At 30.2% G+C, this 72,089-nt stretch overlaps 2 protein-coding genes and 2 pseudogenes across 2 annotated transcripts; 3 read left to right on the top strand and 1 right to left on the bottom strand.

Annotated features, from left to right (window-relative positions):
• The first annotated feature begins 16,305 nt into the window (after positions 1–16,305).
• On the top strand, positions 16,306–18,719 carry LOC137838588 (replication protein A 70 kDa DNA-binding subunit B-like). Its single transcript, XM_068647831.1, has 11 exons — positions 16,306–16,434; positions 16,542–16,809; positions 16,894–16,990; positions 17,067–17,188; positions 17,285–17,369; positions 17,445–17,577; positions 17,666–17,820; positions 17,902–18,022; positions 18,139–18,309; positions 18,381–18,470; positions 18,543–18,719. Exons 1-11 carry the CDS (start codon positions 16,306–16,308, stop codon positions 18,717–18,719), a joined length of 1,548 nt encoding a protein of 515 aa, XP_068503932.1.
• Positions 18,720–21,073: 2,354 nt separating this feature from the next.
• On the top strand, positions 21,074–37,882 carry LOC137838589 (uncharacterized; annotated as a pseudogene).
• Positions 37,883–37,903: 21 nt separating this feature from the next.
• Positions 37,904–46,025, top strand: LOC137838590 (uncharacterized; annotated as a pseudogene).
• An 8,696-nt stretch (positions 46,026–54,721) lies between these two features.
• On the bottom strand, positions 54,722–59,122 carry LOC137837507 (uncharacterized). Its single transcript, XM_068646514.1, has 7 exons — positions 58,987–59,122; positions 58,726–58,802; positions 58,082–58,214; positions 57,844–57,947; positions 56,483–56,654; positions 56,232–56,372; positions 54,722–56,138 (listed from the first exon to the last, which is right to left on the bottom strand). The coding sequence occupies exons 2-7, from the start codon at positions 58,773–58,775 to the stop codon at positions 55,161–55,163; spliced, it is 1,578 nt and encodes a 525-aa protein (XP_068502615.1). The 5' UTR covers positions 58,776–58,802; positions 58,987–59,122; the 3' UTR covers positions 54,722–55,160.
• Between the last annotated feature and the right edge of the window lie 12,967 nt (positions 59,123–72,089).

Here is a 72,089-nt window from a genome sequence, read left to right on the forward strand (position 1 = left end):
TAAATTTTTCCGGCGATGTGCTTCTTACGGCGACTATGTACACTGCAGAACGCCACTTCCACACTGCAAAACTTTGTCTTTCTTTCTAAGATTTTCAAAATCCTAAATAAATACAAAATCTTATGATTTTTAAACCAAAATTTGATTCAAAATTCTAAATATATCCATATCCTAAAATATTTAATGTCATTCTTGAATAAAAATCTAAAATTAATAAAATTTCTAAGTTTTTATATATGTCCCAAAAAATTTAATGTCATTCTTAAATAAAAATCCAAATTAACTAAATTTATATGTTTTTCAAAAGTTACAAATAAATTATTTATTTTTTAAATAAATTATTTATTTTCCGGCAATGTTCTTCTTGCGGCGATGCCAGACCACCTGATCTTCCGTTATCCAACATGGCGATGACACCAACCTGGCGTCAACCGATTATGTACACTGCAAAACACCACTTCCACAAACGGTGACTATGAACAGTGCAGAACGTCACCTCCACAAACGGCGACCATGTACACTGCAGAACGCCACTTCTTATGATTTAAAAAAGGTATTTATATATTTTTATTAATGGCAATTGAATTATTAAAAACTTTGAATTTCTTTCTAAGATTTTCAAAATCCTAAATAAATACAAATTCTTATGATTTTTAAACCAAAATTTGATTCAAAATTCTAAATATATCCATATCCTCAAATATTTAATGTCATTCTTGAATAAAAATCTAAAATTAATAAAATTTCTAAGTTTTTATATATGTCCCAAAAAATTTAATGTCATTCTTAAATAAGAATCCAAATTAACTAAATTTTTCCGGCGATGTGCTTCTTGCGGCGACTATGTACACTGCAGAACACCACTTTCACAAACGGCGACTATGTACACTGCAGAACGACACTTCCACACTGCAAAAATTTGTCTTTCTTTCTAAGATTTTCAAAATCCTAAATCCTAAATAAATACAAATTCTTATGATTTTTAAACCAAAATTTGATTCAATATTCTAAATATATCCGTATCCTAAAATATTTAATGTCATTCTTGAATAAAAATCTAAAATTAATAAAATTTCTATGTTTTTATATATGTCCCAAAAAATTTAATGTCATTCTTAAATAAGAATACAAATTAAATAAATTTTTCCGGCGATGTGCTTCTTACGGCGACTATGTACACTGCAGAACGCCACTTCCACAAACGGCGACTATGTACACTGCAGAACGCCACTTCCACACTGCAAAACTTTGTCTTTCTTTCTAAGATTTTCAAAATCCTAAATAAATACAAAATCTTATGATTTTTAAACCAAAATTTGATTCAAAATTCTAAATATAAACATATCCTAAAATATTTAATGTCATTCTTGAATAAAAATCTAAAATTAATAAAATTTCTAAGTTTTTATATATGTCCCAAAAAATTTAATGTCATTCTTAAATAAAAATCCAAATTATCTAAATTTATATGTTTTTCAAAAGTTATAAATAAATTATTTATTTTTCAAATAAATTATTTATTTTCCGGCGATGTGCTTCTTGCGGCGATGCCAGACCACCTGATCTTCCGTTATCCAACATGGCGATGACACCAATCCGGCGTCAACCGATTATGTACACTGCAGAACGCCACTTCCACAAACGACGACTATGTACACTGCACAACGCCACCTCCACAAACGGCGACCATGTACACTGCAGAACGTCACTTCTTATGATTTAAAAAAGGTATTTATATATTTTTATTAATGGCAATTGAATTATTAAAAACTTTGTCTTTCTTTCTAAGATTTTCAAAATCCTAAATAAATAAAAATTGTTATGATTTTTAAACCAAAATATGATTCAAAATTCTAAATATATCCATATCCTAAAATATTTAATGTCATTCTTGAATAAAAATCTAAAATTAATAAAATTTCTAAGTTTTTATATATGTCCCAAAAAATTTAATGTCATTCTTAAAAAAGAATCCAAATTAACTAAATTTTTCCGGCGATGTGCTTCTTGCGGCGACTATGTACACTGTAGAACGCCACTCCCACAAACGGCGATTATGTACACTGCAGAACGTCACTTCCACACTGCAAAACTTTGTCTTTCTTTCTAAGATTTTCAAAATCCTAAATCCTAAATAAATACAAATTCTTATGATTTTTAAACCAAAATTTGATTCAAAATTCTAAATATATCCATATCCTAAAATATTTAATGTCATTCTTGAATAAAAATTTAAAATTAATAAAATTTCTAAGTTTTTATATATGTCCCAAAAAATTTAATGTCATTCTTAAATGAAAATCCAAATTAACTAAATTTATATGTTTTTCAAAAGTTATAAATAAATTATTTATCTTTCAAATAAATTATTTATTTTCCGGCGATGTGCTTCTTGCGGCGATGCCAGACCACCTGATCTTCCGTTATCCAACATGGCGATGACACCAACCTGGCGTCAACCGATTATGTACACAGCAGAACGCACTACCACAAACGACGACTATGTACACTGCAGAACGCCACTTCCACACTGCAAAACTTTGTCTTTCTTTCTAAGATTTTCAAAATCCTAAATAAATACAAAATCTTATGATTTTTAAACCAAAATGGGATTCAAAATTCTAAATATATCCATATCCTAAAATATTTAATGTCATTCTTGAATAAAAATCTAAAATTAATAAAATTTCTAAGTTTTTATATATGTCCCAAAAAATTTAATGTCATTCTTAAATAAAAATCCAAATTAACTAAATTTAACCGGCAATGTGCTTCTTGCGGCGACTATGTACACTGCAGAACGCCACTTCCACACTGCAAAACTTTGTCTTTCTTTCTAAGATTTTCAAAATCCTAAATAAATACAAAATCTTATGATTTTTAAACCAAAATTTGATTCAAAATTCTAAATATATCCATATCCTAAAATATTTAATGTCATTCTTGAATAAAAATTTAAAATTAATAAAATTTCTAAGTTTTTATATATGTCCCAAAAAATTTAATGTCATTCTTAAATGAAAATCCAAATTAACTAAATTTATATGTTTTTCAAAAGTTATAAATAAATTATTTATTTTTCAAATAAATTATTTATTTTCCGGCGATGTGCTTCTTACGGCGATGCCAGACCACCTGATCTTCCGTTATCCAACATGGCGATGACACCAACCTGGCGTCAACCGATTATGTACACTGCAGAACGCCACTTCCACAAACAGCGACTATGTACACTGCAGAACGCCACCTCCACAAACGACGACCATGTATACTGCAGAACGCCACTTCTTAAGATTTAAAAAAGGTATTTATATATTTTTATTAATGGCAATTGAATTATTAAAAACTTTGTCTTTCTTTCTAAGATTTTCAAAATCCTAAATAAATAAAAATTGTTAGGATTTTTAAACCAAAATATGATTCAAAATTCTAAATATATCCATATCCTAAAATATTTAATGTCATTCTTGAATAAAAATCTAAAATTAATAAAATTTCTAAGTTTTTATATATGTCCCAAAAAATTTAATGTCATTCTTAAAAAAGAATCCAAATTAACTAAATTTTTCTGGCGATGTGCTTCTTGCGGCGACTATGTACACTGCAGAACGCCACTCCCACAAACGGCGATTATGTACACTGCAGAACGTCACTTCCACACTGCAAAACTTTGTCTTTCTTTCTACGATTTTCAAAATCCTAAATCCTAAATAAATACAAATTCTTATGATTTTTAAACCAAAATTTGATTCAAAATTCTAAATATATCCATATCCTAAAATATTTAATGTCATTCTTGAATAAAAATTTAAAATTAATAAAATTTCTAAGTTTTTATATATGTCCCAAAATATTTAATGTCATTCTTAAATGAAAATCCAAAGTAACTAAATTTATATGTTTTTCAAAAGTTATAAAGAAATTATTTATTTTTCAAATAAATTATTTATTTTCCGGCGATGTGTTTCTTGCGGCGATGCCAGACCACCTGATCTTCCGTTATCCAACATGGCGATGACACCAACCTGGCGTCAACCGATTATGTACACTGCATAACGCACTTCCACAAACGACGACTATGTACACTGCAGAACGCCACTTCCACACTGCAAAACTTTGTCTTTCTTTCTAAGATTTTCAAAATCCTAAATAAATACTAAATCTTAAGATTTTTAAACCAAAATGGGATTCAAAATTCTAAATATATCCATATCCTAAAATATTTAATGTCATTCTTGAATAAAAATCTAAAATTAATAAAATTTCTAAGTTTTTATATATGTCCCAAAAAATTTAATGTCATACTTAAATAAAAATCCAAATTAACTAAATTTTTCCGGCGATGTGCTTCTTGCGGCGACTATGTACACTGCAGAACGCCACTTCCACACTGCAAAACTTTGTCTTTCTTTCTAAGATTTTCAAAATCCTAAATAAATACAAAATCTTATGATTTTTAAACCAAAATTTGATTCAAAATTCTAAATATATCCATATCCTAAAATATTTAATGTCATTCTTGAATAAAAATTTAAAATTATTAAAATTTCTAAGTTTTTATATATGTCCCAAAAAATTTAATGCCATTCTTAAATGAAAATCCATATTAACTAAATTTATATGTTTTTCAAAAGTTATAAATAAATTATTTATTTTTCAAATAAATTATTTATTTTTCGGCGATGTGCTTCTTACGGCGATGCCAGACCACCTGATCTTCCGTTATCCAACATGGCGATGACACCAACCTGGCGTCAACCGATTATGTACACTGCAGAACTCCATTTCCACAAACAGCGACTATGTACACTGCAGAACGCCACCTCCACAAACGACGACCATGTACACTGCAGAACGCCACTTCTTATGATTTAAAAAAGGTATTTATATATTTTTATTAATGGCAATTGAATTATTAAAAACTTTGTCTTTCTTTCTAAGATTTTCAAAATCCTAAATAAATACAAATTCTTATGATTTTTAAACCAAAATTTGATTCAAAATTCTAAATATATCCATATCCTAAAATATTTAATGTCATTCTTGAATAAAAATCTAAAATTAATAAAATTTCTAAGTTTTTATATATGTCCCAAAAAATTTAAAGTCATTCTTAAATAAAAATCCAAATTAACTAAATTTATATGTTTTTCAAAAGTTCTATATAAATTATTTATTTTTCAAATAAATTATTTATTTTCCGGCGATGTGTTTCTTGCGGCGATGCCAGACCACCTGATCTTCCGTTATCCAACATGGCGATGACACCAACCTGGCGTCAAATGATTATGTACACTGCAGAATGCACTTCCACAAACGACGACTATGTACACTGCTGAACGCCACCTCCACAAACGGCGACCATGTACATTGCAGAACGCCACTTCTTATGATTTAAAAAAGGTATTTATATATTTTTATTAATGGCAATTGAATTATTAAAAACTTTGTCTTTCTTTCTAAGATTTTCAAAATCCTAAATAAATACAAATTCTTATGATTTTTAAACCAAAATTTGATTCAAAATTCTAAATATATCCATATCCTAAAATATTTAATGTCATTCTTGAATAAAAATCTAAAATTAATAAAATTTCTATGTTTTTATATATGTCCCAAAAAATTTAATGTCATTTTCAAAGAAGAATCCAAATTAACTAAATTTTTCCGGCGATGTGCTTCTTGCGACGACCATGTACACTGCAGAAGGCCACTTCTACAAACGGCGATTATGTACATTGCAGAACGTCACTTCCACACTGCAAAACTTTGTCTTTCTTTCTAAGATTTTCAAAATCCTAAATCCTAAATAAATACAAATTCTTATGATTTCTAAACCAAAATTTGATTCAAAATTCTAAATATATCCATATCCCAAAATATTTAATGTCATTCTTGAATAAAAATTTAAAATTAATTAAATTTCTAAGTTTTTATATATGTCCCAAAAAATTTAATGTCATTCTTAAATGAAAATCCAAATTAACTAAATTTATATGTTTGTCAAAAGTTATAAATAAATTATTTATTTTTCAAATAAATTATTTATTTTTCGGCGATGTGCTTCTTGCGGCGATGCCAGACCACCTGATCTTCCATTATCCAACATGGCGATGACACCAACCTGGCGTCAACCGATTATGTACACTGCAGAAGGCCACTTCCACAAACGGCGACTATGTACACTACAGAACGCCACCTCCACAAACGGCGACCATGTACACTGCAGAACGCCACTTCTTATGATTTAAAAAAGGTATTTATATATTTTTATTAATGGCAATTGAATTATTAAAAACTTTGTCTTTCTTTCTAAGATTTTCAAAATCCTAAATAAATACAAATTCTTATGATTTTTAAACCAAAATTTAATTCAAAATTCTAAATATATCCATATCTTAAAATATTTAATGTCATTCTTGAATAAAAATCTGAAGTTAATAAAATTTCTAAGTTTTTATATATGTCCAAAAAATTTAATGTCATTCTTAAATAAGAATCTAAATTAACTAAATTTTTCCGGCGAGTTGCTTCTTGCGTTGACTATGTACACTGCAGAACACCACTTCCACAAACGACGACTATGTTCACTGCAGAACACCACTTCCACACTGCAAAACTTTGTCTTTCTTTCTATGATTTTCAAAATCCTAAATCCTAAATAAATAAAAATTCTTATGATTTTTAAAACAAAATTTGATTCAAAATTCTAAATATATCCATATCCTAAAATATTTAATGTCATTCTTGAATAAAAATATAAAATTAATAAAATTTCTATGTTTTTATATATGTCCCAAAAAATTTAATGTCATTCTTAAATAAGAATCGAAATTAACTAAATTTTTCCGGCGATGTGCTTCTTGCGGCGACTATGTACACTGCAGAACGTTATTTCCACAAACGGCGACTATGTACACTGCAGAACGCCACTTCCACACTGCAAAACTTTGTCTTTCTTTCTAAGATTTTCAAAATCCTAAATCCTAAATAAATACAAATTCTTATCATTTTTAAACCAAAATTTGATTCAAAATTCTAAATATATCCATATCCTAAAATATTTAATGTCATTCTTGAATAAAAATCTAAAATTAATAAAATTTCTAAGTTTTTATATATGTCCCAAAAAATTTAATGTCATTCTTAAATAAGAATGCAAATAAACTAAATATTTCCGGCGATGTGCTTCTTGCGACGACTATGTACACTGCAGAACGCCACTTCCACAAACGGCGACTATGTACACTGCAGAACGCCACTTCCACACTGCAAAACTTTGTCTTTCTTTCTAAGATTTTGAAAATCCTAAATCCTAAATAAATACAAATTCTTATGATTTTTAAACCAAAATTTAATTCAAAATTCTAAATATATCCATATCCTAAAATATTTAATGTCATTCTTGAATAAAAATCTAAAATTAATAAAATTTCTAACTTTTGATATATGTCCCAAAAAATTTAATGTCATTCTTAAATGAAAATCCAAATTAACTAAATTTATATGTTTGTCAAAAGTTATAAATAAATTATTTATTTTTCAAATAAATTATTTATTTTTCGGCGATGTGCTTCTTGCGGCGATGCCAGACCACCTGATCTTCCGTTATCCAACATGGCGATGACACCAACCTGGCGTCAACCGATTATGTACACTACAGAACGCCACTTCCACAAACGGCGACTATGTACACTACAGAACGCCACCTCCACAAACGGCGACCATGTACACTGCAGAACGCCACTTCTTATGATTTAAAAAAGGTATTTATATATTTTTATTAATGGCAATTGAATTATTAAAAACTTTGTCTTTCTTTCTAAGATTTTCAAAATCCTAAATAAATACAAATTCTTATGATTTTTAAACCAAAATTTAATTCAAAATTCTAAATATATCCATATCTTAAAATATTTAATGTAATTCTTGAATTAAAATCTGAAATTAATAAAATTTCTATGTTTTTATATATGTCCCAAAAAATTTAATGTCATTCTTAATTAAAAATCCAAATTAACTAAATTTATATGTTTTTCAAAAGTTATAAATAAATTATTTATTTTTCAAATAAATTATTTATTTTCCGGCAATGTGTTTCTTGCGGCGATGCCAGACCACCTGATCTTCCGTTATCCAACATGGCGATAACACCAACCTGGCGTCAACCGATTATGTACACTGCAGAACGCCACTTCCACAAACGGCGACTATGTACACTACAGAACGCCACCTCCACAAAAGGCGACCATGTACACTGCAGAACGCCACTTCTTTTGATTAAAAAAGGTATTTATATATTTTTATTAATGGCAATTGAATGATTAAAAACTTTGTCTTTCTTTCTAAGATTTTCAAAATCCTAAATAAATACAAATTCTTATGATTTTTAAACCAAAATTTAATTCAAAATTCTAAATATATCCATATCCTAAAATATTTAATGTCATTCTTGAATAAAAATCTAAAATTAATAAAATTTCTAAGTTTTTATATATGTCCCAAAAAATTTAATGTCATTCTTAAATAAAAATCCAAATTAACTAAATTTATATGTTTTTCAAAAGTTATAAATAAATTATTTATTTTTCAAATAAATTATTTATTTTCCGGCGATGTGTTTCTTGCGGCGATGCCAGACCACCTGATCTTCCGTTATCCAACATGGCGATGACACCAACCTGGCGTCAACCGATTATGTACACTGCAGAACGCACTTCCACAAACGACGACTATGTACACTGCAGAACGCCACCTCCACAAACGGCGACCATGTAAATTGCAGAACGCCACTTCTTATGATTTGAAAAAGGTATTTATATATTTTTATTAATGGCAATTGAATTATTAAAAACTTTGTCTTTCTTTCTAAGATTTTCAAAATCCTAAATCCTAAATAAATACAAATTCTTATCTTTTTTAAACCAAAATTTGATAAAAAATTCTAAATATATCCATATTCTAAAATATTTAATGTCATTCTTGAATAAAAATCTAAAATTAATAAAATTTCTAAGTTTTTATATACGTCCCAAAAAATTTAATGTCATTCTTAAATAAGAATCCAAATTAACTAAATTTTTCCGGCGATGTGCTTCTTGCGGCGACTTTGTACACTACAGAACGCCATTTCCAGAAACGGCGACTATGTACACTGCAGAACGACACTTCCACACTGCAAAATTTTGTCTTTGTTTCTAAGATTTTCAAAATCCTAAATCCTAAATAAATACAAATTCTTATCATTTTTAAACCAAAATTTGATTCAAAATTCTAAATATATCCATATCCTAAAATATTTAATGTCATTCTTGAATAAAAATCTAAAATTAATAAAATTTCTATGTTTTTATATATGTCCCAAAAAATTTAATGTCATTCTTAAATAAAAATCCAAATTAACTAAATTTATATGTTTTTCAAAAGTTATAAGTAAATTATTTATTTTTCAAATAAATTATTTATTTTTCGGCGATGTGTTTCTTGCGGCGATGCCAGACCACCTGATCTTCCGTTATCCAACATGGCGATGACACCAACCTGGCGTCAACCGATTATGTACACTGCAGAACGCACTTCCACAAACGACGACTATGTACACTGCAGAACGCCACCTCCACAAACGGCGACCATGTAAATTGCAGAACGCCACTTCTTATGATTTGAAAAAGGTATTTATATATTTTTATTAATGGCAATTGAATTATTAAAAACTTTGTCTTTCTTTCTAAGATTTTCGAAATCCTAAATCCTAAATAAATACAAATTCTTATCATTTTTAAACCAAAATTTGATAAAAAATTCTAAATATATCCATATCCTAAAATATTTAATGTCATTCTTGAATAAAAATCTAAAATTAATAAAATTTCTAAGTTTTTATATATGTCCCAAAAAATTTAATGTCATTCTTAAATAAGAATCCAAATTAACTAAATTTTTCCGACTATATGCTTCTTGCGGCGACTTTGTACACTACAGAACGCCATTTCCACAAACGACAACTATGTACACTGCAGAACGACACTTCCACATTGCAAAACTTTGTCTTTCTTTCTAAGATTTTCAAAATCCTAAATCCTAAATAAATACAAATTCTTATCATTTTTAAACCAAAATTTGATTCAAAATTCTAAATATATCCATATCCTAAAATATTTAATGTCATTCTTGAATAAAAATCTAAAATTAATAAAATTTCTATGTTTTTATATATGTCCCAAAAAATTTAATGTCATTCTTAAATAAAAATCCAAATTAACTAAATTTATATGTTTTTCAAAAGTTATAAGTAAATTATTTATTTTTCAAATAAATTATTTATTTTTCGGCGATGTGTTTCTTGCGGCGATGCCAGACCACCTGATCTTCCGTTATCTAACATGGCGATGACACCAACCTGGCGTATACCGATTATGTACACTGCAGAACGCACTTCCACAAACGACGACTATGTACACTGCAGAACGCCACCTTCACAAACGGCGACCATGTACATTGCAGAACCCCACTTCTTATGATTTAAAAAAGGTATTTATATATTTTTATTAATGGCAATTGAATTATTAAAAACTTTGTCTTTCTTTCTAAGATTTTCAAAATCCTAAATAAATACAAATTCTTATGATTTTTAAACCAAAATTTGATTCAAAATTCTAAATATATCCATATCCTAAAATATTTAATGTCATTCTTGAATAAAAATCTAAAATTAATAAAATTTCTAAGTTTTTATATATGTCCCAAAAATTTTAATGTCATTCTTAAATAAGAATCCAAATTAACTAAATTTTTCCGGCGAGTTGCTTCTTGCGTTGACTATGTACACTGCAGAACACCACTTCCACAAACGACGACTATGTACACTGCAGAACGCCACTTCCACACTGCAAAACTTTGTCTTTCTTTCTATGATTTTCAAAATCCTAAATCCTAAATCCTAAATAAATACAAATTCTTATGATTTATAAAACAAAATTTGATTCAAAATTCTAAATATATCCATATCCTAAAATATTTATTGTCATTCTTGAATAAAAATATAAAATTAATAAAATTTCTATGTTTTTATATATGTCCCAAAAAATTTAATGTCATTCTTAAATAAGAATCGAAATTAACTAAATTTTTCCGGCGATGTGCTTCTTGCTGCGACTATGTACACTGCAGAACGCCATTTCCACAAACGGCGACTATGTACACTGCAGAACGCCACTTCCACACTGCAAAACTTTGTCTTTCTTTCTAAGATTTTCAAAATCCTAAATCCTAAATAAATACAAATTCTTATCATTTTTAAACCAAAATTTGATTCAAAATTCTAAATATATCCATATCCTAAAATATTTAATGTCATTCTTGAATAAAAATCTAAAATTAATAAAATTTCTATGTTTTTATATATGTCCCAAAAAATTTAATGTCATTCTTAAATAAGAATCCAAATTAACTAAATTTTTTCGACTATATGCTTCTTGCGGCGACTTTGTACACTACAGAACGCCATTTCCACAAACGACAACTATGTACACTGCAGAACGACACTTCCACATTGCAAAACTTTGTCTTTCTTTCTAAGATTTTCAAAATCCTAAATCCTAAATAAATACAAATTCTTATCATTTTTAAACCAAAATTTGATTCAAAATTCTAAATATATCCATATCCTAAAATATTTAATGTCATTCTTGAATAAAAATCTAAAATTAATAAAATTTCTATGTTTTTATATATGTCCCAAAATATTTAATGTCATTCTTAAATAAAAATCCAAATTAACTAAATTTATATGTTTTTCAAAAGTTATAAGTAAATTATTTATTTTTCAAATAAATTATTTATTTTTCGGCGATGTGTTTCTTGCGGCGATGCCAGACCACCTGATCTTCCGTTATCCAACATGGCGATGACACCAACCTGGCGTATACCGATTATGTACACTGCAGAACGCACTTCCACAAACGACGACTATGTACACTGCAGAACGCCACCTTCACAAACGGCGACCATGTACATTGCAGAACCCCACTTCTTATGATTTAAAAAAGGTATTTATATATTTTTATTAATGGCAATTGAATTATTAAAAACTTTGTCTTTCTTTCTAAGATTTTCAAAATCCTAAATAAATACAAATTCTTATGATTTTTAAACCAAAATTTGATTCAAAATTCTAAATATATCCATATCCTAAAATATTTAATGTCATTCTTGAATAAAAATCTAAAATTAATAAAATTTCTAAGTTTTTATATATGTCCCAAAAATTTTAATGTCATTCTTAAATAAGAATCCAAATTAACTAAATTTTTCCGGCGAGTTGCTTCTTGCGTTGACTATGTACACTGCAGAACACCACTTCCACAAACGACGACTATGTACACTGCAGAACGCCACTTCCACACTGCAAAACTTTGTCTTTCTTTCTATGATTTTCAAAATCCTAAATCCTAAATCCTAAATAAATACAAATTCTTATGATTTATAAAACAAAATTTGATTCAAAATTCTAAATATATCCATATCCTAAAATATTTATTGTCATTCTTGAATAAAAATATAAAATTAATAAAATTTCTATGTTTTTATATATGTCCCAAAAAATTTAATGTCATTCTTAAATAAGAATCGAAATTAACTAAATTTTTCCGGCGATGTGCTTCTTGCTGCGACTATGTACACTGCAGAACGCCATTTCCACAAACGGCGACTATGTACACTGCAGAACGCCACTTCCACACTGCAAAACTTTGTCTTTCTTTCTAAGATTTTCAAAATCCTAAATCCTAAATAAATACAAATTCTTATCATTTTTAAACCAAAATTTGATTCAAAATTCTAAATATATCCATATCCTAAAATATTTAATGTCATTCTTGAATAAAAATCTAAAATTAATAAAATTTCTATGTTTTTATATATGTCCCAAAAAATTTAATGTCATTCTTAAATAAGAATCCAAATTAACTAAATTTTTCCGACTATATGCTTCTTGCGGCGACTTTGTACACTACAGAACGCCATTTCCACAAACGACAACTATGTACACTGCAGAACGACACTTCCACATTGCAAAACTTTGTCTTTCTTTCTAAGATTTTCAAAATCCTAAATCCTAAATAAATACAAATTCTTATCATTTTTAAACCAAAATTTGATTCAAAATTCTAAATATATCCATATCCTAAAATATTTAATGTCATTCTTGAATAAAAATCTAAAATTAATAAAATTTCTATGTTTTTATATATGTCCCAAAAAATTTAATGTCATTCTTAAATAAAAATCCAAATTAACTAAATTTATATGTTTTTCAAAAGTTATAAGTAAATTATTTATTTTTCAAATAAATTATTTATTTTTCGGCGATGTGTTTCTTGCGGCGATGCCAGACCACCTGATCTTCCGTTATCCAACATGGCGATGACACCAACCTGGCGTATACCGATTATGTACACTGCAGAACGCACTTCCACAAACGACGACTATGTACACTGCAGAACGCCACCTTCACAAACGGCGACCATGTACATTGCAGAACCCCACTTCTTATGATTTAAAAAAGGTATTTATATATTTTTATTAATGGCAATTGAATTATTAAAAACTTTGTCTTTCTTTCTAAGATTTTCAAAATCCTAAATAAATACAAATTCTTATGATTTTTAAACCAAAATTTGATTCAAAATTCTAAATATATCCATATCCTAAAATATTTAATGTCATTCTTGAATAAAAATCTAAAATTAATAAAATTTCTAAGTTTTTATATATGTCCCAAAAATTTTAATGTCATTCTTAAATAAGAATCCAAATTAACTAAATTTTTCCGGCGAGTTGCTTCTTGCGTTGACTATGTACACTGCAGAACACCACTTCCACAAACGACGACTATGTACACTGCAGAACGCCACTTCCACACTGCAAAACTTTGTCTTTCTTTCTATGATTTTCAAAATCCTAAATCCTAAATCCTAAATAAATACAAATTCTTATGATTTATAAAACAAAATTTGATTCAAAATTCTAAATATATCCATATCCTAAAATATTTATTGTCATTCTTGAATAAAAATATAAAATTAATAAAATTTCTATGTTTTTATATATGTCCCAAAAAATTTAATGTCATTCTTAAATAAGAATCGAAATTAACTAAATTTTTCCGGCGATGTGCTTCTTGCTGCGACTATGTACACTGCAGAACGCCATTTCCACAAACGGCGACTATGTACACTGCAGAACGCCACTTCCACACTGCAAAACTTTGTCTTTCTTTCTAAGATTTTCAAAATCCTAAATCCTAAATAAATACAAATTCTTATCATTTTTAAACCAAAATTTGATTCAAAATTCTAAATATATCCATATCCTAAAATATTTAATGTCATTCTTGAATAAAAATCTAAAATTAATAAAATTTCTATGTTTTTATATATGTCCCAAAAAATTTAATGTCATTCTTAAATAAGAATGCAAATTAACTAAATATTTCCGGCGATGTGCTTCTTGCGACGACTATGTACACTGCAGAACGCCACTTCCACAAACGGCGACTATGTACACTGCAGAACGCCACTTCCACACTGCAAAACTTTGTCTTTCTTTCTAAGATTTTGAAAATCCTAAATCCTAAATAAATACAAATTCTTATGATTTTTAAACCAAAATTTGATTCAAAATTCTAAATATATCCATATCCTAAAATATTTAATTTCATTCTTGAATAAAAATCTAAAATTAATAAAATTTCTAAGTTTTGATATATGTCCCAAAAAATTTAATGTCATTCTTAAATAAAAATCCAAATTAACCAAATTTATATGTTTTTCAAAAGTTATAAATAAATTATTTATTTTTCAAATAAATTATTTATTTTCCGGCGATTTGCTTCTTGCGGCGATGCCAGACCACTTGATCTTCCGTTATCCAACATGGTGATGACACCAACGTGGCGTCAACCGATTATGTACACTGCAGAACGCCACTTCTTATGATTTAAAAAAGGTATTTATATATTTTTATTAATGGCAATTGAATTATTAAAAACTTTGTCTTTCTTTCTAAGATTTTCAAAATCCTAAATAAATAAAAATTGTTATGATTTTTAAACCAAAATTTGATTCAAAATTCTAAATATATCCATATCCTAAAATATTTAATGTCATTCTTGAATAATAATCTAAAATTAATAAAATTTCTAAGTTTTTCAAAATCATAAATAAATACAAATCCTAAATATTTTTATTTCCTACTTAAATAAAAATATAAAAGAAATAAAATTTCTAAAATTTTCAAAATCTAAATTATTTAATTTTATACTTAAATAAAAATCCAAAACAAATTATATTCCAAATTTATTCAAAATCGTAAATAAATACATACCTAAAGAAGAAAATTGACCAAAGCTTCACCAATTACCACATGACACCTTGACCTACCAGAGCTTGCCACGTACCAATTCTTAAAACTCACTTTTTTTCTCTCTCTCTTTCATCCGGATATTAGGGTCTTTGCCTATTTTATAATGCAGGATTGTATAAAGTTCATAAAGCTATTGCAACACTTCAAGATCTATGTGCAGGTTTCCTTTTGTATATAACACAACTGTGAAGTTCTGTGAGCTATAGAAAAAGTTGTGCATTGGCAAGTCCCTTTTGTATGGCACAGGTGTATGACACAACTTTATTCTAATGTGTTGCATAAAGTCAACCAAGTGCCCGAATGGTGTTTAAATTGGGCTGTCAAATCAAAAGTGGGTTGTATTGAAGACAGAAGATAGATATGGTTTAATATGACTTAGACTTGAGGTGAACAGTGCACATTGAACAATGTTTGCTGCAATAGTGTCTAAAGTTGAAGAACCTATCCCAGAAGTCTAACAACTATTTCCAGATTTCCTTTTGTATATAGTTTAGCTTTTGTAGGCAACATGATGTATTTCTGAATTGAAGCAATTGCCAAATCTACAATACAATATAGTTCTGTGGACTATAAGAGCAGCTATTCAATGGCCTTCCCCCAACAGTGTTAAAATTGGGCTGACACATGCAAAGTCCAATCCTAAAAGGCATCATAAGAAGTGCATTCTGAACCTGCATTCTAAACCTCTACTGTACAGCTACGAGGTAAATTAATAAATTAATAAATATAAAAAAAATAAATCAATTAATGAAAATGGTGCATCATTTTTTTGGAATGTCACTATTTAAATGAACTTTTGTCATTGTGTTGTGTCACTGAAACTGTTTGGTCCATTTGCTGGAATACACAAAAATTGTTTGGTCCATTTGTTGGAATACACTAATGACGTTAACTCATTTCTTAAATGACGTTAATTCAACAAAGGAGACATGGAATGTGGTTGTCAGAGTGTTACGACTATGGTGTGTGCAAGATTTCACCAAACAGAAAATTCCATTTTCACTAGAGATGGTTCTACAGGATGAAGAAATAAGTTTTTCAAAAAAACTCTCGGTTCTAACAAACATATATTTTTCATTTGTTGTGTTTAAAGATTGTTTTGTTTTTGAACTTTGTAGGGAGTCCGTATACATGCATCTGTGAGGAGGACTCTTATATACAAATTTCAGAATCAAATATGTGAAGATCGTGTATATTCCATACAATCTTTTACTGTTGCCTCCAACTCAGGGTCTTACAGAACAACAAAACATGAGTATAAGATCAACTTTCAGTATGGGACGAAGGTATCTTTAATGGCTAATGAAGTGGTACCACAAAGTACACCACAATACACACCTCTCTCTCTGATTTTTGCTCCTGGCTTTGACACAGACTATTTAGGGGGTTAGTGAAATTATATGTTGTTTTTAGGGTTTAATGTTTTAATACAACATTACTGTTTTTAACTTCAGTAATCTTTTTATGTAGATATAATTGGAGTTCTGACTGGAGTGGGAACAGAACGCGAATTGCGAAAGGAAGGAAGAACTAGCAAACTGAATGTCATCTCCATAGATTGTGATGGGTATGTTGTAACTTCAGTCCACCATTGTTTCCTTTTTTTAAACTAACGTTTTAACAAAGATGTTTTTTGAGAGTAGTTTTCGGATTCAATGCACGCTCTTCGGCAATTATGTAGATCAGTTAAATGCCTTCCTCGCTGCTGGGGAAGTAGAGAATGTAGTTATAGCTATCCAATTTGCCAAAGTAAAGTTGTTCAGAGGTATCATTTTGGATCAATCAAAGTATCTTATTTCTATTTTCAATAATTAGGTTCCAAGTATATTTTTCTTACATGTTAATTTATAGTATTATATAGACAATATCTATATTCAGAACTGCATTGATTGCACAAAAGTGGAATATAATGTACTGACTGAAGAAGCCTTACCGTTGAAAAAGAGGTACTTTACAAATATCATTATTTGTTGTGTTCAAAAGATGGTTTGCGTGTATTCTAATGTAGTTTTAATGTAAAGGATGTTAGAAAGTATGGATTCTCCATCCCAGGGGCTAAGCCAACTATGTGAATCTTCAAAGCAAACTCCTGAAGATGAATTCCTTCAAACCTCCACCAGGACCACCATAGCAGGGCTGAAGGATTGTAGAGAAGTAAATGTCATTACATATTTTGTAATTCGTGATTTGTCTTTGGTTTTCACTTATTTAGACATGATATTTACAATTTATATTTACACAGGTGAACACCTTCATAGTTCTTTGCACTATAAAACATGTTGTGGACAATGATGATTGGTGGTACACTGCCTGCATCTGTAATAAGGCAATTTATCCTGACTCCAAAATGTTTTTTTGTGAGAAATGTAACAAGCACATTATGAAAGTCACGTTTAGGTACACATTTTGCAATGTTTCTTATTTATTTATTACTCAATATTGACTGCAGTTCAATACTGATATTGTTTTTTATGGCAGATATAAAGTGCAACTACGTGTCATTGATGAGACTGATTCTACCACTTTCATTCTCTTTGACAGAGAAGCAAACTCACTGCTGAACAAATCATGTGCTGAAATTTTGGAAACTCATGATAAGGTTATCGTTGCACACCTTTAGATGTGAATTATATTATATTATATATATATATATATATATATATATATATATATATATAAAGATCTTGGTTAATTTGAATTTCATTTTGATTTTAGAATGGAAATCTTCCAAAAGAATTTGCAGACATACTGGAGAAAAAGGTTTTATTCAAGGTTGATTTAAAAACTGATACAGGTTTCAGGTTTGAGCAAACCTTTAGAGTTAAAAAAATTTGTATGGATGAAGACATCATAGAACGTTTCATTCGTGGCAATAATAGTTCATTGGTAAGTTATGCTTTCCAGTACCATGTGTGTAATATAAAATATTTCTTCAATACTGATTTCTTTAAATGCAGTTTTTTGAGAAGGAATTGTATGATCAAGATGGCAAAAAGGGCAAAGGCAAACTAGCTTTGACTGATGCTTCCTGTGAGAACATCACAGAGGTATTGTTTAATTCTGATAGAGAGTAACATTAGTTGAAAACATTTATTCTTAATGTGTGTGTATTGAAACAGGATTTGTTGAACAAGTTTGGCAGTGAATGCAACGAGTGTCAATCCCAAACTGTGGATTTGAGCAATGACAATGCTACAGTGACTCCACTTAAGAGACAATCTCCAACATTGATTGAAGTTGCAGAGGAAAATCTTCCGCTTAAAACATTTAAAAGAAATATTAAAATTGAAAAGTGAAATGTAGTTTAAGGATTATGCTCAAATTTGATGTTTGGAGGATATTATGGAACATTCCTAAATCAACAAACATTCTTCAATTATGTAATATTGCTATACATTTGAAATATTTTGCAGAATTATGTTTTTCATTTAATATTATTGGACTTATTTATTGGTGTTATTTATGGATAAATACTATTATATATGACATGTTATGTCTTGCATTGTATAGTTGTGTATTGCTATTGTTATTTTGTACATTTGAATATTTTGATATTCAATGGCTGAAGATTGTGAGAGGATGCAGAAACTTCTGTCACAGGAAAGTTGTAGATTGTGAGAAATGAAGCAAGCACATTTGAAGCAAGCACATATCTCTTCATCTTTTTTGCATTTCCTTTGCTCCACTGGTATTAATATTGTTACTTTTCTGTTTGTTTCGTTTTCCAGTATTCTATATCATTTTTGCAGAAGATTTTGCATCAGAATCACAAAGCACCTATAGAAGGCGACTATGTACCTTAAACGGCGACTATTTTAAGGTGATAGATGTTCTTCATCATGGAATATTGTTCTCTCTTCTTGGACTACTCTTTCTCTTCATCTACTTTCTGAAGTATAAAGTATAATAACTGAAAACTTATTTTTATTTGTCCTAACTTATTTTTATTTATCCTGTGCAGGCACCATTTGATGTATTGTATCATCTGAATTTGTAGCATGGATTGTAATTTGTGTTGATAATAATATCATAATTGTTGTGAGTGCATAAAAGTTGTTGTATTAGTATCATGAAGAGTTGTAGGCAATTATTAGCAAATATTGTAATTTTAATTTCACCTCTTCTATATTGATGTTATGAAAATCTATAAAAATTGAAAGATTTATCATAGATCTTTCTTAATGCAATTGTTTTTTATTCTCATTAAAATAGACTAATATAAAATTGAGAACTAATATACGGATAAATACAAAATATTAAATTATTTTATTTCCTACTTAAATAAAAATTTAAAATAAATAAAAGTTATGAGTATTTAAAATCCTAAATAAATATATGTCCCAAAAAATTTAATGTCATTCTTAAATAAGAATCCAAATTAACTAAATTTATATGTTTTTCAAAATTTATAAATAAATTATTTATTTTTCAAATAAATTATTTATTTTTCAAATAAATTATTTATTTTTCAAATAAATTATTTATTTTTCAAATAAATTATTTATTTTTCCGGCGATGTGCTTCTTGCGGCGATGCCAGACCACCTGATCTTCCGTTATCTAACACGACGATGACACCAACCTGACGTCAACCGATTATGTACACTGCAGAACGCCACTTTTACAAATGACGACTATGTACACTGAAGAACACCACTTCCACAAACGGCGACTATGTACACTGCAGAACGCCACTTTCACAAACGGCGACTATGTACACTGCAGAACGCCACTTTTACAAATGGCGACTATGTACACTGCAGAACGTCACTTCCACAAACGGCGACTATGTCCATTCACCTTTATACAGTATCTAAATAAAATAAACCAAATATAACACTTCTCTTCAAATGATTTTACTAGTTATAAATTGTAATTGAAAGAATTAAAAATTGTAATTGTAAGAATTATTAATAGGTTATAAAATAAAATTTCAAGCAGAATATTGGTTTATATATAGATATTGGACGTTTCATGACAGTATCATAAATACACTGTTGAAGTATCAAAAAATTTTATGGATCTTCAATATGTAGCTTGAGTAGTTACCAATGTCCATATCCAGAAGATTCATTCTGCTCAATCTTCCATTAATTATGAAAAAAAGATTATCTCAAATCTGAATAATTTTGAATGGAGCATCCTGCACAAAAGCAGTAGTTTAGTTGTGCTTATATCAGAACATATAAAATTTAATTGTCCATAAAATAATTGTTCAAGCACAGTATTCAATCTGAGACATATTATGGGATGCTCAATATGTACCTTGGGAACCTACCAATGTCAATAAGTTTTCATAAAATGTGCTTTCTGAATCTTTGTCAGTAATATTTGTAAGTATAACATCCAATTTTAGAATGTGTAGTAACCTTTATTAATCCAATTTTGGAATGTGCAGGCACCTTTATTAATAGAACTTGGTTCTATTGTGTGAAAGTTTGTCGTCTAGCCTAATTTGCTTTTACTTTAGCAGAATAAGCATATTATGTACAAATACCTTAACCCAAACTGCAGAATGTCAAAGTGCAACCCAAAATGAAAAATTTGGATATTCCCGCTCTAAACTTTCCATGGTGAGTAAGTATTTAACCAATTGTTTTGTGACTTTAATTGAGGAATTAATTGAACTTCACTAATAACTCTATATTCATATGGATCCATATGAGTCCAAGTATGCAAGAAATCGAAGGAAAATCATCCTTCAAAACAAGTTCAACAGAAAAACTAGCAAAGTCATAGGTAGAAACTCATGTGTTTTTATTTTTTTGTAATATTGAATTTAAGTTTATCATTGATAACTATATTTCTTCAGGCACTTCAAATAAAAATTGCAGTGAACAAAGTTCTCAGACAAGCACAATTTCATTTGGAGAAGCAGATTCTGTTTTAAGAACAGGTATATGAGTTTATGATTGTTGTTTATTATTTACTACTAATGCATTACAATGAAAATGCACTACAGATGTCCATGACAAATCATACCACAATCCAACAAAGAAAATGAAGTTGGTTTTTAAGGAAGAAACCATAAGCCAAAGGAATAAGGTAACAACTACTGCATATGGATTAAACTACACACAAAATGCATTTTTTGGCAGAGACAATACAGAAGATTTTTGTCTGTCAAGTAATGCTAAGTCTGCAAGAAACTTATATTCGGGTTAGACCTTATATGCAAGTAATTATTTAGAGTTTAGAATGTAAGTTTTCTGAAGCAACTGCTAATGCATTCAATATCAAAATTTAATGCAGATGTACTTTACAGTTCATCCGAAAATGCAACAAAGGAACATTCCATGGTTGTTACCCCACAATGTACAACCAAAAACAAAATCTTAAGGGGTACAAAGCCTATGTTGTCACAGAATGCAAGATCAGACTTAGAGAATAGACAACCCTCATGTCCTTTAAGTATAGGTAAGTCTTTAAGCCTTAGTTATAAAGTAATATTGTATATCATTAACTAAATTAATGATTGTTTATACTATTCTTTATTTGCAGTTAGTCGTTCTGGAATTCAAAACACACTGCACTCAATTGCACAAAGGAAACCATTATCGGAATTGAACTATAGTAAGTGGACGTCTTAAACCATGAAATTCATTAAGTTATTCAATTAATACTGGATTTGTGAGATGTCATATCTTATTTTAAACTTTGATGACAGATACTCCAGTGTCGGCTCAAATATCTTCTTTATGTTCTGAACTCCAAAAGTCATCTGACCATGTGCAAAATAAGAAATTATATCAGTTACCTTTGAATATTAAGTACTCATTATGGAACACATCAAAAAATTGATGAAGAACAAATAGGTTGCAATTGTAATTTATTAATTACTGTTTATATGTATCCATTTTTGATATCAATAATTTGTCTATACAGGAGAAATTGAATTTATTCATTGTTCTGGAGGTGGACACCATTCTTACTCTGTCTCTCAAAAGAAAGCTATTAGATATCCTTTGAACATAATGAATTCATTTAGCAAAACTTTGCATTATCCTGAATCTTCTCCAAGTTATGAAAATAATGGTAAATTATCTTTAAGGTGCTTCCTCATATTGTGTATAGAACTATTCCCATATCTAACTATGATTATTTTATTTATCTCAGATGATGTATACAACAATTTTAGAAGTGAACTATATTCAAAATCTTAATTACAAGGTTAGCACATTATGTAATTGTTGATATTGTATAACTTCTGTGAGCATAATAGCAATTATGTGAGAAAGTAAAGCATTTCTAATACATTATTAATTTATTCATAATACATCATATTAGAACTCATGATTCCTGTATAGAAACCAAAATTATATGAGTTCTTTTTAATTTTCAGATGTTCTTCATGTTGGTCAACCTTTGATTGAATGTGTTCACTGTGGAGCTATTTTGTGGTATGAGGAACGAGCTGATAAATCAAAACGTCCACAAGAAGTTCAATTTTCTATATGTTGCCAAAATGGAAAAGTACAACTACCTTTCCTACAAAGACCCCCAAAAGTGCTACACAAATTATTAAATGGTGAAGATCCTAAAAGCAAGCATTTCTTAGATAACATTAGAACTTACAACAGTATGTTCTCCTTTACTTCAATTGGTGGAAAGATTGATTCTTCTATGAATAATGGTAGTGCACCTCCTCAGTTCATACTTAGTGGCCAAAATTATCACTGTATTGGAAGTTTGTTACCAGAGGCAGGTTCAAATCCCAAGTTTGCACAATTGTATATATATGATACAGAGAATGAATTAATTAATAGAATGAGCCATTTTGAGTAAGTATTTCTGTATTTACTCATACTTAAACATTCTATTTGTCGCATTGTTTATGGTTAATTCTGTTGGATATGGTTTCAGGTCAAATAATGATAAATCCATACTTGATAAATCACTGGTTGGTGATTTCATAAAGATGATTGATGAGTAGAATGTTCTTGCTAAATCCTTTCGAAGAGTAAGGGATGTCTCTGTTCAGGATAGACCATCAGATTTTACACTTCGATTATTTAGAAATAGATTCAAAGATCCAAGAGTGTACAACACGCCGTCATCAGATGAAATAGCTGCTCTAATTGTGGGAGATTTTGCTAACATGGACGTAGGCAGAGATATAATTGTTAAGAAGAATTGTGGTAATTTAACAAGGCTTCATGAAACACATACCGCTTTCATTCCACTACAATATCCTTTGATGTTCCCCTATGGAGAAGATGGTTATCAAGAAAATATTCCAATAAGGGACCGACACCGTGGCAGTGAAACTAGAAAAAGAATCCGTGTTTTCTTAAGGGAATTTATTGCATTCAGAATTCAAGAAAGAAATTGTGAGTTTGGTAACATAGTACATGCACGTAGGTTGTTTCAACAATTTTTGGTGGATTGTTATACCATGATTGAAGCACAACGTTTGTCTCTGATTAGGGCAAATCAAAAATTAATTCGGTCTGAAATTTTGAATGGCTTACAAGAAGCAATTAACAGAGGAGAGACTGATTCTTCCTGCGTTGGTAGACGTGTGGTTTTGCCTTCATCTTTTACGGGTGGTATGCGTTACATGTTCAATAATTGCCAAGATGTTATGGCCATCTGTAAAAGATTTAGTTATCCTGATTTGTTCATAACAATAACATGCAATGTCAATTGGCCAGAAATTCGTGATGCTCTTGAGCCAAAAGGATTAAGTCCATCAGATAGACCTGATATTGTTTGTAGAGTCTTCAAAATCAAACTTGATCAAATGATGACCGATTTCAAGAAGAATAACTTTTTTGGTCAAACAAGTGCAGGTTATTATTTACAGTAGTATGTTTTCTGCATATACTTTTCTGCATATTCCCATAATTAATTCTGCATATATTTTTCTTTTGTTTCAGGAATGTACACCATTGAATTTCAAAAAAGAGGTTTACCACATGCTCATATACTATTATGGTTGGATGGATCAAACAAGCTGCAAAATTCAACAGATATTGATAAAGTCATATCTGCTGAATTACCTCACCCAAATTTGTATCCGAAATTGTTCAAAGTTGTCAAAAGCTACATGATACATGGACCATGTGGAGTGGCTAAATTAAATTCACCTTGCATGAAACAAGGTAAATGTTCAAAATTCTTTCCCAAAAAGTTTACATGTGTAACTACTATTGATGAAGATGGATATCCAATCTATAAACGTCGGAATAATGGAATTTTTGTGGAAAAAAATGGTATCCAAATGGATAATAGCAATGTTGTTCCATATAGTCCCCATCTTCTTATGAGGTATCAAGCACATGTGAATACAGAATATTGCAACAAGTCAAATTCTATCAAATATCTTTTCAAATATGTCAACAAAGGGCCTGACATGGCTACAATGAAAATTATCAATGGTAGTACACAAGATGTTGATGAAATCAAGAATTATTATGATTGTAGATATTTATCTCTGTGTGAAGCTGTTTGGAGAACTTTTGGCTTTGACATACATCATAGATGGCCACCTGTACAAAAGTTATCATATCATTTACAGAATCAACAATCCATTCTGTTTAAAGATGATGATAATCTTGATCAGGTATTTCAAAATAATGAATCTATGAAGACAATGTTTCTCGGTTGGTTTGATGCCAACAAAAAATATGCTGATGGAAGGAATTTGACATATGCTGAATTTCCAACCAAGTTTGTCTGGATTGCTACACAAAGACAATGGAAACCAAGGAAGCAAGGTCAGAATATTGGTAGACTCACCTATGTACCACCTGGATCTGGAGAATTTTATTACATGAGGATATTGTTAACTATTCAAAAAGGTTGTTTGACTATGCTAGCATCAGGACAGTAAATGGGCAAATAAATACATATGAAGAAGCTTGCTATGCACTAGGGCTATTGAAAGATGACAAAGAATTCATTGATGCAATAAAAGAAGCAAGTGAATTAGCTTCTGGTCATGAACTCAGGCATCTATTTGTTTCATTATTGTTCATGAATACAATGTCCAAACCGGATGTGGTTTGGAATGCTTCTTGGAAATTACTGTCAGACGGAATTTTATACCACAAAAGAAAGGAGTTACGGTTGCCAGGTACTGATTCTTTAAAATGAAAATTTTAATTACATAGTTTCAACTATAAATTATGAATGTGTTTTGTATATTTGAAAAATGTTAGGTCTTCGGATTGAGGATAAAGAACTACATGATCTTTGCTTATTAGAAATACAAGAGTTATTGATGGCAAATGGCAGGCCATTACAAGAGTTTGTTTGTTTGCCACAACTTGATCCTTCTCATTCATCTTTCTTTCAAAATAGCTTTATTATGGATGAACTTAACTACAACAAAGATGAAATGGTAAAAGAGCATACATCATTGTTGAAATGTCTCACTGCTGAGCAACTAAATGTTTATGAAAACATCATTTCATCAGTTGTCTCTGAAAAGGGTGGTTTTTTCTTTCTATATGGTTATGGTGGAACAGGAAAAACTTTCATTTGGAGAACATTATCTGCTGCAATTAGATCTACAGGAAAGATTGTGTTGAATGTAGCATCGAGCGGAATTGCTTTTTTATTGCTTCCTGGAGGGAAGACAACACATTCTAGATTTTGTATTCCTATTTTAATAAATGAAGACTCAACTTGCAACATAGCTCAAGGAAGTCATAGGGCCAGGCTTTTAATTGAAACAAAATTGATTATATGGGATGAAGCACCAATGATGAATCGAATGTGCTTTGAAGCCTTTGACAGAACTTTGAGAGATCTTATGAGAACGGTGCATGAAGAAAATAGTAAGAAACCATTTGGTGGGAAGGTTGTGGTCTTAGGAGGTGATTTCAGGCAAATATTGCCAGTTGTAAAAAAAGCATCAAGATATGATGTTGTGAAGTCAACAATCAACTCTTCTCATCTTTGGCTAAGTTGTCAAGTCTTAAAACTTTCTCAGAACATGAGACTAAACCATGCAAAATCTAATTAAAGTGCAGAGAATATCAAAGAATTTGCTGATTGGATCCTGAAAATTGGAGATGGTAAAATTGGTTTTAATGAGAATGGTGAGTGTTCAGTGGAAATCCCACATGATCTATTGATTGAGGCCACTGAAACCCCTTTGTTGTCATTGGTTAATTTTGTTTATCCTAATTTTTTGACTAACATGGTGTCTCCTGGGTACTTTGAGGATGGAGCAATACTTTGTCCCACAACTGAATCAGTAGAGCAAGTGAATGATTTTATTTTATCTCTATTAAGTGCTCAAGAAATAACTTATCTTAGCTCGGATACACCTTGCCAATCAGATGAAGACCAGGAGATTCAAGGGGAATGGTTCACGTCTGAATTCTTAAATGAGATAAAATGTCCAGGGATACCAAATCATCGACTTAAGTTGAAAATTGGCGTGCCTATTATGCTTTTGAGAAATATTGATCAAGCCAATGGTCTTTGTAATGGAACAAGGTTGCAAGTTATTGCTTTGAGTAAAAATGTAATTCGTGCAACAGTTCTAACAGGAACAAACATTGGTGAGAAAATATTGATTTCAAGAATGAATTTGATCCCTTCAGATGCAGGTATGCCCTTTAAATTCCAAAGAAGACAATTTCCAGTAGCTTTATGTTTTGCAATGACAATTAATAAGAGCCAAGGTCAATCATTGGCAAAAGTTGGTATATATCTTCCACGTCCAGTTTTCACACATGGACAGTTGTATGTAGCTGTCTCTAGAGTCAGAACGAAGAAAGGATTGAGAATTCTTATTCTTGATGAAGATGGGAATGTAACAAACAAGACAAAAAATGTTCTTTATACTGAAGTTGTTATATGTTACACCTTGAATTGTAATTTGAAGTTAAATCATATTGTCACATTCAATTTACACTGCAGAACGCCACTTCCACAAATGGCGACCATGTACGCTGCAGAACGCCACTCTTACAAACGGCGACCATGTACAGTGCAGAATGTCACTTCCACAAACGGCGACTATGTACACTGCAGAACGCCACTTTTACAATGTTTACCTTCTTTATTTTCTTCGTAAAAATTTTTGGTAACTAATTCATAGTATTTTTTTTAAACCATAAATTAAATAACAAAAAAAAAATAATGACAAATTTATAGGCTTTGATTTTCATTTCACATGATTTTATGAACAAAATATAAATTATAATATTGAAAAATTAATGAATAAAATATTATAATATTGATAATTAAATGGAAACTTAACATGAGCTATACAATAAATTACTAATTTAAAAAAAGTATTTATATATTTTTATTAATGGCAATTGAATTTTTAAAAACTTTGTCTTTCTTTCTAAGATTTTCAAAATCCTAAATAAATAAAAATTCTTATGATTTTTAAACCAAAATTTGATTCAAAATTCTAAATATATCCATATCCTAAAATATTTAATGTCATTCTTGAATAAAAATCTAAAACTAATAAAATTTCTAAGTTTTTCAAAATCATAAATAAATACAAATCCTAAATATTTTTATTTCCTACTTAAATAAAAATCTAAAAGAAATATATCCATTTTTACTTCCACAAACGGCGACTATGTACACGGCAGAACGCCGCTTCCACAAACGACGACCATGTACACTGCAGAACGCCACTTCCACAAACGGCGACCATGTACACTGCAGAACGCCACTCTTACAAACGGCGACCATGTACATTGCAGAACGCCACTTCCACAAACGGCGACTATGTACACTGCAGAACGCCACTTTTACAATGTTTACCTTCTTTATTTTCTTCGTAAAAAATTTTGGTAACTAATTCATAGTATTTTTTTTAAACCATAAATTAAATAACAAAACAAAATAATGACAAATTTATTGGCTTTGATTTTCATTTCACATGATTTAATGAACAAAATATAAATTATAATATTGAAAAATTCATGAATAAAATGATATAATATTGATAATTAAATGGAAACTTAACATGAGCTATACAATAAATTACTAATTTAAAAAAGGTATTTATATATTTTTATTAATGACAATTGAATTCTTAAAAACTGTCTTTCTTTCTAAGATTTTCAAAATCCTAAATAAATAAAAATTGTTATGATTTTTAAACCAAAATTTGATTCAGAATTCTAAATATATCCATATCCTAAAATATTTAATGTCATTCTTGAATAAAAATCTAAAATTAATAAAATTTCTAAGTTTTTCAAAATCATAAATAAATACATATCCTAAATATTTTTATTTCCTACTTAAATAAAAATCTAAAATAAATATATCCATTTTTACTTCCACAAACGGCGACTATGTACACTGCAGAACGCCGCTTCCACAAACGGCGACTATGTACACTGCAGAACGCCGCTTCCACAAACGGCGACCATGTACACTGCAGAACGCCACTTTTACAATGTTTACCTTCTTTATTTTCTTCGTAAAAATTTTTGGTAACTAATTCATAGTATATTTTTTAAACCATAAATTAAATAACAAAAAAAATAATGACAAATTTATTGGCTTTGATTTTCATTTCACATGATTTTATGAACAAAATATAAATTATAATATTGAAAAATTAATGAATAAAATGATATAATATTAATAATTAAATGGAAACTTAACATGAGCTATACAATAAATTACTAATTTAAAAAAGGTATTTATATATTGTTATTAATGGCAATTGAATTCTTAAAAACTTTGTCTTTCTTTCTAAGATTTTTAAAATCCTAAATAAATAAAAATTCTTATGATTTTTCAACCAAAATTTGATTCAAAATTCTAAATATATCCATATCCTAAAATATTTAATGTCATTCTTGAATAAAAATCTAAAATTAATAAAATTTCTAAGTTTTTCAAAATCATAAATAAATACATATCCTAAATATTTTTATTTCCTACTTAAATAAAAATCTAAAAAAAATATATCCATTTTTACTTCCAGAAACGGCGACTATGTACACTGCAGAACGCCGCTTCCACAAACGGCGACCATGTAAAATGCAGAACGCCACTTCCACAAACGGCGACCATGTAACTGCAGAACGCCACTTTTACAATGTTTACCTTCTTTATTTTCTTTGTAAAAATTTTTGGTAACTAATTCATAGTATTTTTTTTAAACCATAAATTAAATAACAAAAAAAAATAATGACAAATTTATTGGCTTTGATTTTCATTTCACATGATTTTATGAACAAAATATAAATTATAATATTGAAAAATTAATGAATAAAATGATATAATATTAATAATTAAATGGAAACTTAACGTGAGCTATACAATAAATTACTAATTTAAAAAAGGTATTTATATATTGTTATTAATGGCAATTGAATTCTTAAAAACTTTGTCTTTCTTTCTAAGATTTTCAAAATCCTAAATAAATAAAAATTCTTATGATTTTTCAACCAAAATTTGATTCAAAATTCTAAATATATCCATATCCTAAAATATTTAATGTCATTCTTGAATAAAAATCTAAAATTAATAAAATTTCTAAGTTTTTCAAAATCATAAATAAATACATATCCTAAATATTTTTATTTCCTACTTAAATAAAAATCTAAAAAAAATATATCCATTTTTACTTCCACAAACGGCGACCATGTACATTGCAGAACGCCACTTCCACAAACGGCGACCATGTACACTGCAGAACGCCACTTTTACAATGTTTACCTTCTTTATATTCTTCGTAAAAAAATTTTGTAACTAATTCATAGTATTTTTTTTAAACCATAAATTAAATAACAAAAAATAATAATGACAAATTTATTGGCTTTGATTTTCATTTCACATGATTTTATGAACAAAATATAAATTATAATATTAAAAAATTAATGAATAAAATGATATAATATTGATAATTAAATGGAAACTTAACATGAGCTATACAATAAATTACTAATTTAAAAAAGGTATTTATATATTTTTATTAATGACAATTGAATTCTTAAAAACTTTGTCTTTCTTTCTAAGATTTTCAAAATCCTAAATAAATAAAAATTCTTATGATTTTTAAACCAAAATTTGATTCAGAATTCTAAATATATCCATATCCTAAAATATTTAATGTCATTCTTGAATAAAAATCTAAAATTAATAAAATTTCTAAGTTTTTAAAATCATAAATAAATACAAATGCTAAATATTTTTATTTCCTACTTAAATAAAAATCTAAAAAAAAATATATCCATTTTTACTTCCACAAACGGCGACCATGTACACTGCAGAATGCCACTTTTACAATGTTTACCTTCTTTCTTTTTTTTACAAAAAAAAATAATGACAAATTTATTTGATTTTCATTTCACATGATTTTATGAACAAAATATAAATTATAATATTGAAAAATTAATGAATAAAATGATATAATATTGATAATTAAATGGAAACTTAACATGAGCTATACAATAAATTACTAATTTAAAAAAGGTATTTATATATTTTTATTAATATATGAAAAACAATAGAAAAAACAAACCGATAAAGAGATGAAAAGAATCGACATAAATGATAAAAGTAAGAAACTTTAATAAAAAAAACTTCAAAAAATATCATAAAAAAAGTCAAAAATATAATATAAAATATTATTAATATAATAATAATAATACTTCATCAATCATTGTACCTAATAATTATATCTGTATTTCTTTCCCGTGCGATGCACGAGTACTAGTATTTAAGACAAATTTTACTATTATTATATATTGAAAAATAATTTAATAAGTTATATATATATATATATATATATATAATCTAAATAACTTATAATTACTCAAACATCTCAAACTAATTACATTATAATACATTTATTTAGATCTGGAATTAAAATAACCACTAGCTTGATTGTTTGCTTTTAGTTACCAAACTCTTATGTTGTATTTTGGATTTGACCGTCTCCTATTTATATCGAAAGTAGGATGTAATTTGTGATTTTTGGATTCGTGGTTGTGTAGGCAAGTGTGAGGACAGAATATGGAGGAAGACAAGTTTTCGGTTCCTCTCTTATGAACATTGAAAGGAGAGCAAAGTCATATAAACCGTGTAAGTTTTACTCAAATTACCCTTCGTTACATTGAGTGTTTTAGTTAAAAATTGATTTCCAAGTATTACATAGTTCATAATCGATTGTGCATTTTATTTAAGTTCAAAATTGATTTCCATACATTACATATTGAGTTGAAAATCAACTATTGTTGGAGATCCCACATCGACTAGAGATAAGGACATTTCATTGTATTTAAGTGGGTGCAAACCTCAACTTTATGAGCCGGTTTTATGGGGTTGAGTTAGGCTTAAAGTCCACTCTATAATATAGTATCAGAGTCATTTTCGAGCCTTTCCTAGTGAGTATTTGTGTTGGGCCTATTGTGTCACCCGCTATCGGACCAAAATTCATTATTTATTTTTTTAATTATAAGGATAAAATTGTAAACTTACATTTTACACCTTTAAAAAAATTATAAATCTCCTACCAACCATCACATCTCTCGCAAACTCCAATAAATTTTTCTCATACATCATACATTCACCCTAGCATACCCTAATCAAAACATACTCAATTTTTTTCATATTTTTCTCTTAAATCTTCACACATTTACTCTCTCAAATTCTCACAAATCATCTCCACAATCTAAACACACCCTTAGTCTTAATATATATGATTATCTTATAGTACATGTGATCTATTATTGAGTGTTAGTTGAATATGTTATAACTAACTTGCAAATTATTTGGTGTTGTAATTTCATAATGGTTTCAAAAATGTTCTAAACTTTAGGATAGTTAGAGTCCTATAAATTGGACACATATTTTATACTTTTAGATATTACTCTACTTTTCCTTTCAACATACAACTTCATATATATTGAGAGTAATGGTTTGAAAATGAGAAATGAGCAAAAGAAGTGACAATGGTGGAGGATTAGTTCTTTTGCTTTCATACTTAGATAATCTAAATGTATTTTCATATAATTGTTTGACAAGTTTGAATTATTAGAATTTGCTTATATAACTTGTTATTAAAGTCACTTAATCGTTTTTTTTATAACTCTATTTAAAATGGAAGAGAAAGATTTTTTTTTAAGATTTATGTAATTGAAATGGTATTTTTCAATATTTAATGTCGTAAAATTTTGTTGAGAACACAAACAAAGTGATTTCCTAATACGTGAAAGAAAACGAACATTGTTCTTGAAGACTTATCTGCAATATATTATGCAATTCAAGACATGATAAGAACTTTTCTAGTAGAATATGCTAAGGATTATATAAGTAGAAAATACAAAAAAAGTGTAGAATCCAAGATAGAGAATATAAGAGAATGAATAAATGTATGATTTTAGAGAAAAATAAAAACATCTATTTATGAGAGAACGATGAACGTTGCAACGTGTAAGGCAAGGGTCTCCAACATCCACATAACCAAATATAGGATAAGGATTTATATTAAAAAAAATGAAATGATAAAACCAAAAATAGGATAAGAAAATTTATTAACAAAAGATAATAAAAAAATTCAAATGGTAAAAATGACCTATACAAGAAGAAGCAGATAAACTAAAATGTGAAGAAAAAAAATTGAAATGAAGTTGGCAATTTGATGCACTAAAGGGCAACAACTCATGTTACTATTTTATAAGGTATATTGGAAGTCTTAATATACAAATTGTTTGAAAGCGATAAAGTAGATAGTATGAGACTTGATGCCTTTCACATTACTCAAAATACATTTAGGCCCTGTTTGGTTTTGGGGGTGGTACTGTTGTCGACGATGGAAGTCTCAGTACCACCCCGTTTGCTTCCAACGTTCAATGCGGGTGAGGGAGGAAGTGCGGAGAAAGTGGAGTGGGTTTAGGCTCTTCTCCAAGATGAAGAGAAAGTAGGGATCATCAGAGCGAGTGCCACATCACAGCTAGGAAGTTACCCTTGTGCCCTTGTTTTTCTCCTCTCCCTTTCAGGACAAACCACTGCCCCCTGTATGCATGCCACATCAAAGCGTGAAATTCTTGACTTGGCTCAAGAATCGTTTGACCATTGAAGGCTGTGAAGGTTGTGAATGCAGTGGGTGAGGAGTAGGTGTGCATTAAGTTGGTTGTTCAGTATATAAAACCATGCATGGCTGTTTCACTGATCAAAGAAACCGAAGCTTGTCCTCATATGTATTGAGTTCTACTGGGGTTGGAGAGATTAGTAAGGCATCAGAGTGTGTGGTAGGGGTTCACTAACATTGTGCTTGGTTCATCCCAGATGCTTGGTTGATCTCAGGTGAGCATATGACTTTGCTTCAATGGTGCTTAATCGATTATGGCTGAAAAAGCACTAGCCAGATAATCGATTATGGAGTTGATAATCGATTATGCAAAGCCAGTAATCGATTATGTGTTAAAAATTCAAGACATAATCGATTATCTTAAGCGTTCATAGATGGTGATAATCGATTATGGCTTTTGATAATCGATTAAGCTTGTTTTTTGCCTTGTTCAATAATCGATTATTCTTGATTTTTTTGGATAATCGATTATCCTTTGTTTGTAACTGATGGGATAATCGATTATGTTCTAATTTTTTGTGAGCTTTGTGAAATTCTCTGGGTTGCTTAAGTTGCTTAATTTTCAGGCACTCTCCTGGTGTGTTCTTCATCCCTATTGTGTTGTTCTTCAGGTTTATTAATTTTTTTATGTTAACTTTTTGTTTTTAATTTTTGTTTTATATTTATGTTTGGATGATTATTCTTTTGTAATATAATTTGTTTAGGGTTTAGTTTAGTTAATTATGTTAATGAGTTAGTAAATTAATGTTGTTTCTAATTCCTTTATTTGATTTATTTTTTTAATTTTTGTAGATAGTTATTATTTTTTTAACATTTAAGAAAAATATTTATTTGTATAAAATTAATGATTTACAAAATGGAAATAGAAATTTGTAAAGTTTAGGTTTTTTTTATATTTAACATAAATTATTAATGTTATAATTAAAACAATTAAAAAAATATTGTAGTAATTAAAGAAAACTGAAAAAGTTTAAATAAATATTTTTTATATTTTTAATAATAAATGTACATAGTTTTTTTTTAACATTTAATTGTTTATAAGAGAATAGATTTATTTATTTAAAATGAATATTTGTATTCTGTAGGTTATTTTTTATTTTACATAAATTATTGATGTTAGAATTAAATGTTATAAAAAATGTTATAGTAATTTAAAAAGGCAGAAAAAGTTTAGAGAAAAAATTTGAATTTGTAATAATAAATGTAGATAGTTATTAGTTTTTAAAAATTAAATTGTTTATAAGAAATAGTTTTTTATTTGTAAATAATATTTTTACAGAATAGAAATAAAATTTGATAATGGTTAGTTAATATTTTTTTTATATTTGACATAAATTATTAATGTTATCATTAAAAACATTAAAAAAAAAGAATGTTTTAGTAATTTTTGTTATAAGATTTAATTGTTTATAAGAAAAAAAATTATTTATTTAAAATGAATATTTTTACAAGTGGAAATAGAAGTTGTAGTTGTAGTTCCTGAAGTTCCAAAACAATCGCCTTTCATTTGTAGTTCCAGAAGTTGTAAACGGATTAAAGTGACTTTCTCTTAATATTTATAATAAAGTCTTTAATGAAAACACAAATTCATAAAAAAAAACTGAATAATACAATTTCATAAATAAAGTTTAAAAGCAAATATTGTATATATAGATTAAAAAAATAAGACTCTGTAAAGCTGCCAGACAAATTCTCAAATTTTCTATGACCAACTTAAAACGGATCGTTTGCATTTCCAATCTCGTCTGTTTGGACCAGTTTCAGAACATATATTTTAAGGGTGTTTCTTTCTTCACCTCTATATTTTTCTTTCTGCACCTCTACATCATTTACAAAATTAACTTGGAAGGTTTTAAAAATTCCAAAGTCAGCACATACCATCCTCCTTCTTTCTTCTCTTCATTTTCATAGATACTCTTGAGAGCAACAGTAGTATCAATGAGATTTCTTTCCTTTATTTATGATTTTTGGTGCGTTTTTAATGGACTTGTGTGGTTTCCATTGACAATTTGATGATAACTGAATGTTTTTGAAAGCGTGGTTCATAAAAAAAAGGTGAGTTTCATTTATTTTTATAATTTTGAAATTGGTAATCCATAATATTTATGGAAATGACAAATTCAGAATGAAATGAAAGAATCTATAGATAATACAAATGGAGAAAACTCTCAGGGTAAGTTTAAACACGTGTCTTCTCCATAAAATTTTGAAGAAAAAAACCAAAAAATTTAATACTAAAAGTAGTAAAACTTCAACCAATCAACACAACACACCTGGGCAAACCAAAACGTGACACGTGCCACGTTTTAAAACTCACTTTCCCGTTTGGTTTTCTCATTCTTCCTCATTTCGCTTTCTTTTTGTTCTCTTTCTTTAACACTCTTTTTCTCTTTCATCCTATTTTTCTCTGAAACCCTAAACTCCTCTTCATCTTTTGCCCCCTTCTCTCCTTTTTTTCCTTTACTCTTTTCACCATTTCGACAACTGTAGAGCTGCTCTATTGGAAAGTAGTTTTGCCTAAAAATATCATTACCCATCTTTAGAAATGACGCCTTCTTTTGAAATTTGAAATGGTAATGGTGATTTTCTTTCACTATATATTGTGTTGTATCCAACGCCTTTTCATTTCTGTTTCATTTTCTTCTCTTCATTCTCCATGGACCAGGTAATGCTTTATATATTTTTGTTCGTCTCATTATCACGTCTATGTTCTATTTTTAGGGTTTTGTGATTAAAAAATATTTCCTTTTTACGGTTAATTTTTATTTTGTTGCAAATCCACCGTATATTCATTCATCGATTGAAGATTTTTTTCCTTTTTTGCATTCTAGGGTTTTCAATCGTTTAATCGTTAATGGTGTTGTTTTTTCAGTATATGGTTTTATGGTTGAAAACCTCAAGATTAACAAAGCATGTAAAATGTAATGTTTTTTACCTCCTCTTTTGGTTATTTTTGATAATTTTTTGTTGTGTCATCTTCTGATTCCATGGTTCATCAAAGGATATCTCTTTTTTACGGTTATATTCAGTCACCGATTGAAGATTTTTGTCCTTTTTTCGATTCTAGGGTTTTCAAGGGTTTAGTGTAAAAGGTACTGAGTTTTTACCTTCTCGTTGGATGCATTTGATAATTTTTTGTTGCGTCCTCTCCTGATTCCATGGTTCATTAAAAGATATCTCCTTTTTACGGTTACATTCAGTCACCGATTGAAGATATTTGTTCTTTTTTGCATTCTAGGGTTTTCGAGGGTTTAATCTTAAAAGGTACTGAGTTTTTACCTCCTTTCGATGCTATTTTCATTTTGATTTTGTCCTCTTTCATATTGATGTTCATAAACATTTTTTGGTAAACTCTAATATTTATGCCAAGGCATTTTTTGTTTATTTGTTTCTAGGCTTCTCGGTTCAAAATTTCTAGGTTTGTTTCCTGCTATTCTAATTGCATTGTTAATTTAATTCATATTGATGTTCATTCTGATTTTGTTCTCTTTCATATTGATGTTGATATTGATTATGGTAAGAATGTTATATGCTTATGGGATGTGAATTTCTTTTTGCTTTCTTGATGCATTTAACTACTTCCACAGTCTTTGTTATCTGTTTCTTATTATTTTTTGAGTTTTGTTGATATGAAGGTTTCTTAGATAGGAGTTTTTCTTAGACATTTACAACTTCTGCAGTTCTTCTTCTGTTTCACATTTCTCAGATATACATTGCCTTCAACATATTAAATTTAAATTTTTTATATATTATTTTATACTGACACCGTTTTGTATTCTTTATTCTTTGTCAAGTAATCATTATCATATAGTATTATTATTATTAATTATATTCTGGATGCTTCTCTTCTCTTTATACACTGCCTTCAGCATATTAAAGTATTGGGATTATGAGTAATTTTTAATATATATTGTGCCCGTTTTGGTTTTCCCATATATTGTGACAGTATTGTGCTTTATACACTACTTTCAAGATCATAATATCTTCTTTCCAGATTTACTACAGCAAGTAATCATTATATTATATTATATTATATATTGTAGCCTTTTTCTATTCTTTAAACCCTGATTTAAATCCATTCATTTATTATTCAGAGTCCTACTTTCTTTCCCACTTCCTTACTTCTGTTGTTCTATTATTCACTGCCATTGCGCCCACTGCTAAAGAAATTGTTAAACTTGACACACAAGGTCTGTTTTGTTCAATGAACATCCGCGGTGAAGTATGTATTTTTTATGGGTATTTTCTTAACTTTTTACTTTTATACATTTTCTACAGTTGCTTAATTTTTTTTTCTTTTTTTCAAAATTTCTAGCTTAGGTATATTGATCGTGCATTTGCTATTGAGTTTGAAAAAGAACTTGGTGAAGAGTGGACCCTTGCAGATAGCGCAGGGAATGTACATATAGTAGAATATAACTAAGATTTGTTGTCGCCAGAAATCATGACAGGGTGGTGGGCTTTGGATGATTTTTATGGGTTTGAAGGGGATCACACTATCTTATTTCGTTATGTAGGCCAAAACGCTTTCCATATAACCGTTTATATGGAAGATGTCCCTAAAATTTATTTCAATCATTATTTGGAAGAAGTTGAAGGGAGGAAATCGTTGACCATTGGTCCCTTTCACCATTTTTCCATTAATTTGACTCCGGTAGACGTAAATGCAAGTTCTCTGGTGAGTTTATCATTGATTTTTTTTCAAATGACTGCTATATTGTATTCTTTTTGTTTACTTACTATTTTGATTTTATTGAAGGGTATACCTCCTGCATTTTCTGAATATCTTCGCCAAGGTAGATTCAAAACGGTTACGCTGCATGGACTATTGAAGGATGTTGAATGCAAGGTTTTAAAAGGAAGGTTTCCTTATAGAACCATCAAAATTGGTAGCGGCTGGAAGAATTTTTGTCGTCGTCATTCTTTTCGTCCAGGCCAGAAAATTATCTTTGAATGCGATAACAGGAACCCATCTTCTCATATCAGGGTTTTGCTATTGATGACAAGTTTTTAGGACAATTTTTTATGTTAACAAGTCTTTTAAGTTTTTTGTTATGCTTTTAGGCTAAATCTTTCCAGTTGTTGTTTTTAAACGAAGACAAATATTTAATTTTGTTTGTTATTTGTTAAGTATTACTTAATTTTTGTTAATTTACTTTATTTTTCGTTGTATTCGTTCCCTACAATATGCATAGATAACATTTTAGATTGTTCAAATTTTTTCATCAGAACGTGTAAGAGTCCAATATTGTAAATTACATGTTTAACAAATCAAATAATTCAAAGCTAGGATTTATATTTTTTATTCTAAAATATTGTAAATTACATGTTTATCATTTCTTTACTTAAAAATAATAGAATTTGAAAATATTATTATTGAAAATTAATTCAAATACAAATGATTTTTTTGTACTTTATTTAAAAAAATACAAATTGAAAAATGTTGAAAAGCATGAAATAATTATTTATCAATTTTGAAAATCGCAATATTCCATTTTTTTAATATTTAAAATAATGAAAAATTAAGTATAATAATATTAATAATATCAACATAAAGAATATTAAACTTGAAAATGGATTCAAATAGAAAAGATTGTAAAATAAGACAAATTGAAAATTGTTTAATAGTATTAAATAATTATTTAACAAAGTTGAAAATATCAATATTCCATTTTTTAAATTAACGAGAATATTAAACTTGAAAATGAATTCAAATAAAAAAAATAATGTCATTGTAATGCTATTTAAACAAATGAAGGATTAAGTCTGTAAAGTTAGTGTCAAATCAATTTTTTCTAAAAGTCCATCAACAATCAAGTTTGTCCATCAACAATCAAGTTTGAGGAGGGAGGGATTGTTTTTGTTGTTTCTTTCCATGGTTTTGAGAGTGGGAGAGTGGATGGGGGAGAGGGTGTAGGGTTTTTTTCATTCTTCACAAAGGGCCTATTTTTTTCATTTTTAAATTATTTTATAATAAATTCTTTAATAATATTTAAAAAATATTAATGAAATTTAAATAATTTATTTTTATTGCACCTGATACAAGGATTTTCTTAAAAGATGCAATTACCTAAACTCATCGCCTCTCTTCCATTTTGTGTTATTTGTTCATCACATTTGCTCTACCCCATCACATTTGCTCTACCCCAGCAACCTCTACTTTGATAGGTTTTCCTTTTTTTTCCATGTTTATGAAACTGAATCCACGGTATATGAACCCCAAGGTAAATTGGTAAGAACTTCGTCATTTCCTAAACCCCACATTACCTTTTGTTGGAATTTTTACTGTGAATGTTTTGCTTAGCATAGTGATTTTTTTCCCAAATTGGGTTAAACCTTTACATAGGGTTCCCTTTTTTTCCATGTTTGTGAAACTGATTGCACGGTATATGAAACCCTAGGTACGATTTTTTCGTTCTTTTGTACGATTATGTATAGATTTACGACATTTTACCTTCTTCATGAAACTTACATTCTCAATCTTCGTAGTATCAATTTTGTAAGCTTTCAATCTGTGTTTTATAAATAGGTTTTCAAAGCAAGGGTTCCTTTTTTTTGTAAACCAGAAAAGGTCTTTTGCAAATCTGCAAAGAAACGCATGTGAAGTTTCTATTTTTGGAACAGAAAATGGACCAATTTTTGAACTTTGGTTTTCATTTGTTTTACATATTGCATGTACGTCAGTTTGTATAACATCATTTTTTATAGATAGATGTCTGTAAAAGTCTCTTCGCAACATTTTTCTCTTTCTAAACACTAGTGCAGATAAGTAAAACAAATGCGGCTATTTTAAATTTACAAATGCGGTCATAGAACCACATTTGATCAACACGCATTTGTAAATCTGGAATTTACAAATGCGGTCTTATGACCGCATTCATAAATCACATTTACAAATGCGGTTACCTAAAACAACCGCATTTGTATATTATTCTAAATTAGGGGTTTGGGGTTTAGGATTTATGAATGCGGTCTTGGTAAACACCGCATTCATAAATCACTATTTACAAATGCGGTCATTTACCAAGACCGCATTTGTAAATACTGAATTCCCATTTACAAATGCGATCATTTACTAAGACCGCATTTGTAAATGCGAATTCACTATTTACAAATGCGGTCTTGGTAAATGACCGCATTTGTAAATAGTGCTTTTTTTTTTTGGTACATCCTGTTTTGTGCAGAAACCATATATTTAAATAACCTGCATAATGATCAAACCCAGCCAGACAAATACAAAAATGTAGTAACCAATTGAAATCATCAAAATGTACATTTACAAGTGATCAAATTACATATAATAAAACCACTAATATTGTTTACTTATGCTAGAGTTATAAAAATTAATGAAGTATGTGGACCAAGAATCTCTAACATATGAAATGCCTTCCTCACTCATTGGTGTTTCTTCTGTGAATAACTGCATTGCAAAGTTGACATAAATTAGTTTCTAGATATATATATATGTTCAAGAATTATAAAAATGATTTAACATATACCTCCTTCCAACCAGTTTTAACACCTAGTCTTATAATGGTAATCATCCATTGCATAATGTAATAGCCACACTCATAGCTTCCTGGTTGTTTATTACACTATATAATTCAATAAAAAGTAATATGTTAGTATATTGATAAACAATGATAATAGAGAAAGAAAAAAATTACAAACCTTTACTCTTATGTAGTTCAAATTATTTGAACTGGATCGACCTTTTAGGATGTTATATCCACGCCATGAACTGGTTAATACAAAAAACCTCGTTAGTAGATGGTTAATTAGTAACATATACAAAGTTAAGTTTATACTATACTTACGTATCAATGATATCCTTAAATTTTGTGGGCATCTTCTTGTGTAGGGAACAAAACCACACAGCAGTCTTATCAACCATTGATAAGACAAGTAACTGCCAATGATGCCTATATGATCATTGAAAAGAGTTAGTAAATATTTAAAACATGAAATAATAATAATTGATGACATATAATTAAACTTACTCATTAATGTAAGGGCATAAATAAATTTGTTTTCCCTCTTTTTCCAGGATGTTAGTGATGTATGCTTGAGTCTCAGTTGAGTTTGGTCCAACGGGATTAGTATATGCAGGATCTACGAATCCATACATATTTTCCTTCCCCTCAGTGATACAGACTCTATGCAAAAACCTACAAGTTTTTAGTTAAAGCATAATCAATAATAATTTAACATAAAGTAAATTGAATAATAGGTAAAGATACTTACATCATAAAAAATTGACTTTACTATGACCGCAGTTGTAATTCATTTTAATTGATTTACAAATGCGGTCTTACCCTAGAACCGCATTTGTAAATCAATTTAATTACAAAAATGCCACCGCGTTTTTTACAAATGCGTTTAAACGCAAAGCCGCACTAAATAAATGGTCGTTGTTTTCAAATTTTGTACTAGTGAAAGTCAAACAACATTTTCATTAATGTTAATGCTGAAAGTAGAATGATGTTCTTTTGAGTGGAAAAGCAATTTTGTTTCCAGGACCTAAAAGTTAAGAATTTTATCACAATGTTAACGTTACCGTATGTATTAGACCATTTTATGGTTTGATTCTTTAAAAAAAAGTTTTCCTTTTCGTGAAACATTGTATAAATCAATCATCATTCATTCTTTTTCTTACTATTCGTACTCATTTTGAAATCTAGATTTTACTTATTTTTTACTTTTTCAAAATAATTAAGCACCAATCCTTCTATATAAATAGATGCGTGGTATGTTATTTGGAATCTCATTTAGCATCAGCATTTGTAGTCTGCATTTTCCTTTTTCTTAAAAGGAATATCTTACAATGTCTTTGTTAAGACAAAATACAAATTCAATCAAAGATATCAATCCAGAGAATGAAAATTGGATTCTGATAGCAAGAGTGATTCGATTGTGGTTTGTGTCGGACTTCAAGAAAAGCAAGTATCCATTCTCAATGGAAATGGTGATTCAAGATAAAGAGGTGAACTGTTTTATCATTTCCTTTCTTATTGTTTTGTACTAAATATTAATATCAATTATTCTAATCATGTTTAATCTTGATTCTTCTTTTCCAGGGTGATAGAATTCATGTTTCTGTTAGGAAAAACACTAATTTATAAATTTCAAAATCATATTTTCGAGGATAAGGTTTATTCCTTCAATTTCTTTAGTGTGACAACTAATTCAGGATCTTATAGAACAACCCGTCACAAGTGCAAGATTAATTTCCAGTTTGGAACTAAGGTAACCTGTGTAGGTAATGAACTGGTATCATGTGCAATACCACAGTACACCCCAATGTCTGTGATAAGAGCCCCTGATTTTGATACTGATTATTTAGTTGGTAAGTTTACTTATAATGGTTTTGGTTCAACATATTTGTTTCCATATGTGCTTACATAATTTTCTTCTTCCAGATGTTATTGGTTTACTGACTGGTGTAGGCACTTAGAGGGAGATTAATAGAACAGGCTCATCAACTAAGTTAAATGTGATTTCCATTGAAGCTGATGGGTAAGCTAAAATTTTGTAGTTCAACCATTCGAAAATTTGTTTTAAACAATTCAAATTTTATTTACAACAACTTGCGCATGGAGTGTACATTATTTGGAAATTACGTTGATGAGCTCAATGCATTTTTGTCATCTGGAGAGTTGCAAAATGTGGTCATCAGTGTGCAGTTTGCTAAAGTCAAGATTTTCCAGGGTATGTTTACTCATGCAACTGTAACTTATTTTTTTATTATTCTACTTAAATTTATGTACTTATAACCTAATGTATTTTATTTTGATTGTGGACAAGGTTTGTCTACAAAACTGCTTGTCGAAATTAAAATATAACTTACAGTCTAAAGAGGCAAACGAACTTAAGAAAAGGTTACTTCAATATGTACTTTTGTCACTCATTACTTGAAAATTATGACACATTCTAACTACAAATTTAACATTTGTAGGATGATGGAAAATACAGATTCTCCTACTCAAGGACTCAGTCAGTTGTGTGATTCTGGAAAACAGAATGTTGATGATGAATTTATCCACTTCATTCCAAGAAACACTATTCAAGGCCTAAAAGATTGTAAGGAGGTATAATTATATTTTTTTAGCAAAATTTAATTAAATCAATTATGTATGCTTAACTGCAGAACCTGTTTTTGTTTTCAGAAAAGCATTTTTGTTGTTTTAGCTACTATAAAACATATTGTAGCTAATGATGAATTGTGGTACACGGCTTACTTATGCAATAAAGTCGTTTACCCGGATTCGAAGATGTTTTTTTGTGAAAAATGTAATAAGCATGTTATGAAAGTGCAACCAAGGTATTCTTTGTAAATGCCATAATTTTCTTTTCATTACTTTCTATATTAGTAAAATCTATTATATTATATTTCTTAACCTTTTCTTTATATTTTATATTTCCGGTATAAGCTGAAGGTGGGAGTAATGGATGAAACAGACTCCACCACTTTTGTTCTTTTTGACAGAGATACAACTACACTGAAATCTTGTGCGGAATTATTTGAAAGTAATGACAAGGTAATTTTCCAATAGTGCTTATATCTATTGATGCATATATGAAAATGTTATTGTATAAATTAATATAGTAATATTTTACTCTCTTTTTTTAATTTCTAGAACTTTGATTCTGGTGTACTACCCAAAGAATTTGGTCTTTTGATAGACAAAGTTGTGTTGTTTAAAGTTGGTTGTATTAAAGATCAATCTAACAAGTTTGACCAATCATTCCGTGTCAAAAAAATTTGTACTAATGACAGTATTATCCAAATATTTTCTAATGGTGGTTATGAAAGTGTGGTATGTATTTTTATTTTATTATATTATATTTTGTGTTGCATTTTATTTCTAAATTAATTATTTATATCTTTTACTTTAATTTTTATGTTGTCAAGGAACTTCAAACTCAGAAGAAAAGACTATGCAATATTAAAGATGTCGAACAAGACGATTCCTCTGTAGAAGTTCCTCAGGTATTTTATATTTAAATAATTAGTTTAAAAATATAAATCTTACTAATATTTATACTTCATGTTGCAGGATTTGTTTAAAAAATTTGCCAATGAAGTTAAGTGTTGAAGTCGTTCCTCTAGGACTTAAAAGAGATTTTGTTTCACCATCACACACAGCCGATGATGATGTTCCATTAAGGGTATTAAGGAAAAATATCAAGATCGAAAAGGGAGTTTTATGAATGATGATGATTTTTGATGTATTTCTATCACTATTGGACATTTTTACTTTGTATTTGTAATTTTGTTGACTGTTTTTAATTTCTATTTAGAATATTTTATGATGTATAAATACATTTTGAGTTTGTTTATTTAATATTGTTGATTTCATCATTCGACGTTATCCTTCTGGTACGTAATTACGTTATAGTTAATTTTTGCCTTCTACTTAAGAATGTTAAAGAGTTTTTGTGTAATTAATATAATGACTTATTTTTTTGGAAGAATGTTGGGCACAAAACTTACAAGTTTGTGAATTATTTTATAAATTTATAATTATTCCAGATATTACTTATCAAATTTTATATCTGATCTATTCTTCTATTTTTTTTAAGCTTATTGCAATATTTTTTTTCTTTCTGAGGATGTATTATTACAGATATGTATATTTTTTTAACACCCTTTTTCATATATGTGTTTTTAATAGTTTTTTTGGGAGAAGTCATATCATTTTAGGTTTTTTAAACCATATAATATATTTCTCATTGTACTCACCTAAATCTGTTTAAACTAACTTACTTTTAATTAATAAGGTGCATTAAATAGCTGTCAGAATTGTGGCCGTTCTCTATCCCTTATGCACTCTTTTCAATGTCGTCTTTTAATCTTCCTAGGTATTTCTCTTAGATATGGCAGCAATTTATTATTTCAATATAATATATAATATAATAATATATAATATATATAATATATACAGGTAAGCTTTTTATCTTCTATTCATGATTGAGTATTTTTTTATTTTTTCATTTCTAATAATCAATTTTTTATTATTATTTAGTATTATTATTCATTATTAATTATTAATTATATATTCCTCTCCTTATTATTGAATATTGTGTTTCAACTGAAACGTCATGTTGTTTGAGACAATGGATATCAAAGGGTCACAACTGATATTTGGCTATAAATACGTAAGACACTTGGTTTTTGTTCACTCAGAATCCTACTCTTTTGTTCTTTCTACGTTCCTATCTTACTATTCCCTACTTCCTTCATTGTCCACTATCTATTATTCACTTCGATGGATTTTAGTGCTGAAGAAATTATGAAACTTGATACACGAGGTCTTTTTTCATCAATGTACATCCGCGGGAAAGTCAGAAGTTCATTTCTTTTCTTCAATACCTACATTTTAAAACAATGCATTTTATTGACTTTTATTTTTCATAATGGATAGAATGGTTATGTTGATCGTGCATTCGCTGTTGAGTTTCAATCAAAACTCTCTAAGGAGTGGACCCTCGCAGATAGTGCAGGGAACGTCCTTAAAGTATATTATAACCAAGATATACTGTCTCCCCAAATTTTGGATGGATGATCGACTTTGAGTTCCATTTATGGCTTTAAAGGCGACCATTCTATACTCTTCCATTACGGGGTCAAAGTTGTTTCAAAATAACTATTTTTATGGGAGAGATCTGTGAAATTGGTGTTAATCATTATTTGAAGGAAGTTCAAGGAAGGGAACCGCTGACCAAGAGTCCCTTTGAACATTTTTACATTACGTTGTCTTCTTTTAATATCAAAAGAAATTATCTGGTAACTTTAAGAATCCTTTCTTTTAAATGCTTTGTTTATATTCTATTGCTTTTCTTCAATACTTACTCTTATTTTGTTGAAGGATCTCCGCGGTGGATTTGCGGAATATCTTTTGAAAACGAAATTCAGAAACGTTACGCTACATGGACCACTACACGATGTTAAATGCAAAGTCCTAAGAGGAAGGTTTCCTTGCACAAACATCAAGCTTGGCATGGGCTAGAAAAATTTTTGTAGTCTTCATTCCTTCCGTGAAGATGACAAAATTATTTTTGAATGTCATATGATGATGGCTCTTTTTGATATTAGGGTTCTGCAAGTCAAGATATGTCACTACACAAGACAGGTCACACTCTATAATTAGATTTGTTAATGTTTTGGGATACTACTTTATGTTGTTTTGAAAGGATAAGAACTATTTACTTTTTGTTGTTTAGTTAACATTTTTACTTTTTATCTTTCCCAGTTGGTTTTAAGGTTTCTCTTTTTTGGAGACCAGAACAATTTATTGTTATTAAGTTTATGTTTATTTGGATTTTATATGTTTAAGCTTTATTTGATTTGTTTCATTTTTATTTGTTCTATGCTTTACTTTAAACTTTCATTCATTATCAAGCCTGTGTATAATGTGTTAGCATTGTTACATATGCTTAACACTAAAACAGTTGCCAGTACATTAAACTCACAAAACTTTCATTATTTTTCACCTGTTATTCATTTTTTTTAATATATTGTGGAATGGTGATTGTTATTATATTATTCATTATTAATGATTCAGTGATGTATTAAATCCTTTGATCGTTTTGAACTGTCTGGGCATAAATTTTGACTTCTGTTATATGGTTTTTTAAATTTCTTTTTCTATCTCCATTTGTCATTATATATTTCATATATTTGATTTCAAATTATTTCAAAGAAGGTGGTTGCATAATTTAATATGTTTTTCACCTAAAACATGTTTCTGTTAAGAAACACACATTTCCCTTTTATCAGTTTTACTTTAAATGTATTTTTATTTCTATTATGTCATTAATTATACTTTTTACATTTTTTTTACTTGTAGAAAGTAGTGCAAGATCTTTTTAGTGAAGATGTACCTACATGGTGAAGTTTGTAGCAACAATCCAATTTACATATATCATTTTCATTGGAATCTCAAATTAGGAAATTGTTGTAATGTAAATGTTATACGGGAACAATAAATTAGTTCCTTTTTTTCTTTTATAGTACCTGTACTCTTTACATTGTAAGCTAATGTAGTCTAATAATCAATTTTTTAATGTTTATGTACTATATTTAATTTGAATTTCAATTATTCACATCATTTGAAGTCAAATTGTTTTTATCAACCATTTCTAATATATCTTAATTTTAATTGTTATTATGATTATTAAATATAGTAAATTGTGTATGATTATTGTTTAAATCTTGAATTATTGTCTGAAATTCGAATTTGAATTAGATGAAGAAATTAGTTTTTAAATTTATTTCCAAAATTTATAATAATATTACAGACACTATAAAAATTATCAAAACTTACCATCAACATCAAATCAAAATTAATACAATTTTCAAATTTACAAATTAAAATAAAATTAATCTCTAACTTATTTCACTTAAAATAAGAATAATAAAAAAAAGTTAAGACCTTGGAACTCTGGAACTCTCTGGAAACACAAAATAAACTAAGGGTGGGTCTCTTAAGCCTACTTCCCAATTTATTGTTCAGTTTTCATCTCTTGGGATGTCCATATTCAATGCAAAGTTATGTTTTTTCCAACCGAGAAAGACCCTTAGTTGCAAACGTCTATGATTTCATCCTTTTCTTCAGATTGCTTTACTTCCTTTCTCCATTTTGGCAGAATCTAGTGAGTTTTTTTTTTCATATGTACTTTCTTATTTCTTTATTCTTGAGTTCTAGAACATAAGAACTTTATTTCTCTTTTATTTTCACATGAGAATAAGGAATTTGTATTCATACCTACTTTAGAGGCATTCATGAATTCGGAACTGAAAATAATTTTTCTTCTTTGTTGATTATGCACATAAATGATAATTAAAGTTCTGCTTTTGACATGCATTTAGTTCACAGATTTCAGGTTAAAGCATTTTATTCAAAAAATCATCCATATTTTATTTACGATTTACTTATCAATGATTTTTGTTTGTTGATATCTCTTTTTTGGAATTAGTCATTACAGACAATGAATGCACATTTATGGAAACCGACAATGTAAGTAAAAGGTGAGCTTTTGTGGACCGTTGACAAATTTTAGGGTTTCTTGCACGAATTCCTTTTCTTATTATTATTTTATAATTAGGTTATATTTGGAAATGATGGAGAAGAATACAACTGTTTTCCTGTTGAAATGTACCTTTTTTTAATAATTATAACAATATAGGATTTGTATGCCCAAAAATAGTTTATGAGTACAATACTCTCTAAAGTTATGGTGCCAAAGGTTACTACAAGAAACGAATTTGGTTTCCATTCTCAGTCAAACGGTAATGTATCAAGAAATTCATCTACATTTATATTTATGGTTCTTGAGTCATATATGTTCTTCATTGGCTTTCTGAATGCACTTCAGCGTAGTTCTTATTCGTAAATATTATTGGTTAGCCACAATAATGAACAAACAGTTTATGATACAAAATACTTGAAACATTCTTATATGTTTTTGTTTTGTTTTCCCCAAATAAATCCAACTTTTTTTTTAATTATAGCATCAGAAATTGTACTTCTGTTGTTATTTCCACTACATGTCATTCCAAATGGAATACCATTAATTCGGATAACCATTTCAGCTTGAAAAAAGAGTACTATGAAAGATGAATTTTGATGTACTTCTGTACTCTTGCACATTTTTAGTTTGTATTTGTAATTTTGTTAACTCTTTCTAATTTCTATTCACAACATTGTTTATTTCATCATTTACTTTATAGTTAATTTTGCCTTCTACTTAAGAATTTCACTTAGTTTGTGTCTAATTAATATAATGGCGTATTTTTTGGAAGAATGTTAGTCAGATATCTTACAGGTTTGTCAACTATGTTATAATGTTATAATTATTCAAGATTCTATATCTTATTTGTTCTTCCATTTTTTTTAAGATTATTACAATAATATTTTGCTTTCAGAGAAGGTATTATTACAGGTATGTATATTGATTTACAACAGTTATTTATTTATACGTGGTTCAAAATTATTGTTCCCATTCAATTATTTTTCACATTTATGTTTGATATGTGTTTTTAATATTTTTTTTATAAGTCATAATGATTTTACCCTTTTTAATCCTTATTTTATATTTCTTATTGTACTAACCTTTTTGTGTAAACTATTTTATTTTTAATTAATAATGTGCATTAAATAGATGTCAGAAATGTGGTCGTTCTCTATCCCTTATACACTCTTCTCAATGTAGACTTTTAGTCTTCCTAGGGATTTCTCTTAGATATGGCAGCAAGTAATCATTTCAATATATACATAAAGTAGGTAAAAATTATAAGTCTATTCGTTTTACTATTAAATTATTAGATATGTCAAAATTATATAGATATATTATTATTTTCAATTACGTTAATTGTTTGTTTTTTTTCATATAAATACTAATTATTAGTAAATAAAATTATACTGTTTACTAATATTATTATCATTTGTTATAAAAATTAGAAAATTGTAATAATTATTATTTCAATATTTGTTTAATAAGATACTTGAAAGACAAGTATTCTGTTGTATAATGCAGTGGAAAGTTGAAAGGTCATCAAATACAATGGTGTAGCAATAATTATAGTTAACATACTTATCTTATTTTCTATTCATGATTGACTATTTTATTATTTATAAATATTTAAATAATAATTTTTTTATGTACTCTTATTATTCATTATTAATTATGTATTGATTTTCTTGAACTGAAACGACATGTTGTTTGAGGCAATGGATATGAAAGTGTGACGACTCATATTTGGCTATAAATACGTAAGAAACTTGCCTTTTCATTACTCAGAATCCTACTCTTTTCTTCTATCTACGTTTCTATATTACCTTTTCCTAAGTCATTCAATCTCCACTTTTATTATTAACTTAGATGACTTTTTTTCTTCTATCTACTTTTCTATATTTACCTTTTCCTAAGTCATTCAACCTCCACTTTTATTATTAACTTAGATGGCTTTTTCTGCTGAAGAAATTAATGAACTTGATACACGAGGTCTTTTTTGTTCAATGTACATTCGCGGGCAAGTATGTAGTTTATTTTTTTTCTCTTCAATACCTACTTTTTTCATCAATGCATTTTGTTTACCCTATTTTATTTTACACAATGTATAAAATGGTTATGTTGATCGTGCCTTCGCTGTTGAGTTTCAATCAGAACTTTCTAAGGAGTGAACCCTCGCAGATAATGCAGGGAACGTCCATAATGTATATTATAACCAGGATATATTGTCTTCCCAAATTTTGGATGGATGGTCGACTTTGAGTTCCATTTATGGCTTTAAAGGCGACCACTCTATACTCTTCCGTTACGGGGTCAAAGTTGTTTCAAAATAACTGTTTTTATGGGAGAGATCTGTGAAATTGGTGTTAATCATTATTTGAAGGAAGTTCAAGGAAGGGAACCGCTGACCAAGAGTCCCTTTGAACATTTTTACATTACGTTGTCTTCTTTTAATATCAAAAGAAATTATCTGGTAACTTTAAGAATCCTTTCTTTTAAATGCTTTGTTTATATTCTATTTCTTTTCTTCAATACTTACTCTTATTTTGTTGAAGGATCTCCGCGGTGGATTTGCGGAATATCTTTCGAAAACGAAATTCAGAAACGTTACGCTACATGGACTGCTACATGATGTTCAATGCAAAGTGTTAAGAGGAAGGTTTCCTTGCACAAACATCAAGCTTGGGAGTGGCTGGAAAAAAATTTGTAGTCTTCATTCCTTCCGTGAAGACAACACAATTATATTTGAATGTCATATGATGATGCCTTCTTCTGATATCAAGGTTCTGCTACTCATGAAAAGTCATTATAAAAGACAGCCCAAACTCTATAATTATATTTCTTAATGTTTTTTTGGATAATCCTTTCTTTTGTTTTGAAAGGAGAAAAAAGTTACCTTTTGTGGTTTACTTAAGTTTCCCTTTGTTGGAAACCAGAACAGTTTATTATTATTAATGTTTATGTTTATTTTATTGTTATTATGTTTAATGTTTATCTGAATATATTTGTTTTTATTTGTTCTATGTTTTACTTCAAACTTTCATTCATTATCAGACGTGTTTATAATGTGTTAGCATTGTTACATATGATGTTTAACGGCAGTACATTACACTTAGAAATTTTTCATTATTTTTTATCTGGTATTCAATAGGTTTTAATATATTCTGCAATAAGGTTTGTTATTATATTGTTCATTATTAATCACTCAGTAATGTATTACATTTTGATTTTTTTCACCTGTTTTGGCATACAGTTAGACTTTTGTTATATGAACTTTTAAATTTCTTTCGTTTGTATGAGCACTATATGTTTTAATTAATATTTCATCCTTTGTCATTATATATTTCATATATTTGATTTCAATTTCTAGCAAAGAAGGTTGTCGCATAATTCAATATGCTTCATACCTAAATCATGTTCCTTAAGGAACAAACATATTCTTTTATACGATTTACTTTAAATGTGTTTCTATAATGTAATTAATTATATTTTTTACATAATTTTTTTTTAATTGCAGATATTAGTTCAAGATCTTTTTGGAGATGTACCCACATGATGAAGTTCGTGGACATCAATCAAATTTACCTATATTATTTTTATTGGATCTCAAAAACTTTTGAATGACCATCATTGTAATTATAATTTAAATGTTTTGGGGACAATTAATTAGTTCCTCTTTTTCTTTTATAATACCTGTATTATTTACAATGTAAACTAATGTAATCTGCTCATGAATGCTTTAATATTTATTTACTATATTTAATATTTATTTTAAATTTGAATGATTCACATTTGAAGTAAATTTGTCTTTATTAACAATTTGTAACTTATATTAATTATTATAATTATAATAATGATAATTAAATATAGTAAGTTGTCTATTAAATTTTAGTTTAACTTTTTTTTATCTATGAAATGTTATATACCATCGAAGTATTGTACGAAATTTCGAATTATTTGAACAAATTACTTTTTAAATTTATTTGCCAAAATTAAAATAATATTACAGACACTTTAAAAAGTCAAAAAATTAATCATCAAAATCAAACTGAATAAAATTTCCAAATTTTCAAATTAAAATAAAATCAATTTCAAAAGTATTTTACGTAAAATAATAATGATAAATAAAAAAGGTAGGCACTGGAACTTTCTGGACACACCAAATAAACCATTGGGTTTTCTAATCTTACTTCCCAATTTATTATTCACTTTTCATCTCTTTCAATTTCTATCATCAAAGCAAAGCCATGTTTTTTCCAGCAGAAACAACCTTTGTTGCAAACATCTGCTCTTCCATCCTTTGTTTCAGATTAGCTTTCTTCCTTTCTCCATATTAACAGAATCTGGTGGGTTTTGTGTTTTACATTTCTAATTTGTTAATGCTTTATTATTAAGCTCTACAACATAAGACCCTATTTCTCTTTTAGTATATTTTGTTCTTTTACTGAGTATATTTTCTGTTATAAAGCTTTGAATTTAACAATACATCTAACTTCTTTTGTTATGGAATTTATTTACATTTCCCATGAAATTGTTGAAAAATTGTTGTCTGAATTGAGCTTTAAATACACTTGGCCACAAGTAATGAAGTTCATATTTATTCTATAATAGTATTTCCTATAATTAATGAGATATTGCGTTATGTTACAATTTACTATGTCAAAAGTCTTTATTTAATAATATGAAAAGAGAATACATACAGTGAGTTACAATATTATGCATACATGTAGATGTATACATTTAAGTTCTGGCTTGCTGTTTTTGGAACAATGTGTTTACCATTTTCTATGTGGTTAACATCTATAAGACAACTACATGAATATATGACTTATAAAATTATGAATATATGATTACCTCATGGATATTGTATCTAAAAGATTCTGTATGCTTTATATTTTGCAGCTACAAAACACCCATTGCCAATTTGATGAACAAGAAAATGCTCAAGCTATAAAACACCCCTTGCCAATTTGATAAAGAAAAAGCTGAAGCACAATGATTCACAACAAACAACAAAACTTTACTATTTATGGATCAAGCCTACCTTGCCTTTTAAATTTGAGAAAAGATCTATCTAAATATATTTATACATTGCTATGACAATAAATATAATACACAATGTTATTTGTAATTTGGGTCAATTTTTTATTTTTGATCGATTTGATTTTTCTTAATTCTTTACTAACTACCTTGTCTTTTAAATTTGAGAAAAGATCTATCTAAATATATTTATACATTGCTATGACAATAAATATAATACAAATGTTATTTGTAATTTGGGTTAAATTTTTATTTTTGTTTTTTTATGTATTCTTAATTGTTTACTAATAATGGAATAATTGATCGATTTGATTTTTCTTAATTTTTTACTAATACTTCAATAATTGATGTAATTTTGATTTATAATTTTAATTTACTCTACAATAATTCTTAATTTTGATATATAAATTTATTATTATAATATTTTTATTTAAATAATAAATATTTAAAATATTCCCTTGCATTTTGAAAAGGGTAGTTCATAACCTATGGTGGGACATTCCATTCCGTAACCATTTCAGAATATCATTTTCATAATACACTTTATAAATTCTACATTTATCATTTTGATAGTGAAAAAATGTATTATAGAAAGGATATTCTGAAATGACTTCCTATTTCAAAAACATCTTTTACTTACAAAAACATCCCTTATTCTAGAACTACTCTATCAAAACTATCAAGAATAATTTGGTATTTCGAAAGATGTAAGATATTTACCCATATTTTAACTAGAATAAATTAAATTAAGATCGATCATAAATGTTGAACACAATCCATATCATACATCAAATCATTTTAGATTTATCTAATTTTGAGCCTTATAATCAGATCAACCAAGTGGTCTGATCCAATTTCTTCAACCAAGATTTACTTCCACTATCACGCTACACCTTGATTATGTTATAAGTATTGTTTGAAGTCTAATAAATTGCATTTACACCTAAAACCTCAACTACGAATATAAAATATACACACATACACACAATAATTTCCAGCATCATTATCCATTAAAATTTCAATGAAAATGCATACATGCTTCCATGACCATGATAAGATCTTTGCTAGTCTCGCGTCTGTAATATTTTGAACCATTTTAAGGATTAAGAGACTTGGAAAATTAAGAATAATTTATTGTCAAATGATGCATATCTAACACATTTGGAAAGAAATATGAACAATGAAACTCATTTGATAGAAAACATCATGAAAAAAACTAATGAAATGATATATTCCACACTCATGCCACCATCTCACAAAATTACAAATGAAGTTCTACATGTATTACAGGTCTAATATCCTCCACTGACATAACTCGTATATCTGCTGTCTTGCTTTCCTTGAAACAAAAAATGTAAATAAAAATGAAGCTTACTGCTTTTATTCCAACACTATAAGATTTATACAGCGATTGCAGCCACGGCCACAAACAGTAACGCTTCTGAACTAAAGCAATTACATAGTGGCAGTACCCGTCATTGAACAAAGCCGGCCTTAGTATCCACTGTGGAGACAACAAAGCCAGGGATTGCATGCTCTTCGAAAATATGAAAAAACAAAGTACTTACTGCAGGTATAAAACACACTCGTGAGCAAGACTTAAGATTCTCATATAAGGAAATGTGTGGCCGGATGATAATTCTTCATCACAGATCATGAGGGGAACGGCTATGATCTGAATGTGTCTGAGATCCAACACTAGAGTTTTGAGAGGTAAACAGGTTGGGGTATGAGAAGTATGAGTCGTCATCCATTGAAGGTAATCTCTTGGGCTGGTGACTAGAGAAGTTGTCATTCAGTACATGATTACTGGGCGGGGAGGAATCATAATCTTCCTTGAGTGTGTTAAAGGAAGGAAAACTTGATGAATGAGAGTCTGGGGAAGTATAATGATCCTGGTAATGTTCAAGATCTTTTCTATTATGGACATCAGAGTTACCTGCAGAATTTTGCTCGGTGAAATGCTTATCCTTTTTTGGAGATTCATTATCACCACCAGCATAAAATGGGTTCTCGGAGCTACTGTCGGATACATGTTCATCACTTCTCTTCTTAGTCAGCTCATTAATTCGGATTTGAGCAAGACTAGCTGCTGTGCGAGCTGCAGCTGCTGCACGTTCAGCAGTTTCTGCAGCAGCATGGGCAGCAGCTAACACATCCTGTAAGTCCACTTTGGGTTCTGATTTTGCGCTTGAAAAGGTGGGAGAAGAGTCACTAGGTCTTGCAGAAAATGATCCAGACGATAATGCTGGAGGAGAGATGAATGGCACAAACTGTATATTCTCTTTGGCAATTGAAGTATGGAGTTCATTTTTGTGAACTGTTGATCTATCTTCAACTTGCTCCTGCTTGACATCTTCAAAATCTCCAGAATTGCTTGATGAATCAAGATCAACTTCAAGGGGTTCCATAGTCAGATGTGTAACAATTTCAGGAGCTGTGGCAACATTTGCGTTTGGCCGTACTGATACTTTAGGAACTTCAGGAAATTCTAATGTATCAGAGCCAGAATCAGAATCAGGTTCTTCTTTATTGGGTGTTTCATGAGAAGAGTACATCTCTTCCTGGGGCTTTTCATCAGGAAGGGGCAACTTAGACCCACTAAAGAATTGGGTGGGGCCATTCTGAAAAGGAAAGGACTTATAATGTAAGATAGTGGTGTGTTGGGAAATCATTCCCAGTATTTTTCTAGCTAGTCATTACAACCTAAAACTTACCAATAAATCTTCATGTTTTTTAAAGAACTCAGTTTCTGAAGCAGCCGGGTCCCATTCTAAATCATGCTCAACAGCAATTTCTTTCAGAAGGTTCAGTTTCTTTTCTGGTGAAGGTGCACGAATTGAAAGTAGCTCTATTAACTGCAATTGAAATTCACATGGAGAATGTCATGAAAATAAAATGGCTTTTTGTATAAAAAGTTTAGTACAAGAGAAGAAAAGTTTTTAATAACATGAAAAATTCATGGAACCTGGCGATTAACCCCGCAGTCTGGCCTGAGCTCAGTTGCAGCAGATAAAAATTCCTTCCCATATTTGGCAGCAAATAGCATCTGAACCTGCAACAGCTCTGGCAGATCCGCACACCTCGGTGCAGCAAAACATACACTAGATATAGCTTCCTTCAAGTCAAGGGGACATTCCCTGAAAATATTGTGAACATTCATAATTAGAGAATAATGATTGATATTTTATAGTTATACTTTCGTTACAAGAATGATCATGGTCTTAATCACAACATGCACTTTTTAAAAAACAAGTACTAAATAATGCTAAAAATCCATTGGCCACTTTTTCCGACTTATCATCACACTCTCAAAAAGATGATAAGCAAAATTCCCAGTCTATTTAATGATAATAATAGCAAATAATACAAATTATATGAAGATTAGAACAGCAATTGAAAACCATAGGGAATCATCACTTGTAGAACTATGTGGCAGTAATATTTGATAATTAGGGTAGTACAAAAGTTAACAAAAGAAGTGATGTTCTCACAGCTAATGATCATGATAATTGGGATAGTTTCTTAAGACATTAAAACTGGTTGTGGCTGCAAATAAAACCTACTAGATGAACCATTGAATTATATCAAAAAGAAAATTTTCAGCAAAACTTCTAGCAAGCTTTTTTTAATGGTTATATGACTTCTCTTAGGTCTTCGTCTAGTCTACCTCATTATTTTTAATTCAACCCCTTTTTCTCACTAGTGTTTCTGTTGGTCTTCTTCTCACACAACCAGATCACCTTACAAAGTTCCATCATCAATAAGGGCTCAGAATGTCATTGATATAAATCATTTGTAATTTTACATTTTCTTGTATTTCCAATGATCCACTCAATCACCTCAGTATTCTTATCTCTGCTACAATTACTTTTGTTCTCGTTGGCACTTCACTGTCCAAACACCAGGGCATGACTCATTTTATAGTTTTCAGTAGATTTTTCATTTGAGTGTCACAGGCATTGGGACATTTCAATCACAAAATTATATCCCAATCATTTACCAATTGATTGATAAATTTGTTCAAACACTCCCTCAACCAAAATGCTGAAAAAAATCATCGTTTCTTCTTAGTTTAATGCTTTTACATTGCTTACTGTAGGTCTTGACTACAAACAAATTGATCCTCCCAGTTACTGGTTAGTCAGACCAGTAGAACAAAGTAACATTTTTGTGAAATTCAGTCTGAATAACATACTAACAGTTTCATCAACACAAGATTTACTAATAACTAAACTAACCTGAATGCAAAATTAAAATGGGCATATCACACAAATTCAGACAGAAACTAAGCTAGTCAGGCAGATTTCTGTTTCATCTCTAGACTACCTTTGAGATTCAATTATTGGAAGGCGGACAGCAATAAGTTCACAAAAGAGTTCAATGATTTCTTGAGCAGCCATCATATTCTCCTCTCTGATAATGTGTTCTACCTGCACATATGACCTCATCAAGAACAGAACTACCAAAGAAAAAGTACCAAAATGATTTTCTTCCCGTCCTCAACCATTGGCTTAAAATACTCAAATTAAAAAAGAAAAACATTAAACATCATATGCAGGCTTACCCTAATACGAGCTGTGGCTTCTTGGCCAGTCTCAAGTAGCTTGGCAATGTCACGCCGCATATTCTTCAACTGATTCTCTCTTCTGTTTCTTAACAGCTTTATTCGCGGAATTGTCAGTTTCAGAAGAGTTTTACTGAAAGGATGAACATTTGCAAACAGATCAATTACAAACTAAACACCAAAAATACAATAATGAAAGCAGCAGCAACGACACCAGTGATAAAAATAATAAAATGATTAAACACCACAAAAGAACTGTTGTCCAGATCAAGGTTTTATAAAAACAATCTGCCTGCCACCGCAATTTCGGTCACAACATCAAGGTTTTTGGGATAACCCGCAATTGCAGTCACAATTTCCGGCAATTTTTAAATTGGTTCAAATGAGCTATGCAATAAACTGAATCATTTAAATCAAACTGAAACACAGTCGCATAGTCCATACTTGACAATTAAAGCACAAAAATAACATAAACAATACCCAGTTACTTAGTAAGTAGATAAAGGGGAAAATTCAGGAATACAAACTATCTCAATTAATCCACTAAACCCAGCCATTTCAAAGTATAAAAAAAATACAATTTCAATAAGAAAAATAAAACACCCAGATTACATACAAAATCAAACAAAATAAGCAAACAGTACCATTTGGCAGCCTTAAAACCTTTGTTGAAGAGGGAATCGAACATGGCCATGGTGTAGGTTTCGATCAGGATCAAACCCTAAATCACAAGAAAACAAAATCCCAGAAACCAAAAACAGAGAATTGCAGTGAGTTTTGTTGAAGACAGCTAGCTTGGAACTTTAAGGTTCCGATTTTTTTTATCAATTTAAATTGAACTACAAAAAAAAAATTCGTGTGAATGAATAATAGAGAAAGAGAATGAGATTATATGTGATGAATACCAATTGGTCTTCCTTAACTACGAAGGTTTTGATTTCTGAAGAAAGATCGATGAAAGTGTGAAAATTGAAATCTCAATTTTTATTTTGTTTTTTCTTCTCTCTTATATATATAATTTTTTTAAGTGTTTGGTCCGCGTTAGGTTGATGTGTAAATTATCTGTTTGATTTTCACAAAGTATATACTCTGAATTAATTAAAACTTATGTTAAATCTCACTTTTAAACTAATAAATAAATATTTTCACATATAAGCTATTTTGAAATAAAATATATAAATAATATTACCATAAAATTTATGATAAAAAAAATTTAGATTTGCAATAGTTAGTTTATATTGTGATATGGTATTATTTTTAACCATTTCAATTTAAAATAAATAAACTTTAATATATTTAAATTTTTTGGTTCTAACCCTTTCAAAAGAAAAATGTCCTTAAAATTCAATTTTTTATGGTTAGTACTTGGTTTTTAAAAGATAGTATTTGTTATCAATTATTGGTAATGGGTTGTTGATGTTAGTATTTGTTCTGACAATAAATTATAAATCTCAACAAATCTCATGTTCTATAATATATTAGAGAATGAAAAATATCTGTCTAGAATAAAAAATATAGAAAAAATGGTATAATACAAGGTCTCTAATTAGTGAAAGTTTCCAAATTTTAAGAGTTCTCAAACATATATTATTTTGATCTAATATAAAAGAAATTCAGCCTTTACTTTTAAATATAACGAGTTAAGGGAGAAATTTACATTATTAGAATAAAATATTCAAAAGTTTTAAGATAATTATACTAAAAATAACATGTATGTGAATAAAAGAAGTTATTTAATTCTTAACATCTTTTAATTAAAAAATTATAAAAAAATATTAAATAAAAATTAATTTTAAAAATCAAAAATAATTAGTTAATATATGGAATAAATTAGAGATTATTTTATAAATTAAAAAAATTAATAGTATCTAAAATCATTTTTATTATTAATAAAAATTTATAAAATATTTTTTAAATTGATATCTAACCATTAGTTATCAACATTTTAACTATTAGTATAATAGAGACTAATTTAGAATATAAAGTAGTTAGTAATTAAAACTTGGTAGTTAATTTAGATATCAATTTATAAATCATCTCATAACTTTTTATTAATTAATAGAAATCATATCAATATTTTTTCAATCTATAAGATAATATCAACTTTAGTCAATATAATGAATTTAGTCTAATATTTCTTTGGAACTCTTTCTAGTTGTCACAATTTAACTCCATTTGTGTGGTACTGTTTTTCCAATTCAATTGTTTCTTGCTTTAATTCTTTGGCCTCTAAATTTGGTGCTGGAATTCATTCTCAATTGGTACTTATTTGAGTGGAAATTTGACTTGAGTAAGGTCTAGTCTTCTTGATAGGTGCTGGAATTGGAGAATTAAGTCCCTAATTCTAAGAGGAACAAAAGCAAAGGCAGAAACAAATACTTATCACAAACACCACAAACACTTGGAGGGCCCAACAAGAGAAGACAACCAAGGAAGTGCCAATAGCAAAAAAAAAAAAAACAAAGATCAACAAAGGGAGTTTTTTTAATTTTCTTTGCAACTTAACTTGTGTTAATTACTTCTTTAATTACGTGATTAGACGGTGAGTGTGTCTTCAAGGGCTCCAAGTGTCCAAGAAGCCTCACCTAGGGCCGACTAGTGTAGAACTATTTAGTTTAGCAAATTGTTAATTGTTTTTAATTGCATTTCCTTGCCTAATTAGCTACGCTTTTCAATTGTGTTGCCTTGTTTAAGCTTTGTTAAATCTTCTTGCTTGGTTAATTAGTTAGCTTGCATTGTTTTCTTGCATTAAAATCTGATTTCTCAACTTAATTGTGTTCTAAGTGGTTTACTAAGAGAAAGCCTTGTGTGAAGACATTGAGGGATAGTTTTTGGCTAAGGCAAAGGCTTGGTACTTAAGTAGTCCACTGTGACTCACCTCCCTTACCTGGAAAACTACCTTCTTTGACTTTCCTAAATTTTCTCAAGGTCAAATACTTGTATACACAAAGCTCTAGTCATGTCTTCTTCTTCTCATTCTGCAAAGTCTATTGAAAGTGAAGTAAAATCTATAAAAACTCTTTTGAAAGAAGTTTCACAAGCTGTGCAATTGATTTCATTTAGACAATTGGAGAATGAGACTAAAATTAATGAGTTGACTAAAGCACAAGAAGAGAAGTCACAAAATACTCATGCATCTAAAAGTAATGAGTCTCTAGGGGAGGGGAGCCTTAGAATCAATGACTATTACCAACCACCCCCTAGAAGAAATAGGCAAAGGGAGCAAGAGGGGCCAAGGGAGGTTAGAGTAGACCTACCTCACTTCCATGGTAAGGAGAATGTAGAAATCTACCTAGATTGGGAGATGAAAGTAGAACAACTCTTTGCTTGTCATAGGGTGAGTGAAGAACGCAAGGTACCCCTAGCCACCCTTAGCTTCCAAGGGAACGCCATGTATTGGTGGACCTTTCTCGAAAGAGAAAGACGTCTTCATAGGGAACCTCCCATTACGTATTGGAATGACCTTAGGGGAGCCTTAAGACGTCGCCACATTCCTTCCTACTACCATAGGGAGTTGATGGACAAGCTCCAAAGACTCAAACAAAAGAACATGAGTGTGGAAGAGTATAGGCAGAAAATGGAGCTCTACATGATGAGAGCATCCATTAGGGAAGAGGAGGACACCACCATAGCTAGGTTCCTTAGTGGCCTATCACTTGAGATAAGAGATAGGGTAGAACTCCTTCCCTACCAAGACTTGAATGACTTGGTTCAACTTTGCATTAAAGTTGAACAACAAATCTTGCGCAAAACTTCAAGTCAAAGGGTGAGTTCCTACTCTAACTTTTATCCCAAGAAAGAATATAGAAGAGAGGGTAGCACATCAAAAGAAAAACAAAAAGAACCTACCAAACCCTTAACCAAAGAAACCTCAACCCCACCCATCCGAGCTAGAGATGTTAAGTGTTTTAAGTGCTACGGTAGGGGGCATGTGCAAGCACAATGCCCAAACCAAAGGACTTTGTTTCTAAAGGGTGTAGATGAATACACTAGTGGTGAGGATGAGCCTAGTGAGAGAGAGGAAGGGGGAGAGCATGAGAGGGTAGCTCCACTAGAGGAAGAATTGCTTATGATTAGGAGAACCCTCAACAATCACCCTAGCACATCCATGGAAACACAAAGAGAGAACATATTTCATACAAGATGCAATGTTTTAGAAAACATATGTTCCCTCATTGTGGATAGTGGATCTAGTTGTAATTGTTGTAGTGCTAGAATGGTGGAAAAGCTTAATCTACAAGTAGTTCCTCACCCAAAACCTTACAAATTGCAATGGCTTAATGAAAATGGGGAACTAAGTGTAGATAAGCAAGTGGAAATCAAGTTTTCCATAGGGAACTACAAAGACAAAGTTTTATGTGATGTAGTGCCTATGGAAGCTTGGCACATCTTATTAGGGAGACCATGGCAATTTGACAAGAAAACCTTAGATGATGGTCTCACTAACGAGATTTCCTTCACCCACAAGCATAAGAAATTTGTACTTAGTCCTTTACCACATTCTCAAGTGGTGAAAGACCAAATACAAATGAAACATAAGAGGGATGAGGAAAATAAAAAAAAAGAGTGCTAGAAAAAGAGAAAATCATTAGGGATAGGAAGACGTGGGAGAAGAGTGTTCCTTCCCACAAGGTTGCTCAACAAGAAAAGCCTTTTGAAAACGTTTTGGAAAATTTGCTTCTTGTTGAACAACCAAGCCTAGTCTTTTGTAAAGGAACACTTACATGCACTGCCACAAGTAGTGAACTCATGAATCTACCTCCTCAAATAGAAAAACTTATAAGTGAATTTGAAGATATATTCTCTAATGAGGGACCCATTGGACTCCCTCCCATTAGAGGTATAGAACATCAAATTGACTTCATTCCGGGGGCAAGCCTACCAAATAGGCCCGCCTATAGAACAAACCCCGAGGAAACCAAGGAGATAGAATCACAAGTTCAAGACTTGTTGGAGAAGGGTTGGGTTCAAAAGAGCTTAAGCCCTTGTGTTGTACCTGTCTTGTTGGTGCCCAAAAAGGATGGAAAATGGCGCATGTGTTGTGATTGTCGAGCAATCAACAACATCACCATCAAGTATAGGCATCCAATCCCAAGGCTTGATGATATGCTTGATGAACTACATGGGTCAACCATATTCTCTAAAATTGACCTTAAAAGTGGATATCACCAAATTAGAATCAAAGAGGGTGATGAGTGGAAAACCGCTTTTAAGACCAAATTTGGATTATATGAGTGGTTGGTGATGCCCTTTGGGCTCACTAATGCCCCTAGTACATTCATGAGGCTCATGAATCATACCTTGAGAGATTGCATAGGTAAATATGTAGTAGTTTATTTTGATGATATCCTAGTGTATAGTAAAACCCTAGAAGACCATCTAAGTCACCTTAGGGAAGTTCTTCTAGTGCTTAGGAAAAATAGTCTTTTTGCCAATAGGGATAAATGTACCTTTTGTGTAGATAGTGTAGTTTTCTTAGGTTTCATAGTTAACCAAAGGGGGGTGCATGTTGACCCCGAGAAAATCAAAGCCATTCGAGAGTGGCCCACTCCACAAAATGTAAGTGATGTAAGGAGTTTTCATGGGTTAGCTAGCTTCTATAGAAGGTTTGTGCCTAATTTTTCAAGTCTAGCTTCTCCTTTGAATGAACTTGTAAAAAAAGATGTTGCATTTTGTTGGAATGATAAGCATGAGCAAGCCTTCCAAAGGCTAAAAGCTCAACTCACCAATGCACCAATTCTATCTCTTCCAAATTTTTCCAAAACTTTTGAGATAGAATGTGATGCATCGGGGGTAGGCATAGGTGCGGTATTGTTGCAAGGTGGACACCCCATTGCATATTTTAGTGAAAAACTCCATGGTGCCACCCTCAACTATCCCACCTATGACAAAGAGCTCTATGCTCTTGTGCGAGCCCTAAAGACTTGGGAACACTACCTTGTGTCCAAAGAATTTGTAATCCATAGTGATCACGAGTCTTTAAAATATTTAAAGGGCCAACACAAGCTCAACAAGAGACATGCTAAATGGATGAAATTTCTTGAACAATTTCCTTATGTAATCAAATACAAGAAAGAAAGCACCAATATAGCGGCCGATGCTCTTTCAAGACGGCATACACTCTTTTCAAATTTGGGTGCACAAATTCTTGGATTTGATCACATAAGAGAGCTTTACGAAGAGGATCAAGCACTTTCATCCATCTATGCCCAATGTCAACATAGAGCGTAAGGAGGTTACTATGTGTCCGAGGGATATCTTTTTAAAGAGGGAAAACTTTGCATTCCCCAAGGCACACATAGGAAACTCCTTGTCAAGGAATCACATGAGGGGGGACTCATGGGCCATTTTGGAGTTGATAAAACTCTAGACCTTTTGAAAGCAAAATTTTGTTGGCCACACATGAGGAAAGATGTCCAAAGACATTGTTCTAAATGCATATCATGTTTAAAAGCAAAGTCTAGAACAATGCCTCATGGACTCTACACCCCTTTGCCGATTGCAAATGCTCCTTGGGAAGACATTAACATGGATTTCATTTTAGGACTCCCTAGGACTGCAAGAGGCCATGACTCTATCTTTGTAGTAGTGGACCGTTTTAGCAAAATGTCCCATTTTATTCCTTGCCACAAGGTAGATGATGCTCAAAATATTTCTAGACTCTTCTTTAGAGAAGTGGTGAGACTTCATGGTCTCCCTAGAAGTATAGTATCCGATAGAGATCCCAAGTTTATAAGCCACTTTTGAAAAACTCTTTGGGGCAAACTCGGAACAAGACTACAATTTTCAACTTCTTGTCATCCTCAAACGGATGGCCAAACCGAAGTAGTCAATAGATCTCTTGGGACTATGCTTAGGGCTATCATGAAGGGAAACCATAAATCTTGGGATGAGTATCTTCCCCACATTGAGTTTGCTTACAATCGAGTAGTCCACAAGACTACTAATGCTTCTCCTTTTGAAGTAGTATATGGTTTTAATCCTCTCACACCTATGGATTTGTTGCCTCTTCCTAATCCACAAGAATTTGTGCATAAGGAAGGAGTAATCAAAGCCGACTTTGTGAAGAAAATGCATGAGAAGATTAAAATCCAAATACAACAACAAAATGAGAAGTACACAAAATACAACAATAAAGGGAAGAAAGAAATAATTTTTGAGGAAGGAGACTTAGTTTGGCTTCACCTTCGCAAAGATAGATTTCCAACTCAAAGGAAGTCCAAACTAAGTCCCCGAGGTGATGGACCCTTTCAAGTCCTCAAGCGAGTCAATAACAATGCATACAAATTGGACCTACCTCTTGAATATGGAGAACATGACACTTTTAATGTAATTGACCTTTCTCCATTTGTAGGTACCAATGACGACAAGGACGAGCTGGATTTGAGGACAAATCCTTTCCAAGGGGGAGGGGATGATGGAGGAGGGCCAAGCTCACCTCACCATGGAAGCCAAGACCCAAGACTAGACCGTCTAGAACCATGTGAGGAGCGTCTAGACTCAAGAGGGGAGCGTCTAGCACAAGAGGAGGGGCGGCTACACAAGGAGCGTCTAGGAGGAAGCCTAGACCGTCTAGGACCTATCACTAGGTCCATGACCAAGCACCTTCATGCACACATGGGTCAAGCCACGGATTGGAGGGAGAAGAACCTATACATGCTACATGAAGGCCCATTAGGGGTGGCTTAGTAATTAGTGTAGTGTTAGAAAGCATAAACTTGTCTTATATGTGATTTACCCTAGATTTTGTGCACATTCTAGAACATTGCCTCACATGGCCGGCCATGTGGTCCATGTGCCATGTGCCTTCACATTTCCATTTCATTTTGCTTACATTTCATGTGAAATTAGCTTAACATTCACGGCCTCCTTAGCCTATAAAAAGAGATACCTAGCTCTTGTATTTTCAAGATTAATGAGAGTAATGTTATGCTACCCACATTGTGCCATACATTGCTTTTGCCTAGTTTCTAGGACCTAATCTTCATCTTCATCACCTACCATAGGGCTGGCCGAACCTCCCTCTTTCCATACTCATCATGCACCTTCAAGATCACCATAACTCCTAGGAGGATCTTGCACATCTCAATCCATAGCTTCCGCACCATTGTTCACAAATCCAAGAAGAGCTCTATGAGAATGCCATCATGTTGTGTGTGTGTGTCTAGTTGTTTGAAACTTGTTAATTCATTCCTTAAGTTGATCCAAGCTCAATTGAATCTTTAACATTTTGAAAAGATGAATTTTCTAAAAGGAAGTGAAATTTCAACAGGTTGAAATTTCGAATCAACAGGTTGTTTTGACACTTACTAGATTTTAAAATGATTTGAAAAAGCTTTGTCTTTGCCTTTGCTGTCAAACAAATTTTAACAGGTTGAAATTTCGAAACAACAGATTGTTTAACACTTAGTGGATTTCAAAATGATTTGGAAAAGCTTTATCTTTTCCTTTGCTGTCAAACAAATTTCAACAGGTTGAAATTTCGAAACAACAGGTTATTTGACACTTAGTGGATTTTAATGCTGTAAAATAAAATTCAATCGGTTATTTCGAAAAATCAACTAATTGTTTTGATGAAAACCTTAACAGAATTCTGTTAAGTGGTTTTTCTGTTTTAAATAATTTCAACTGCTTTTGGGCTTTTGTTGTAACTGTTTTAACCATTTGATTGAAAGATAAAAAGGTGGTTTTACGCTCCTATGCATTAACTAAGTAAGAGAGATCAATCAAAGAGAGTTTTCATGTTTTCAAAGAGCTTTTGGATCATCTCAAGTGTGTGGAATAGGATTGGGTTTTGTATTCTGGTCTTTGATCTTGTGATTTACCCAGGTGTATTCTATTCCCTTCCTTCTTAATAATTGTATTTTTGTATTGGTGTTGCCAAGAAATGTTGTGTGTTCTTGAGGGGATCAAGATCAACATTCTAGGAGTGGTGTGGTGTTTGCCAAGGAGTGGTGTGTGTTCTTGAGTGGTTAAAGATCATCACTCTTGCTGTGTGTGAAATCCTGCAAAATCAGAGGGTGTTTTGACTTGAGGTGTGTGGTGCTGCAAAGAGGGTGAGTGGGTCTTGTAGTTTCAAGATCACCTCTTTGTGGATGTATTGTTTGTAATCTGTCATTGATTACATAGTGAATTCTCAGTGGTTTATGAGGACTGAATGTAGCTCAGGTGTTGAGTGAACCAGTATAAACATTCTGTATGAATCTCTCTATCCTTACACTCTTTAAATTGCTTTAAATCTGTTTTGATAAAACTACTGATAAAAACAACCGGTTATTTCGTAAAAACAACAGGTTGATTTTCTGCATCAAGCTTAAAACAATTTTATATTTGGCTGGACAGTTTTTCCATTGATTAATTCTTCATAGCCTTTCACTTTACCTTCAGTACTTGCGAAAATCTTTCAAAAACAATTCATCCCTCTCTTGTTTTAGCCCAATAATTCTAACACAAATTATATTTCAAGCCGCAGACAAAGTCATATGAACCTCCATCGACTCTCACCAACTGAATAACTTCATCTATGTGATTTCATTATATCAGTGGAGTCAGGATGTCTCATTACGGACCTGACAAATCAATACACTCTTACAACAATCTCAACACGGTATTTCTTTCTTGAAAATATTATGTCTTGATCACACTTTCACACTATTCCATATCTCATGTAACACATCAATGCACCATTCAATCACATCATATTTTAAACTTTTCTAAACAATCCAAATATATCTCAAAATTCACTGAAACATATAACTAAGTTCCTGTAATCATATTTTTAAATAAAATTTATAATTTTCACTTAAAAATAATATGGAATAATAAACTAGGCTTTCAAAAGCAAAAATAAAAAATTTTAAGTTTTCTTTTTACAAAGAGTCTAACTTGAGCGAGAATGGGTACCCAAGGGAAAATCCTCTCGCTTGAGTGAGAGTAAATCCAAGAGCAATCCTAGAGTTTACCCAATTTTCATCTGAGCGAGATGCCTTCTCTCTTGGGCCAAAATGGACCCGAGAGCATCCCATCTTTCCATTTTATTCTCGCTTGAGCAAGAATTAGCTCACCTGAGCGAGATATGCAGAGAAATCTGCATAATTAATTATGCTTAATTTCATCATTCATAGTCAAACAAAAACAATTTCAATAACTCATTTCACTTCAAAAGTAACTTACACTACATCAACTATATAAATCAACCAATTTTTCAGATTCAAACAAAAACATCTACCATAAATCATCCATATCAAAATCAACATATTTCCATTTTATTTCAAACAATATTATGCATTACTCATAAACAATCATCCTGCAAACAAAATTTGGAATTGGTGACATCCAAAATTTAGCCTAGGGTTCTATTGAAAATTTAAACTAGCTTCCCTTACCTAAACTTGAGCAGATGCTTACTAAGAGCTCCAAACCCACTAAAAGCTCAAGGGTAGCTTAACCTGCACCACATAGTCATGATAAAAAATCTAACTATATCACTAGGACCCTAAGCTAATAGAGATTAATCATGAAGCTTAAAGGGTCACATGCAAAGCCTATGTAGAGACAAACTTAAGAAGTTCAAAAATCAACTCAAAGAGAAGAGCAAAAATGAACTTACTCTATTAAAGATTATGGCCGGGCAATCTTGTAGTATTCACTGTCAGGAGTCTGATGACAGACTTCAATCTTCAAACTTATGAGTGAGGAGACCAAAATCTTAGAAAGAAGGCAGAGGAAAGGAAATTGAGTTTTTAGAGAGATGATGGTTCTTTTAAAATGAAACTTGAATAACTAAATTTTTATTTATATGCTATTTTTAACTTTAATAATAAAATATCTAGGTGCCATTTTAATTTTATTACTTCTACTCTAAGACTATTTTTCTCAGTCCTTACACATTTTGTATTTGACAACCCTTTTGTAGGGTTGACATTCTTTATCAGCACCACCACAAACCCCTCTTGGCTAAATATAAGTTATATATAGTCAATTCTACTCCAAACAAATTTAACTAGCCATATTTTAGGGTATTTGTTGTTTCAACGCTCTCATCGGGAAGGTAAAACCCTATACAAAGGGCTATGATAACTTTTCTACGGCAAGTGCACTGTGTTCTCAGAAGTAATAATTTGTCCCTAAGGACGGATATTGAATCCATAAGGAACAATTAAATAATCAAGTAACAAATTCGCTAAATAGAAAACAAAATAATAAAGTTTGTTGGAATTTGTTGTAATTGCAATAATTATAAGAAAACAAGTCAAAGAGTTTGTTGTTTCAATTGGGAAAATAGGGATTGAGGTTCATCTTTCTCAACTCTTTTGTATTTTGATTAGTATGACAATATTGTGTCCTTTGATTGATATTGATGCCGTATAAAAATCATTTATATCGATTTCTCGCATATAAAATTATTAAGACATTGACATCAATTAACATTTTAAGTCTATTCCTAACATTCAAATAAGTTAAGCATTATCATTTGGGTCAGAAACTTAGAAGTACTTTCCAGTCAAATCTAAGCTTCGAGATCATGGTAAACCAAGCATTACAAACAAAATGACAATATCAATCATCAATTAAGAACATAATATTATGTTTAGATATCACCTCAATACATAAGAGTTTGAACAAATAACTCCTGATCCCAAAGGGTAGAATTAGCCACACATGTTGGCCGTTACAAATATGGAGAGCAAGAAAAGAAGATTCCAAATGTTTCTCCTTGACGGTTACCTCCTCTAGGGTTTCTAACACCTTATATTCTCCCTAATTGGATTACAATTCACTCAATGGTGTTTTCCTTTCAATCATGCGTGTTTGGGGTTGTGCCTCAAACCTCCTATTTAATCCAATTGGCTTGGGCTAAGTGACTTCTCGCTTGGGTGTAATTGGGCTCGCCTGGATGAGTTGCACAAAAAAAGACCCAACGTCACTAGAGCAATCTCACCTGGGCAAGATTGAGCTCGCTTGGACGAGATCCTTTGGGGGTGTCTGGCTTAGGCAAGTTTGGGTGAGCTTTGGGTGAGTGTTGGTGTGTTCCAGCTTTGTATATTCTCCTTTTTCCCAATCATTTCCATTCTTCCCTAAAATCCTGAAATTAATACAAATTTGGGAATAAATTGTTCTTATTCAAATTAAAATCACAAAATATGTAAAATGGTATAAATTCATAAATTAGGGGTTATTTTATGTATATTTTATCAATTAATATCCATAAGTGTTTGTATTTTAATATAAAATTACTCAAATGTGGCACTTATCAGGCCACCACTTATGTAAACATGTGAACTTTGTGTTGTTCTTATGCGGAGTGGTGTATAAGGTGTGTGTAAAGTGACGTCAATGAAGGAGATCAAGGTACAATTATCTAATCTCAATGTTAATGTAGTTAGTCAAAGTAAGTGGTGAAATGTGTAGGAATAAGTGGTGACCTCTGCTACCAATTTTCTGCACAATTAATTAATTTTAGAAATTTTGAGGTTGTGTTGTTCTTGTGTAGGGTGGTGTAGTGCATGAGGTATGTGTAAAGTAACCCCAATGGAGAACACGAAGGTCAAGCTCTCTAATATGACTATTAATGTAGTTAGAGACAAACATAATAAGTGGTGACCTATGTAGGATTAAGTGGCGACCTAATACCAAGTTTCTGCATAATTAAGTAATTTTAGAAATTTTAAGCTTTTTGTTATTCTTGTGTGAGGTGGTGCATGAGGTGTGTGTAAAATGATCTTAATGGAAGACATCAAGGTACGATTATCTAATAATGTCAATTCATCAGAGTAAATGATGCCCTATGTATGAATAAGTGGTGATTGGCTACCAACTTTCTGCACATCGAAGTACTTTTAGAAATTTTGAGCTTTGTCTTGTTCTTGGGTGGGGCAGTGCAGTGCATGGGATGTGTGTAAAGTCACTCCACTGAAGGACACGATGATCAAGTTCTCTGATGTCACTGTTAATGTAGTTAGTCACAATCACATTAAGTGGTGACCTATATAGGAATAAGTGGTGACCTACTACCAAGTTTATGTACAGTTACATAATTTTAGAAAATTTAAACTTTGTTTTGTTCTTGGGAAGTGCAAGAAGTGTGTGTAAAGCGACCTTAATGGAGGACACCAAGATCAAGTTATTTAATCTCAATGTCAATGTAGTTAGCCATAATAAGTGGTGACCTGTTACCATTTTTCTACACAGTGATGTAATTTTAAAAATTTTGAGCTTTGTTTTATTCTTGGGTGGGGTGGTGCTTGAGGTGAGTGTAAAGTGACCTCAGTAAAGGACACCAAGGTCAAGTTCTCTAATCTTGATGTGAATGTTGTTAGTCACAGTAAGTGGTGACCTACTACCAAGTTTTTGCACACTGATCAAATTTTTGAAAATCTGAGCTTATTATTGTTTTTGGGTGGGGTAGTGCATGAAGTGTATGTAAAGTGACCTCAGTGGAGGACACCAAGGTCAAGTTTTGTAATCTTATTGTCAATGTAGTTAGTAACAGACACATTAAGTTGTGATCAAGGTAAGAATAAATGGTGACCTACTACAAAATTTCTACACGATGAAATAATTTTGGAAATTTTGAGCTTTGTGTTGTTCTTGGGTGGGGGGTGCATGAGGTGTGTGTAAAGTGACCTCAATGGAGGACACCAAGGAAAATTTCTATAATCTTAGTATCAATGTAGTTAGTCATAATAAGTAATGACTTGTGTGGGAATAAGTGGTGACCTACTATCAACTTTCTGCATATTAAACAAATTTCTAACATTTTGAGCTTATTGTTGTTGTTCAGTGAGGTGGTGCATGAGGTTTGTGTGAAGTGACCCCAGCGGAGGACACCAAGGTGAATTTCTCTAATGTCACTGTTATCGGTGTACAATTATCGTAGTGGACGAATCAAACCTGTAGTTGTGTACAATATTTATAATTTATGTTTTAGGTTGGACAATTTTATTAGTTAGTGGGTCGGTGTTACCAATGTTGCATTGTTCAAAATGTTTAAAATAATTGATTTCAT

The sequence above is a fragment of the Phaseolus vulgaris genome, chromosome 4, assembly GCF_000499845.2.
Source record: "Phaseolus vulgaris cultivar G19833 chromosome 4, P. vulgaris v2.0, whole genome shotgun sequence".
In the NCBI taxonomy this organism is placed as follows: Eukaryota; Viridiplantae; Streptophyta; class Magnoliopsida; order Fabales; family Fabaceae; genus Phaseolus; species Phaseolus vulgaris.

Excerpts from the sequence above, each read along its gene's own strand:
- LOC137838588 (XM_068647831.1), top strand. The coding sequence starts at position 16,306 with ATGACGTTAACTCATTTCTTAAATGACGTTAATTCAACAAAGGAGACA. Across the intron at positions 18,023-18,138 it reads TTTTGGAAACTCATGATAAG|AATGGAAATCTTCCAAAAGA; the intron begins GTTATCGTTGCA and ends TTTTGATTTTAG. Across the intron at positions 18,310-18,380 it reads GTGGCAATAATAGTTCATTG|TTTTTTGAGAAGGAATTGTA; the intron begins GTAAGTTATGCT and ends CTTTAAATGCAG.
- LOC137837507 (XM_068646514.1), bottom strand. The coding sequence starts at position 58,775 with ATGGCCATGTTCGATTCCCTCTTCAACAAAGGTTTTAAGGCTGCCAAA. Across the intron at positions 58,215-58,725 it reads GGTTTTAAGGCTGCCAAATG|TAAAACTCTTCTGAAACTGA; the intron begins GTACTGTTTGCT and ends TCATCCTTTCAG. Across the intron at positions 56,655-57,843 it reads CCAATAATTGAATCTCAAAG|GGAATGTCCCCTTGACTTGA; the intron begins GTAGTCTAGAGA and ends CAATATTTTCAG.